This window comes from Cantharellus anzutake, assembly GCF_015039405.1.
Source record: "Cantharellus anzutake strain C23 chromosome Unknown EI90scaffold_170, whole genome shotgun sequence".
NCBI classification, from domain to species: Eukaryota; Fungi; Basidiomycota; class Agaricomycetes; order Cantharellales; family Hydnaceae; genus Cantharellus; species Cantharellus anzutake.
Genome location: NW_024067120.1, coordinates 16,893 through 88,572, shown reverse-complemented (window position 1 = coordinate 88,572; position 71,680 = coordinate 16,893). Strand labels below are relative to the sequence as shown.

General features: G+C 47.4%; 4 protein-coding genes, 2 non-coding genes and 1 pseudogene across 7 annotated transcripts; 4 read left to right on the top strand and 3 right to left on the bottom strand.

The window, feature by feature from the left end:
- The first annotated feature begins 769 nt into the window (after positions 1-769).
- Positions 770-834, top strand: EI90DRAFT_t289 (annotated as a pseudogene). Its single transcript has one exon. The product of its transcript is annotated as a tRNA-OTHER (tRNA).
- A 7,141-nt stretch (positions 835-7,975) lies between these two features.
- EI90DRAFT_t288 lies at positions 7,976-8,048 on the bottom strand. Its single transcript has one exon. It is a non-coding gene; the product is annotated as a tRNA-OTHER (tRNA).
- A 4,277-nt stretch (positions 8,049-12,325) lies between these two features.
- EI90DRAFT_3136779 (uncharacterized protein) lies at positions 12,326-13,058 on the top strand (the record flags this gene model as incomplete). Its single annotated transcript, XM_039064814.1, has 4 exons — positions 12,326-12,379; positions 12,442-12,558; positions 12,601-12,656; positions 12,716-13,058. 4 exons carry the CDS (start codon positions 12,326-12,328, stop codon positions 13,056-13,058), a joined length of 570 nt encoding a protein of 189 aa, XP_038908263.1.
- A 22,660-nt stretch (positions 13,059-35,718) lies between these two features.
- On the top strand, positions 35,719-35,796 carry EI90DRAFT_t290. The gene has a single exon. It is a non-coding gene; the product is annotated as a tRNA-Tyr (tRNA).
- Positions 35,797-43,258: 7,462 nt separating this feature from the next.
- Positions 43,259-44,138, top strand: EI90DRAFT_3022688 (uncharacterized protein; the record flags this gene model as incomplete). The annotated part of the gene is made up of 3 exons (XM_039057802.1): positions 43,259-43,390; positions 43,658-43,846; positions 43,872-44,138. 3 exons carry the CDS (start codon positions 43,259-43,261, stop codon positions 44,136-44,138), a joined length of 588 nt encoding a protein of 195 aa, XP_038908262.1.
- Positions 44,139-50,355: 6,217 nt separating this feature from the next.
- EI90DRAFT_3022687 (uncharacterized protein) lies at positions 50,356-52,096 on the bottom strand (the record flags this gene model as incomplete). Its single annotated transcript, XM_039057801.1, has 7 exons — positions 50,356-50,418; positions 50,466-50,697; positions 50,731-50,757; positions 51,050-51,455; positions 51,574-51,757; positions 51,907-51,968; positions 52,024-52,096. 7 exons carry the CDS (start codon positions 52,094-52,096, stop codon positions 50,356-50,358), a joined length of 1,047 nt encoding a protein of 348 aa, XP_038908261.1.
- Positions 52,097-55,628: 3,532 nt separating this feature from the next.
- On the bottom strand, positions 55,629-56,328 carry EI90DRAFT_3022686 (uncharacterized protein; the record flags this gene model as incomplete). Its single annotated transcript, XM_039057800.1, has 3 exons — positions 55,629-55,667; positions 55,727-56,221; positions 56,272-56,328. 3 exons carry the CDS (start codon positions 56,326-56,328, stop codon positions 55,629-55,631), a joined length of 591 nt encoding a protein of 196 aa, XP_038908260.1.
- Between the last annotated feature and the right edge of the window lie 15,352 nt (positions 56,329-71,680).

The window sequence follows — 71,680 nt, the reverse complement described above, 5'->3', positions numbered from 1 at the left end:
GGGCCTGTAGGATATCTGTCTGTCTTGGGATGGGGAACTTGTCCAGGATAGTGACCTCATTCAGCTTTTGCCAGTCCACACAGAGCCTATTCTTCCCTTTTTGGCTGATGATTATAACTGGGGCACCCCAAGGGCTCTGGGACAGCTCGATCACCCCCATCTCCAACCAGGTGTCTCACTGCTTATTGATGATCTTGTTGTGTGTAGTTGTTTCAATTTCTCCTTCATTTCTTATTCAATCTGCACTCCATTTGTATCATGTGATTGTGGAGGAGTCCTTTAACTGTTACTTCTACTTGGAATAACACTAAAGGACAACTCAGAGTGGCTAGTGCTGAGTTATAAAAGATCTCCCTCTTCAAGGGGGAAGCATGGTGTGAGGTCTCAGTGGGTAGCTCAGCACACAGAGCCGTAAGTGATACAATGGTGTGTATTTTACGGTGGTGTGTAAGCAGTTCACCAGAGGTTACCGCTTACCCACATGACTATATGTATCTTTGATTACATATGGCTTGGGGTTCGGGGCTATTGCCCTGACACATGGTATGGCAGAAGTGAGATGGGTCTCACACCTTCCTTCAATGATATGTGCACGTGGGCATCATATCATCCCAGGTTCCCAGCTGTAGTGAAGGCCTTCTTGTGCTTTCGCACCATGGCCTGAAGCTGTTCCTTCTCCTTGGGCAATAACTCTGGATTCACATCTATTTGTTGCAGTACGATAGACCTGCCTCCTATTGGTTGATGCAATCTCCTAGAGAACTGCTGTGGCCATATGGTGTAGTGGTTATCACCTCCAAATATATGTTGGATGTTCGAATCCTGGTGTGGCCACCCTTTTCAGAGTTTACAATACTATTACATCCACCAAGAACTCAGGAAGGACTTCATCCCCAGGTATTGTCTCTGCTGTCTTTGGTCCGACCAAAGCTTCATCGATTTCATGGACCTCCTGCTGCCACAGCCTGTATCAATAACCCCTTACTCTGGAATTCTCAGATCTGAGGTTCGCTTAATTGTTCAGTACAATCTAGATCAACACTGGGATTAGGCATGGATGTCATCATTGTCCTGCTCTGACCTTTGATTAGGTACAGATTCAGGTTGGTCAAGGGCAGTCTGAGGGGATAGGTGGTGTCTACAAGCATGGTTGGAGTGTCAGGGCACACCCACCTGACCCGGCTCCACCTGGCCCAACCTGACCCGGTACCCCACTGGTCCACCCTTCCTTACCTCCTCCCCCTTTCCCTTCTTTCCCCCTCATCCTTCCCTCCTCAGTTTCTCCTTATCTTACTTCTTCTTTATTCTCTCTTTATTCTACATGGACGACTTTCTCTGTATCAATGTACCATTGACCCATCTGCAGCACACCCACCATGTACCCGGCCCGGGCACCTTGGGCGACTTCCCACTGTGCCCAGCATGCATGCCTGCACCGGATGCCCTCGGGATCTCCCACAGAGATACCCGGGTGGTTACAGCTGTGTGCGAGGGTGACGTGGCACCCATCATGTGATCCAAGCCACATGTATATAAACGAACCTGAAGTGGGAACCGAAGAAGTAGCCTTCTTCTCAACTTTCCACTTCAGGTAAGTAGTACAATATCTCTCCTTTAATGATAATAACAACTTTCCACTTCAGTCTAAGTGGCCAGGGACCACTGTCCTGCATCAGGCCTGTCAGTACGCATGCCCAATCTGCTCCCTGCCAGGCTCTCAGTCCCAGACGCTACACCTGGGCCCCCTCGACCCCGGACGAGTCCCTGACATGGAGGTGGCAGACAGTCACCCTGCTTCCATCCTTTCCTCCATCCTTTGACCAGGCGTACTCCTGAATTGTGGTCAAAATTGCTGGTGACCCCCACTAGGCGGACTGTGTACAGTTCTAAGGTGACATCCTCCATAACTTTTAGTCAACCTGTGCCTGAGATGTTCACTCACTTAGGCTTTCAGGTGGATGCATGGTATGCAGCTGGAATGCGGTTTACACATCTTCGGCTATCAACAAAGGAATTGTCATCCCCTTGAGCACGTAAGCTTCCATGCCCCACAGCAGGACGTGACCTCATTGTGAAGGCAGATATAAGTCAATTGTCATGTAACCTTGGCACTTGGCCTTCCCTGTTAGCTGAACCAGATTCAGCTTCAATCCTTGCCTTATATGGGTGCCCTCCCCCTTAATATGGTCATATAAGTTGGCCAATATTAACATACAGGCTGCCCCAGAGTTGGCCAATGCCTCTATTTCTATCCCATCTATTGCATTGATATGACAATGTATTCAACAAGCATCAGATCCTAAGGATTGCTGACCTGGGGGTCGTTCAAATATCTGATGAGCTTCATATATCTTGCCCAGGATGACAGCAGCCCCAATGAGTCTCTTGTCTGGTGGGATCTCACTCCATGCACATGCTGCAGTGTAGGAAAAGGAAGAGTCTTCAGCATTATCTATGTCAGGTACATCTGACGATTCAGACTTGGACAAGGTACAGAACTCTGTGTAGGCCACTGAAAATTCTGCTTCCTGACCCTCTACTGAGGCAGTATAAGCCCATCAGTAGGTGCCTTCCAGTTTGGACAAGCTACCATTGTTATAGAAACGGATCTAGAATCTTATGGTCCGTGACTATAGGCAAGCAGACTTTGGGATTCCATCACCTTATTTCGCTGTCAAACCCCATGCCAAGCTTTCCCACTGGGTTTTGGTGCTGGCTGGGGGATTTGTTGAGTTTCAAGGGATTTCCCTTGACCATTGTAATATTTATATTAGATAGTTACGAGTCATATGACATGTAAGGCAGTTGCCAGAATTGTTTTATCATTATCGAATACATAACCCAAAAACCTTGTACCGCAATTGTAACATCCTCACCATTGTGCCACCACTGTAAACTCAACCTGTAACCTTGGAACCATGTCCACCTCCCTATTCATCCTCTCCATGACAAAACCGCAACGAGGAGGGCATTCCCACGCCCAACCTCCTGCTGCCCGCTCCCACCAGTCCACCGGGTGGTTGAGCAATCACTCCCATCCAACCAGAAGTTCCCTATCAGGAACTGTAGCCTATCCCACCTCCTTAGGAGAGGGATATGGTCCAGGCAGCTCCAGGATGCCTGGCCACGCACCCGCGGGTCCCACTTCCCACGGTCACCCACTACCGTGCACTGGTCCACCAACCCGCTTTCCCCAACAACTCCCGCTACCGGTACGCTCCCATGAGCGCCAAGTCACCGATAGCCACCATCTGGGTGACTTCCTTTGGGAGTCCCAGTATCCCTCACTACCGGCACGCTCCATTGAGTGCCAAGTCACCGTTAGCCAAACACTCCCAGCACACCCGCTACCGGCACGCTCCCAGGAGCGCCAAGTCCCCGTTAGCAGACAGCCAGGTGGCTCCCTCAAGGAGCCCTCATCATACTCGCTACCGGTACGCTCCCAGGAGCGCCAAGTTACCGTTGGCCAACCCACAAGTTGTACTTCCGTACACTCATCCTATTCCGCTCTCCCTCCGATGGCTACGCAGCCACCTCCATTAGTGAGTCGAACGGCTCAGGTTGGGTTCCCCGGAACCCATTCCTGTAACAACCATGCTCCTTACAGTCATTCCTGGTCTGATCAGCCCTTCTGGGGGGACAGTCATTGTCCCAGTGGTATGTACTTCCACAGTGTCAACAAGGCCTGGGTGGTTTCTTCCACAACTTGAAGTTGCTTGTAGGATAGGTGTAGCTCCCAGATGCAACGGCAGCGCTTCTGGTCTCAACATGACCTCCATGTTTATTCCTCTCCAAATTAATCTGGGCAACTCAGTTGGCCAAAGCATCAATACTGAACTTGTCGCTGGCTACTAACTCATCATGCTTAAGTTTGGTCAACTGTAAGAGTTCTTCAGCCATGTCAACCTGATCAATGTTGAGGTGGGCCCACCATCCTTTCGGGATGTCCTCTAAAAGTCTTTGGGCTTCACCCCTCAGGACCTCAGGACCAGGAACGTCAGTGAGTGGATACAAGATGCACAAGAGTCACAGCTTGTGCATTGCAAAGTCGTGTGGGGATTCCTTATAGTACCTTTCACCCTTACAGTACCTGCAGGCATGGAATTGGTCTCGAACTATTATAACTCAGCAGATAGCACAGTCTGAGTCGACTTTAATGTTATTACAGAAGTAAGAACAGTAAAGAGCGACTTGGAAGTCACATGACACTAAGTAGAGCATAGATTGAATAGAAAATGAAGAGAAATAACCACAACAGTTTGGACTGACACAGGGCCATGGACATCAGAGTGGACAAGTTCTAAGGGCCTACTGTGTCGATTAGAGGCAACTTGGGGAATGGGAAGTGATGTTGCTTGCCAGCCAAGCAGTGCTCACAGATATTGTTGTGGTTATTTCACTTGGTTTCCTTTCAATCTGCGCTCTATTTCACGTCACATGACTGCGGAGTCATCCTTTACTGTTACTACTAGGTGTATTAACACTAAAGTCCGACTCAGAGCGGCTATAGCTGAGCTACAATAGATATCTGGGAGAGGGGAGGAGAGAGAAGATTTTCCAATGTCCAAGTCCTTTACCAGTGAACCAGAGATGAGTTGTTTGAGTCAATTTCACCCAATATGGCAAAAGTGATGATGCCACAGTTCAGGAGATGAGGGAGTGGACCTCAATGCAGTATGAACCACAGTAGACCCATCTAACAAGGCACTATTTGTAGTAACTCAGGTGAGCAGTCCTGGGGCAGTCTGGAGTAGACTTTAGCCTAGATACAATAAGTAGAAAGGATAAAGCCGACTCCAAAGTCACATGACTATCTATAGAGTGAAGATTGAAATGAAAATAGACAAGTGTCACAATGGTGTCAAAGACTGGATTCAAGATGAATGAGAATGACTCAGTGTTTGGAGGGCTGCAGCCTCAGCGACTCAGCCATGAGCGCTGGGCCCAGTAACATGTTGGTGCCCTAATTTATGGACTGGGAGTCTTCTGGAAAGGGAGAATAACTCTAGTTGATTTTTCACTAAGGTGTCTGGTATCTAAAAGTAGCGTTGTAATGGGTCTATCTAACTACACTTGAGACAGAAGAGAGGGGGAGGGTTGGAGTGGACACATGCACAGGTTCATTAACTGGGAGTGGATTCTGCTACTCCTCACTGTCTAGCTAACTATACAGCTGGGTATCATGGAAGAGTCCGAAAATGACAAATAAGGAAAGAACAATAAGAAGAGGGAACATCAGGCTCTAGTGACTGGAAATGGAATCAGAGAAATCTGGAAAAATAAGAAATATGTGGGAGGGAACATTGGCTAAGGGTGGTAGAATTGCGGGATTTGGGTTGTTTATGGTACACCAGCAAATCCCCGTTATAGCGTATATATAGATACAATGGGAGTCTAGGTGGTGGGCCCATAAATGGCAGGGGCTGGGTGGAGCTGACCTAACATGGCCAAGGGTTAGTCAACTGAATACTACCAGCAACTTGGGTTACAGGGTTAATGTATTATAACCCAGAAGTGGAATGGAGGGTGTGGTCCAAAGGTGGACTTGCAGGGTAGGCAACTAAATGGCCCAGTGGAGGTGGGGGTGTGCTTGCAGACATCAGAGCTGTCCAGAGGCCTTCAGGGTTCCATACTTAGGGAGGCATTGTAGGCAGGATAATTGCCCATGTGCAGAACCAGCTCGGATACCTGCTTCTATGACTATAAAACCACTTTCATTCATGCAACAACACAGCACGAATTTGGTATCTAAAAATGGTGCTAATTCTTATGATTCCGATGATATCAAGAACATCCCAAACAGTGGAGAATTGACAGAGTTCTGCACTGGAGGCATGGCAGGTCAGAGTATGTGTGGGCATGGGAATCTCAAGCAGCAACCCAGAATTCCAGCCTCACTTGTTCCCACAGCGTCTAATAAATTGGTAAAAATGTTTATCGCCTGCATGAGAGTTAGCTCCAGCTTCATTTCCAATTTAAGCTCTTAATTCTGTAAATCCATTGAGATATCGCTTATTTTCATATATTTTCAATTTTACCATCATTTCAGTTATTGATCAATATTCTTTTATTGTTACTGTTACCCTTTTTTATTATTTCACCTAATAAGGTACCCAGGTGCCATATGGCACCAATATTCCTCATCTATTATTTCTAAAAATAATTATTCCTTATATCCTGTACATACCAGATTCTGGAATAGAAGTTCTCCCCTCCCCCAATTTCTGTAAGGTGCTAGGACACACTAGAGTTGGTGAGAGTGTGTGGAATTCCAACAGTAGGAATAAGGGCAATTATCTAGCTCACAACAAGTGAGTAGTGGACACTGAGCCTGGACCTTGCAGAAATCCCAGAGAACCCACTGTGGAGTTAAGGATTGAGTCAAGCAAAGTTTAGAGAGAAAGTAGAGGTTTGTCCCCCATGAGCTTGGTTGGCATAGAGAGCTGTGAGCCCTCTTTCAGTGTCAGTAATATATTGAAATGGGGGGGGCGATGACCATCAGGGGAGTCAGAGGAGATTATGGGATTTGGGGGCTCTGAGGTTGAGGACGGCAGAGCACAGGATGGCTGGAGGTGATGGAAGGTGGTGGTGGGAGATGGACATGTGTCAGGGCACACACCCTGACTAGCCTGGACCCAGACCCATGTCCAGACCCGCTACACTTCCCGCACACATTCCTGCGCCACATGCTCCGTGTGCCACATGATCTGGCCCCGGATCCTGCCTTCATGTGACTTCTGGATATTCCTGGAAGTTTTCCTGATATGCTGGCCACTGTGGGAAGATGAGAAGTTAACTTCCTTCTCATCTCCTTACCCACAGTAGTTGTGCCCTGGATAGGGCTGGTTACACCAGAGGCTGTGGACCATAGGGGAGGGTCATGGGGACCTGGGAGTCATCCCCTGACAACATGACAAAAGGGAGCAATGAATAAAGATTCAACTAGTGCCACCACTCACAGCAACATTCAAACTACCCCTTCATATGTTAAGAAGGGAATGGTGACAAAGAAACCAGTGGTGGTTTCAACAAACAAAGGTGCAACAAGCACCTCATTCATGAATGTTAACTGGAACTCCATGAGTTCTGGTAATAACTCTTCAATTTGACACCCTTCAAAAGATGTGAAGGGTAATCCTCTATGCTACAAGTGTGGCAAAGATAGGGTACTCATTTGAGTGCCCAAACCACCCAAACAGGGCCAAGGTGTTTGCCCTGGGACTAGGGGAGGAGCCCACAGAGGCAGATCCTGAATTCATCAATGCTGAAGCTGATGATGAAGCTCAGCAAGAAAACGATGACCCTCAGGTTGTCAACAAAGACAAAGCAGAGGACCACTTCATTGAAGACCCAACCTGTAGTAACTCAGGTTAGCACCCCTGGGGCAGTCTGAGATAGACTTTAGCCTCTGATACAATAAGTAGAAAGGATAAAGTCAACCTCAAAGTCACATGACTATATACAGAGTGAAGATTGAATGAGAAGAGACACCTTAAACTACAACACAACCAGCCCATGGAGCTGGAGAGAGGCCAAAGACAATGTCATCTTATTGTATCTCAGCAGATCCCTCAGTCTGAGTTGTACTTTAGTGTTATTACACAAGTAAGAACAGTAAAGAGCGACTCAGAAGTCACATGACACTAAGCAGAGTGCAGATTGAAGAAAAGAACAAGTAAAATAGTTACAACACCCCCCCTCAATCCAGCTCCTGCTTTCTGAGCCCTAATACAGAGCATTGGTATTGGTGAAGGTCTCTAGGCAGAGCCTTAGTAAAGATGTCAGCAGAATTCCCCTTGGAAGCCACCCATTTAATCTCCAACCTCCCTAAGTCAACCTGGTCTCTAATCCAATAGTATTTTGTCTCTATGTGCTTCATTCTCCCATGGTGTTCTGGGATTTTGATGACTTTGATAGATGACTGGTTGTCCATTTGGAGAGGGAAGGATGAGCCTTGTATTGTAGTCTGAAAAAGAGGCCACACCAGGATTCAAACCTAGGACCATCCAACATATATTTGGAGGTGTTAACCACTACACCATATGGCCAGTAGCCATATTGTATCTCAGCAGGACACCTCAGTCTGAGTTGACTTTAATGTTATTACACAAGTAAGAACAGTAAAGAGTGACTCTGGAGTCACATGATGCTATATGGAGCATAGATTGAATAGAAAATAAGAGAAATAACTACAACACTGTATCCCATTTTTGTGTTTTGGGTGCCAGGCCTATGTCCATGTGCAAAGGACAAAAGGAAAAGCTTCTGTCATATGCATACAATCCCGACCTCTGCTCTGGGCTCCTGGAACTCCGAAACTGACTCCAGAGCCCTACTTCCCTTCCATCACCTTCTCCTTGCCGACTCCCAAGAGGTTATCCCACCTCCGGTTCCAACACCACCTTTGGTCCGACTCTGGAACATTCCAGGTCCAACCTCAACCTCGACACCTCCCAGATGAGCACGCAACACCTATGCTCCTGACTCCGGACCTCTGCTCCCGAATCCCGTTTGCATCTCTGTTTCTGGAACCTCTGGTCTTAGCTCCGACCTCAGACTTTGGCCCCGCCTCCGCTTATACCCATTGTATTGGTTAGCTCATTCCATTTAATTATGTTTGCCAATATTCCAGAGTTTAACTTCCGAGTTCGGACTTTCCGGACTTACGTTGGACCTTGCAACTATTGCATTGCTCCATTCAATCCTGCTATTCTCCCTCATTCCTATTTGGGCTGCTGCTTCCTTTCTATTCAGTCAGTCAGCCATTCCCCACTCCCATCCTCCTTCCTTCCTCCTTGGGCCTTGGCCCTTCACTCCTCCTTTGGGAAACACCATTGAGTCAAACCCTTGACCCTCAGTGTTGTTCCTCTTTCCAGCTCCCTTTGTCTCCTTTCGGAGTACCCTTGCTCCTTTTGATTCCGGACCCCTCCTTATATACAATGTACATAGTAACTTGTAACCTCAGTCCGAAATCGACCTGAAATGCCCCCAAGAGACTTTCCCTCCGCTAGATCTGAAATTAGGGACCCCCAGGACAACCAGCAATGGCACAGCGCTCTGCCTGAGTTGCTGAGGCCGAGGTCCTTCCACGCTAAGTCTCCGATTCCACTCCAGATTTGTCCAAATCTGCCCATTCTAACAGCTTCCAATCAAACACTTGTTGTGGAATCTTTATTGGGTACCTGTCACAGCCATGATCCCAGCCCATTAGCTGCCTGTCCTGAGCCCATCTCCACTGTGCAAGCATGGGTGCAAGCCCTGACCTCATCCCTATCCTCCCTGAGGACTCCCTGCTCACCCCCCCCTGCTTGCCCCTAGGCTCCCCTACACTTGGCTGCCCCTGCAGCCACACCAACCTCCCCACCCTGAGTCTGCCTCCAGCACCATGCCCAGCATGACTCTGTGACCCTGCCTACTCCACCCACTTGGCCCTCACCAGGCCACTACCATCCCCACACCCAACTCCAGCCCAACTCCAAGTCTGGCACCGCTACCACTGCTATCATGGCCCTATGCTCCTTTGTTTATTTTGTTGTGTGTAGTTGTTTCTATTTCTCCTTCATTACTTATTCAATCTGCACTCCATTTGTATCATGTGAACTGTGGAGTCATCCATTAACTGTTACTTCTACTTGGAATAACATTAAAGGACAACTGTCATATCCATACAATCCTGACCTCCGCTCCGGGCTCCTGGAACTCCGAACTCCGACTTCCGGAGCCCTACTTCCCTTCCGTCACCTTCTCCTTGCCGACTCCCAAGAGGTTATCCCACCTCTGGCTCCAACACCACCTTCGGTCCGACTCCGGAACATTCCGGGTCCGACCCCAACCTCGACACCTTCCAGATGAGTACGCAAAACCTATGCTCCCGACTCCGGACCTCCGCTCCGGAATCCTGTTCGTGTCTCCATCTCCAGAACCTCTGGTCTTAGCTCCGACCTCAGACTTTGACCCCACCTCCGCTTATACCCATTGTATTGGTTAGCTCATTCCATTTAATTACGTTTGCCAATATTCCGGAGTTTAACCTCCGAGTTCGGACTTTCCAGACTTACTCCGGACCTTGCAACTATTGCATTGTCCATTTCAATTCCGCTATTCTCCCTCGTTCCTATTTGGGCTGCTGCTTCCTTTCTATTCAGTCAGCTAGCCATTCCCCACTCCCAACCCCCTTCCTTCCTCCTTGGGCCTTGGCCCTTCATTCCTCCTTGGGGAAACACCATTGAGTCAAACACTTGACCCTCGGTGTTGTTCCTCTTTCCATCTCCCTTTGTCTCCTTTCGTCCTACCCTTGTTCCTTTTGATTCCGGACCCCTCCTTATATACAATGTACCTAGTAACTTGTAACCTCAGTCCGAAATCGACCTGAAATGCCCCCTAGAGACTTCCTGCTCACCTACTGTGAAATTAAGGACCAAATGGACAAACAGCAATGGCACAGCGCTCCACCTGAGTCGCTGAGGCCAAGGTCCCTCCATGCTAAGTCTCTGATTCCACTCCGGAGTCGTCCGAATCCGCCCGTTCTAACAACAACTCAGAGTGGCTATTGCTGAGTTATAATAGGTTATGTGCCCTCTTCTTTAAAGAGCTTCACAAAGATGCGATTTTTTCATTTTAGAACACACACTTAAGTCCCTGTGTTCATCTCTTTGCTCTAACTGTCAGGGTTCAGCACCCTGCCTTAGGGTGCCCCGGACTCCCCACCTACTTTACCCCCTTTTATTCTTTGACTGTTGCCTTGTTGTTGCCTTTGTGTGTTGTGTACACGCGCACGCATGGGATAGCATGGGAACTTTCTGAGCGAGCAGCTCGCCCAGAATGTTCCCACGGGTCACAGCCACAGTTCTGGGCAAGCAACTCGCCCAGAATGTTCCCACGCTTACTGGGCACTGCCACCTGGATGTTCCCTCCGGGTCACACTACACAACTCTAGGAGCTGTATAGTTGTGGGCATGTGACCCATTCCTTTATATAGCAACCATGCGGGGAGATGAGACCTTTACCCTTCTTCTCATCTCATGCCCCACATAGGCAAGTGTATATATTATCTTTCCTTTTACTATACATCTCATGCCCTGCATAGTGTGAGGATGGGTTAGATGGGGGCTGAGGTCAGGGAGCCTCCGAGTCCGAGGCCGGGCCCTGACACTAACACCTCAACCATCTCTGCTTTCATCTTAAAATTCACAAACAACACACTTCACATGATGCCCTTTCAGCTGTCATGCTTTTGGATGTTTTTTCACACTCTGCAGGGCCACAAACTCGAAATCTTGGACACTTTTGATTCTTTCTGCTGTCTGGTTAACACTTAAGTGTCTGTGTCTCCAAGCTATCAGGGCACACACCCTGACTAGCCTGGACCCAGACCTGCATGTGTGCTCTGCCCTGCATGCTCCATGCACTGCATGCTCCAGGCCCGGTTCCCATTCCTCATGTGACTTCTGGGTATCCCTGGAAGTTTTTGCCATATTGGGGCCACTGTGGGAAAGTGAGAAGTTAACCTTCTTCTCACTTTCTTACCCACAGTAGGCAAGTGTACATTACTTGCCTTTATCTTATTCACTTTCTTACCCATAGTAGTGTTATGCCCTGAGATGGGCTGTGTTACAGGCTAGGCTGTGGGCCATAGAGAGGGGTCATGGGGACCCAGGGATCATCCCCTGACACAAGCTCCTCAATTATGCCTGCCATACTGTTCCAATCGCTCTGAAACATGCACACATTATCCCTCATCAACAACTCTACCACACATTAGTGCCAAGCACCTCATGACATTCTTGTTCCTGCATTCAACATCAAAGTATATGTGGCATTAAACTCACACATTTACGTCTGCTACACTGTGTCGATCCGAAATGCATACACATCATTCTTTGTCAACTACTCTACCACATGTCAGTGCCAAGTGCATTGTAATGTCGTTAACCCCACATTCTACACCATTCTTTCCACCATGCCCTCTGAAACCACCTCTGATTCAATCCCCAAGCTCAATCCTTCCAATTACCATGCCTGGTATGCTGAAATTCACACTCTCTTGCATGAAAAAGGCTACTGGGGTATCATACTGTTGTAGTTTGAGTTGTCTCTTTTGTTTCAATCTTCACTCTATAGATAGTCATGTGACTTTGGAGTTGACTTTATCCTTTCTACTTATTGTATCTAGGCTAACGTCTACTCCAGACTGCCCCAGGACTGCTCACCTGAGTTACTACACATACATGGTACTGTCACTCTCCCTGCTGAGAAATCCTATGAAATGGTCCTGGAAAAGGAGAAAGCGCTGGGTTTAATACACTGGAGTGTTGAACCAGCCTTAATGGCTGACATTCTTGATCTGGAGGATCCCCAATTGGTTCTGGAGAAGCTTATGGTGTTTCAAACACTGGGACATGGTTCAATGCACTCAAATCTTTCCTGTCTATCACCCAACAGCCAGATGAAACGATTCCTGCTGTGATTTCACGGATTAGAGATGCACAGAGGGCCTTTGTCAATGCTAGGCCAGACAAATATGAAGTCTCCACTTTTGATGCAGAACTTTTTGTTGTGGTTATTTCTCTTCATTTTCTATTCAATCTATGCTCTACTTAGTGTCATGTGACTGCCAAGTCGCTCTTTACTGTTCTTACTTCTGTAATAACATTAAAGTCAACTCAGACTGTGCTATCTGCTGAGTTATAATACTTTTCACCTCTGTCCTCATCAGTGCCACCCCTGCCTATTCCACCCTCACTGAGACCCTTCTTACCAAGCCTACCCTCACCCCTGGAGATGTTGAAGCTGCCCTGGTCACTGCTGAAGAGACTAGGGCAGAATCATTGTCAATTGCTGCTCTCAACACTTCCACCCCTCCCCATCCTGTTCCTTCTTCCAATCCCAATCCCAAATCAAATTGTGAATGCCACTTTTGTGATGCCAAGGGCCATACAACAAGGAACTGTCGGAAGATGAAACAGGCTAAGGCTCAGGCTAATCAGGCAAATGACAGGGATTCTCTGGCTGAGTTTGCAGGCAATGCAAGTGCTCTCTCCACTCCCTCCAGCTCCTGACTTTGGATTGCAGACACAGGTGCAACCTCTCACATGACTCCTCATCGTGAATGGTTTAAGGACTATACTGCTGTCAGAGTCCCTGTACATCTAGCTGATAACAATGTCATATATGCTGCCAGTTTGGGTTCAGTTGTTTTTACACCGGTAAAAAATGGGAAATGCTTGCATCAAATCCAATTCTCCAATGTGTTACATGTTCCTTTACTTGCCAACAATCTTCTATCTGTCCTCACCCTAACAAGAAAGCACAATTTTGAAGTTAACATCAGGAAGTCAACTATGAGATTTACTCTTAACTCCCAGCTGTTGTTTGAGGCTTCAATGTCTGAGGACAATAGTGCCCTATTGGATGGATCCACTGTTGTTCAAGCTGCCTTGAGGGCCACTCCCTCATCCCCTGAACTATGGCATCATCACTTCTGTCATATTGGAAGAAATCAACTTAAACAACTCATCTCTGGTTCACTGGTAAAGAACTTGGACATTGGAAAATCTTCTCTCTCCACTCCCCTCCCAGATATCTGTGAGCATTGCTTGGCTGGCAAGCAACATTGCTTCTCATTCCCCCAGAGTGCCTCAAACAGATGTAGTAGGCCTTTGGAACTTGTCCACTCTGATGTGCATGGCCCTGTGTCTGTCCAAACCCCTCAGCAACACCAGTACTGGATCACTTTCATTGATGACTTCACCCTTTGCTGAAACACAAACTGGGTTTACTTTGAAGGCACTGAGGGCAGTGAATACATAGGAAAGGATGGATCATTTTCTTAAGGAACATGGGATTGTGAGGGAGGATACCACCACTGCTACTCCACAGCAGAATGGAGTTGCAGAGAGGACAAACTGGATTCTGGATGAAGGTATCACCTCTATGCTGCATGAAGCATCTGTGCCTGGTTCCTTCTGGGGAGATGCTTTAGGTGTCTTTGTTCACACTCTAAATCACTCTCCTTCATCAGCACTTGATGGAGTCACTCCTTATGAGGCTTGGTTTAATCATAAACCTTCTGTCTCTCACTTCCGTGTTTTTGGATGTCAAGCCTACATTCATGTGCAGAAGGACAAACAGAAAAGTTTTGAGTCAAAGACTTGTCATGGAATTTTCATTGGGTACCCACCAGACTTCAAAGGTTGGAAAGTTTATGATCCATAGACTTTTATCTCAAGAGATGTGACCTTTGATGAACAATCCATGCCTGGAAACAAATCTGATTCTTCTATCGGTCCCTACATTCCTACACACCTGTTTCCAGTGCCAAAGGCAGGGGGAGACAGCAATCGCTTCACTCCTCTCCCTGACACTGATGATTCCTTTGACACTTTCTCCTCTGACACTGTCCCTCCTGCACCACCTTCTCCTGCCCCTTCCTGTTGTAACTCAGGTTATGGCACCTCTGAGGATGACTTTAGTGTTTATACAAGTAGTAGAAACAGTAAAGTCTGACTCAGTAGTCATGTGACTCATATGGAGTGAAGATTGAATAGAAAGAGAAGGAAACAAATGCATAACTTCAACACTTCCCCCTCTCCATCCCCATTTCTCCCTGCTTCTCCATTGCCCTCACCCTCTCCTGCACCACCCTCCTCTTCATCTGGCCCTTCAACTTTGCACAGAACAACTTGCTCCAATGCTGGAAAACCTCCAGGTGAGTGGTGGAAGGTAAACCCATCTCCTTCCCCACCTGTGAGCAAGTGGGAGGCTAGAGAGCCAACTCCTGGTGTCAACTCTGACTCTGAGGCTGATGCTGATGAGCCAGAAGATGACTCAGAAGATGAGCTTGCTATGGCTGCCCTTTCTGTGGTTATTTCACTTAGTTTCTCTTCAATCTGTGCTCTATTTCATGTCACATGACTGCAGAGTCATCCTTTACTGTTACTACTAGGTGTATTAACACTAAAGTCTGACTCAGGAATGTTATGGAAATGGGAAATTCCCATTTTTAGCCTCTTATGGCCTCTGTACAGTATATTATCATGTGACATGTATATATTAACAACCTAACCAACTATTATCACCCAAAACACCCGATGTCCATGTTATTGTAAACACCACTGTTACAACATCTGTTACATTAATTGTAACATCTTCTCAATGTCATGGCCCTCTCCTGCACCCGAATGCTATAGAAATGGGCCAATTAGGCCCCATTTTTATAACAAGGAAGCACCTAGTAGCTGGGTTATAATACAACTGCCTCAAATACACTGATATCATACTACACCCAACTTCCCCCGCGTGCTCTCGACTTCACACTGATTCTTTCACTTTTGGGGCCACAACTTCGAAATTTTGGGCCACAACACCAAAAAACTCTTTTTCTGCCCTCTTCTTTGTGACAATCACTGCATAACAAATACACCATGTACTTTGCTTAACAAGCTACCAAGTGCCCAAGTCTTGCACTGATTGCCCTGCTTTTAGGGCCTTAAACTCTGTTTTTTGATTTTTTTGGGGCCACAACACTAAAAGTCTTGTCTGTGCCCCCAATACTTCACAATCACTTTGAAACAAACCAACATTGGCATGACACTCTCTGTTCAGTTCTTGCATTGATTGCTTGATTCCCAGAGCTACAACTTCGAATTTGGCACCTCTGACAAAACCTTTCCCCTGCCACTTCATATAATCATTGGATTTGTCCAAAACTTTCTTAACATGCTCTGTCCCCATCTTCTGATTACCATGGTCACTTTGGCAACAATCGTTGTATTTTCTTGGCCACTCCTATGCCACTGGTGAATTGATAAAATTTGCTGGTAATGCTAGTGAAAGTGCTCTATCCACCCTACTCAGGCCCTGATTTCTGGATTGCAGACACTGGTGCAACAGCTCATATGACACCAAATCGCCACTGGTTCTCTGAGTATAAGTCTTCCAAGATCCCAGTTCATCTTGCTGACAATAATCTGGTCTATGCCATTGGTGTTGGTTCAATTGTCTTCAATCCTGTTAAAAATGGACAATCCCTGCAACCCATTGAGTTCAGCAATGTGTTGTGTTTTGTGTTGTGGGTTATTTCTTTCAATCTTTGCTTTATAGATAGCCATGTGACTACTGAGTGGTTCTTTATTGTTTCTACTATAATAAACACTAAAGACCAACTCAGGGTGTGCCACCAGCTGAGTTACAATACAATGTTCTCCATGTCCTTCTCCTTGCCAACAACCTCCTCTTTGTCCTCACACTTACTTGAAGCAAGAATTTCGAAGTTGTCATCAGGAAATCAACCATGGACTTTACTCTAAACAGTCAAGTACTGTTCCAAGCTTCAGTTTCTGATGAGAATATAACCTCACTGGATGGATCGACAGTTGTTCAAGCTGCAGCTCTCAAAATGTCCACCTCTCTGTCCCCTGAACTCTGGCATAGATGCTTTTGCCACATTGGACAGGAATGATTTAAGCAGCTGGTTTCTGGCAAATTTGTGAGGGACCTCCTAATCCATAATTCACCTTCCTCCCTGTTGTAGTTTTAGTTGTCTCTTTTCATTTCAATCTTCACTCTATAGATAGTCATGTGACTTTGGAGTCAGCTTTATCCTTTTTACTTATTGTATCTAGGCCCAAGTCTACTCCAGACTGCCCCAGGGGTGCTAACTTGAGTTACTACACATTCACCCCTGATTCCATGTCTCCTGTTTGGCTCCACACAAGCCAAATGATTCATTGTTATTCCCCAGACAGGTAGCCCAGGTCTTCTGCAACTTCAGGATCAACCCCAAAAGAGAATACCAGGTCCAGGATTTCCTGGACCATGCCTGGGACACAGGTGATAGCCTGTGGCTACATGTCAAATGGAGTCTCAGTGACCTCACTTGGGAGCCACTCTCCAATTGTGACAAATTAGCCACCCTGGATGACTACCTTATATTACAGGGAGTCAAGGAAGTAGAAGAATTGAGTAAGGGAAGTTGGTTCCTGACTCCCCCTGCCCAAGGCACAATCAAGTCACCTCATAATAAGCCCCTAAAGAGGGCTAATTGGCTGGCACTAGTAATAAGGCCCATCAAGGGCCGCCTCTGGTGCTAATTTTCCCAATATGGGAATTGCTTCAAGGATGCTTAAAATTATATTCCCACAGTCAAGTTTTTCACCCCCTCTTTCTTTGCCAACAGGGAACAATGAGTCCCTGAGACTGTATACAATGATAACTCATCGTGTTCTTACTCAATGAGGGATACAGAAGAATGTTGTGGTTATTTCACTTAGTTTCTCTTCAATCTGCACTCTATTTCATGTCACATGATGGTGGAGTTGTCCTTTACTGTTACTACTAGGTGTATTAACACTAAAATCCAACTCAGGAAGCACCTATTAGCTGGGTTATAATAGGTTATGAGCCCTCTGGCTTGAAGAACTCCAAAAACACCACTATTTTTTGATTTCTTCAATGCTCTGCAAAACTTGCTCTAAGCATTACTCCTGTGGCTTGGTTTCTTCATGCATCGCTTTGAAACTCATATACGACATCAGCTGCACTGCGCACATGCTTGTCCCTCAGTTTCATTGCGATTGCATCACTCTGTTGGCCACAGTCCCAACATTGATTATGCTGTTATTTGAACCACCCACTTTAAGTGCCAGTGGTCAAAACTTCTCTCTTAACACCCTCTGATTTGAGACTTGTACACCACATACTATGCTTGATGCACTATCATTGTCACCCTTAGATGCTGGTCACTTCGCTTATCCCACCCCACATCACATCCTGCTTTCCATGTCATCTGAAACCACCTCAGACTCCATTGTTAAGCTCAATCCTGCAAATTTTCATGCCTGGTACACTGAAATTGCTGATTTGTTGTGCAAAAAAAGCTACTGGGGCATTATCAATGGCACAGTCACACTGCCAGCTTAAAAAGCCCATGAAGCTGCTCTTGCCAAAGAGAAGGCACTTGGTCTGATCAGGAGAAGTGTGGAATTTGCTCTAAAACCTGTCATTGCTGGGCTGGATGACCCCAAAGATGTTTTGGAAAAGTTGAAGTCCACTTATGGTGTCTCAAATGCTTGAATGCACTTCAATGTGCTTGAATTGTTTCTATCGCTCACCCAACAGCCTGATGTGCTGTAGTTATTTCTCTTCATTTTCTATTCAATCTGTGGTCCATATAGTGTCATGTGACTGCCAAGTTGCTCTTTACTGTTCTTACTATTGTAATAACACTAAAGTGCAACTCAGACTAAGGTGTCCTGCTGAGATACAATACCAAGTTCTTCCAGTAAGTGAGGGTCATCCATGTTCCATCTGAGGCTCCTGTCATATCCATCCACAGCCATCACCTTCCACCACCTCCGGTCCCTCCAGATTGCCTCCGCTCCTTCATCACTAACCTTGGAGCCTCCAGTTTCCACAATCCCCTCCAACTCCCCCGATGGTCACCACCCCCTCATTTCAATATATTGCCTACACCTCCCTAAGTACAGAACCCTGAAGGCCTCTGGACAGCTCCAACGTTGTTGTGGGGCCAAGTCTGTGCACTGCAAAAAGTCAGATTCTGCAGAATTTGCCCACCAACACACACCACATACCTGTTGACACTTCCAATGCTCATTCTCTCACTATCTAACACACCATACACCCATTCCTTATTTTTCCATATTTTCCCCATCATTCCTGACAGCCCAAGTCAATTTCCCATGACACTGCCAATTTCACCCCCTCCCCAGACCTCCATAACCACACATTAAACCCAGCTGGTTTTCTACCCATTGGTGATGCTCTACCTTCCCCCTTCACCCATGGAGCATTTCCCAGAGTGGAAATCCCATACTTGGATGGTTCAGCACAGTGTAGAGCCTCATGTGGTCTTGACAGCACCTGTCAATGGCCATATCTCAGGAACTACTGCACCAATTGGGACAAACAAGGGTTCATTGGAAAGCTGGAGATGAGGAGGTTGCTGATGGGAGGATAGGTGGGTGCTGTGGCAAAGTGTTGTGGAGTTAACTTTTATAATTTCCATTTCGGACCCATTGTCACAATTTCCCTATTCATTCATATTTCTTTTATTGTTTCTGTCAAAAACCCGAGTCAGGAGAGGGGTAAATGCATGAGTCCGAATGCAGGCGGGGCTCAACTAGAGGGGGGTCCGAGGGCTCCGGTAGTGAACCGAAGCTTCTCAGGGAGCCCGGTTCTGCTGGATGGTACAAGAGGCTCTAAGAAGGACACGGCCTCAGCGACTCGGAGGGAGCGCTGTGCCTCCGTTACGTCTCAGTTAGTCCTTGTATTTCTTATGTCTGAGGTGTCTTGTAGAACAGGGACAGGATTCACTCAGAGGGACTTTGGGTGGCATTTTAGTCGAGATTAGAACTGAGGAACTACAGGTTCTAATCTACAGGTATTTATAAAGGAGAATGGGGAGGACTTAGTCAAAGTCCGAAATGACCAATGGGACAACACCGAAAGGTACCGAATGATACCGAGAGGTACCGAAAGGTCCCAAACGATATCTAAAACGGGGAACCGAGGTGTCGGGCCAAGGAGGGCAGAGTTGGAGGCTGGAAAATGAATGGGGAAGACAAATGGGTAAAGGGGGTTAGCCGACTGAATGGTAGTAAAAAAGGTAGTCATGCTAAGAATGGAAGGTGACTAATAAGTGATAACGTGAGGGAGATCACTGAAGGATGCGGGTAGCTCCGAAAGTGGAGTTGCGTATCCGAGGGATGTTAGGTGACTCAAATAAATGAAATGGGTGGAGGAAGGGTTTAAGGGCATGTCACGGGATATCGGAGATCCGTTGGGGTATCGGAGCAAATCTGGGGTCTCCGAATGTTCCGACTCAGGACCGAGCTTCCGGGATGGGAGTGGCCTAGGTTCGGTGTGTCGCAACCAGACCGGAGCTGAGACAGTCAGGAGGGAAGGTGACTTGGGGAGTAGGAAGGCATGGTGTAGGAGATGGTGAAGTTGTTAGGAAGGTGTGGTGTGGTGGGAGTGCGCGGGGTCGGGATTCCGGGATATGACAGTTTCTCTGTTCCTAATTGGACATTCCTTATTTACATCAGCCTGTTTGCATTTCCCCATTCCATTCATTTCATTTCCAGTTCATATAAAATAGAAAAATACCTTGTACATAACAAGTGAGTACTGAATAGACCTGTGCAGAAGTTACATCCAAGTGGCAAAGATGCCATCCATGACCCCAATGCCCCCCCTGAGCTTGTTGCTAATGTCTAAGACCCCTCCACTCATAACCCTCAGCCTTGATGTCCAAGAGAGGTGTAGGTGAGTGTTTAGTTGAGGTTCTAGCAGACCTGGTAGTGCTGTAAGCATGCTAGGGATGTAACCCAGCAGCAAACAAGAAAAGAAAAAGGGGGGGCAAAGAAAATCTTTCTACCGGTAAGGCTGCACATGGTCCCGGTGCAAGTGCATGATACTAATAAATTCTCTTAAACTCAGAACTCACCCTGGTCCTTCTTGGACAGTTGTCAGGGAGTCAAACTAAGCTCTTTAAACGTGTGGAAGGGTTTCTCAACACCACAGTCTTTGTAGCACAGAAGAGGGGTCCAACAACTGTAAGTACAACACAAACTGGGTGTATATATAGAAAAAAAGGGGAAATCAGAACAAAAACCAAGGAAAATAGCCGATGGATGGTGGCAATGGAAACAGGAAGAATGTTGAGAACTAGAAACAATAAGGCAAAAAAAAGTGTCCACATGGTAACAATAAAATCAATAATTGAGGCCCATAAGGTCAATATCAACCATTAATCTCGCTTCTCCACCGCGTATCTGTCTCCCTACCTCCCGTCCCGTCATTCCATCCTCTTCTCCTGATCCGTCGCTGTCCTTCAAGCTCAAAATCGTGTGAATTGGTGGAAAATTGGTGGAGATATGGGGGAAGATAACCATGAATTTTGGGGAAGTGGCAATATGAGTCTTGAGAAAAAAGCATGGAAAAAATTGGAAAAAATGTGGAAATGTGCCATGGGCATTGTGAATGTGTCGGAGGCTTGAGGGTGCTCATTGGAGCCTCGAAAAAACGTGTTTCTTGCCTTGTTTGTGTGGTACTTGCTGTGCCCTCTGTGAGGTCTCAGTGGGTAGCTCAGCACACAGAGCTGTAAGTGATACAATGGTGTGTAAGCAGTTAACCGGAGGTTGCTGCTTACCCACATGACTATATGTATCTTTAATTACATATGGCTCGGGGTTCAGGGCTATTGCCCTGACACCCTCCTACAGCGCCCCAGGACCAAAAACCTGGACCTCCCACCACATACACAATCACTACCACCCTCCCCCTTTCTCTGTCTCAAGTCTAGGTGATAGACCTGTTACAACGTCCACAAGCACACCCCTGCCTCTACTGGGCAATTTAGTTGCCTGCCCTGCAAGTCTACCTTTGGGCTGATCACTCCTTTCCGCTTCTGGGTCATAACCTGCTAATCCATTAAACCCCATAACCCAAGTCATTGGTAATACTCAGTCAGCTAACCCGTAACTCAGTTAGGTCCACTCCACCCAGCCCCTGCCATTTACAGGCCTGCTGTCTAGACTCCCTCTGTAACTATATATATACCTAACCTGTAGATATGTTACACCTCAGTGATAAAATCAACTAGAGTTTTCCCCCTCTTTGAGAGTTCCCTCCAGTCCATAAATTAGGGCACAGATGTGTTACTAGGCACAGCGCTCCTGGCATAAGTTGCTGAGGCTGAAGCCCTCTGTTCACAGGGATGTTGTCGTTTGTCCCGAACCTGGTCTCTGACAGCTCCAGCATTTGCAGCATAGAGTTTAGCCTCAGTGGTGGACTTGGCAACAACATCTTGACATCTACTGGACCAACTGACACATGAGGCACCAACAAATGAGGCATACCCTGAAGTTGAGAGTGCCTTTGCAGTGTCCCCAGCATAGTCATGTTGTAGTTTCTTATTCCTTTGTCTTTTTCCTTTCAATCTGTGTTCTATAAGCATCACATGACACCAGAGTTGTCCTTTACTGTTTCTACTATCTGTATAAACACTAAAGTCCAACTCAGGGTGTGCCACCAGCTGAGTTACAATAAGTCAGAGTCAGAGAACACAGAGAGAGTGACTGTCAGAGACCAGATTCGAGACGAGGGAATGTCTCCATAATGGAGGGCTTCAGCCTCAGCGACTTCTGCCAAGAGCGCTGTGCCTAGTGACACATCCGTGCCCTAACTTACTGACTGGCAATTAGAACCTAGGGGGGGTAACTCTAGTTGATTTTACTACTGGGGTGTAACCTATGTACAAGTGGGATATATATATGGTTACAGCGGGGACGGGTCCGCAATTGGTGGAGCCGAACGGAGCGGAGCTAACAGGGTTTAAGCATTAGCCGACTGAATATTACCGACGAGTCGGTTCGTGGGGTTAGCGGAAAGGCAGGTGTTAACCCAGAAATGGAAAGGAGGGATAGGCCCGAAGGTGGGCTCTGCAGGGCAGGCGAGTGTATTGCCCAGCGGAGGCGGGGGTGCGCTAGCGGACGTCGGAGCTGTCCGGAAGTCCTCGGGGCTCCGTACTTAGGGAGGCGTAGGTAATAAATTGGAATGAGGGGGTGGTGACCATCGAGGGGTACCGAGAGGATTGCGGAATACGGGGGCTCCGAGGTTAGTGAGGGAGGAACGGAGTTGGACCGGAGGGATCGGAGGAACCGGAAGTCGATGGCCGGGGATGGATATGACAGTATCCCCTTCTTAGGCCTGAACCCTTGAAGGCCCAGAATTAGTAAGACGAGGGGGGCTGCACTTACAGGAAGAAAAGCAAATGAGGAAATAAAAATGAAAACGGAAGTGAGGAGCGGAGGGGAAAGGAGAAATGGGAGAGGAGTCGGGGTTCCTAAGGAGCTTCGGGTCCAGGCTTCGCTGGATACCGAGAGTGGAACGCTTCGACGAGGTCAGAGGCGTGATCGAGTTCACCAGCAAGGAGCCATTGTGTCTCCTCGTCGGTCCCTTCATAGCCTAGCCACTTGACCAAGTAGAGCAACTTGTTGCATCTACGTCGGTCGATCTTGGAGTCGAGTATCTCCTCGATCTCGAACTCCATCTCGCCTTCAATTTCTACAGGAGGCGGAGGTGGCTGGTGGCGGTTCGGAATGGTGTTCGGGATGGATGGTTCAATCTGCGAGACATGGAATACCAGGTGAATGGCTCGCATGTTTTCCGGCAGGCGGAGAGTGAGGGAGTGGGTTCCAACGCGGGCGATGATCTCGAATGGGCCGAGGTTTTTCTCGGAGAGCTTTTTGGAAGGTCGAGTGGAACAGAAGTACTTGGCCTTCACATAGACCGAGGTTCCTACTTCGAAAGCTGGGGCAGGGCTCCGACGAGAGTCTGCCAGGCCCTGATAACGGATCTGAGCGAGATGCATTTCCTCACGAAGGAAGTGGTGGAGGGAGTCGAGATCGACGGAGTACTCTTGGGCGCGTACTGATGTCAGGTCTCGCTCCGGGTGAACAGTGATGTTCAGATGGTAGCCTTTGTTGGCGAAGAACGGGGAGACGCCCGTGGTGGCATTCGGAGCGTTGTTGTATGCGAACTCTGCGAGAGGCAGGAGTTCGGACCAATTGTCCTGCTGGTAGTTACTGTAAATGCGCAGGTACTGCTCGAGCGTCTGGTTCATCCGTTCGGTCTGACTGTCTCCTTCCAGGTGATAACCGGAGGTGAAGTGGAGGCGGATGTCGAGGGCCTTACCAAGTGAACGGAAGAAATGAGAGACAAACTCCGGACCCCTGTCGGAGGTGACGTGGGATGGAACTCCGTGCTTGGAGAACACATGGAGGAGGAAAAGCTTGGCCAGTTCCGGAGAGGTGATGGTATCGTGGGTAGGGATAAAAATGCACTGTTTGGACAGGCGGTCCACGACGACCAAGATGGAAGTGAATCCGGAAGAGGAGGGTAGCTGTTCGATAAAATCCATGGAGATGGAGTTCCAAGGACGTTCGGGGATGGGGAGTTGTTTGAGTAAGCCATAAGGCTTATGACGGGGGACCTTGGCGCGGGCACAAGAAGTGCAGGAGGATATGTAACTCTTGATGAAGTTACGGATGCCCGGCCAGGTATACTCACGACGCACTAGATCCAGAGTCCGGTTTTGCCCGAAGTGTCCGGAAAGTTGGTGGTCATGTTTGTCTCACAAAATGCGAAGATGGAGATCGTTAGAATCCGGCATGTAAATGCGATTGTCCAGCCTTAAGAGGCCTTCGGCATCAACGGACCAGTGGGAGTTGGGGAGGTTGGGGGAAGCGAGATGAGAAGAGATTGAGGTGTCGGAGGAGAGGGAGGTTAGGATGTCTCGATGAAGAGCCTCTGTGTCGACGAGTATGGCTGCTCGGATTACTGTGGCAGCTAGGAACGTAGCTCGTAAGGACGCAGTGAGCTGCTCCAAAGTGAAGACCGGTCGGAAGTTCTGCGGATTGACGCGAGCGTAGTCCATATCCCCTTCTTTGGGATAGACGTCCCAGCGTCTTGTCAACGCATCTGGTTTAACTCCGAGTCTTCCAGGACGGAATCGGACTGTCAAGTGGAATTGGGAGAGGAACTCTGACCAGCGGGCTTGCCACCAGGTCAAGAGTTTGGTGGTGGAGAAATACTCGAGGTTCTTGTGGTCGGTGACGACGTTGATTGGGGTTCCTGAACCTTCGAGGTAATGACGCCATGATCGGAACGCATCATGAATGGCGAGCAGTTCCTTGTCATGGGTGTCGTAATTGAGCTCCGGTGCCGAGAGTGTTCTTGAGCAGAAAGCGACGGGGCAAATTTCTCCATCATCACAGCGAATGGAAAGGATTCTGGAGATCGCGTAATCGGAGGCGTCGGTTTCTACAATGAGGGGGGCGTCGGGTAGCCAATGTGTGAGGATAGGAGCGGAAGTGAAGGCCTCTTTCAAGGTGTTGAAAGCAGCGCGACAATCGTCGGAGAATAGCCAGGGGGCTCCTTTACGCGTGAGGCGTGTCAAGGAGACCACAATGTCGGAGTATTGGTGAATGAAACGCCGATAGAAGTTAGCGAAGCCAAGGAAGGATTGGACATCCTTGACTTTACGGGGCTCAGGCCAATCTTGGACGGCTTTGACTTTCTCGATGGACATGGTGAGTCCGGAAGGAGAGAGGCAGTAACCGAGATATTCCGTAGTGTCCGTATGGAACTCGCATTTCTTCGGATTGGTGTATAGGCCGTGTTTGCGGAGTCTCTTAAGAACTTCTCGGACATGCTCCTGATGTGAAGCCATGTCTTTCGAGTAGGTAAGGATGTCGTCTAGGTAGACTACCACAGAAACGTCCAAGAGGTCGGCAAAGATCGTGTTGACGAATCGCTGGAAAGCCGCAGGTGCATTCGTGAGACCGAATGGCATGACAAGCCACTCATAGGAACCATAGCGCGTGCGGAAGGAAGTCTTCCATTCGTCACCTGCTGCAATGCGAACCAGGTGGTAAGCATGCCGGAGGTTGAGTCTGGTATAGACTGTGGCACAGCTAGGTGCGTCAAGGAGGTCGGAGATGCGGGGAAGTGGGTAGCGATCCTTTTTGGTGATCTTGTTCAGCCCTTGGAAGTCGACGCAAAGACGGAGGGATCCGTCCTTCTTGCGGACGAAGAGGACCGGTGCCGTGTGAGCGGAAGTAGCGGGACGAATGAAACCGGAGGCCAGGTGTTCGTCTAAGAACGCCCGGAGGGCCTCGAGTTCCAAAGGAGAGAGAGAGTACATGGTACCCAAGGGTGGGGAGGTGCCTTCCTCAAGGTCGATCTTTAGGTCGTGCTCACGGTGCAGTGCCAGCGTCGAGGCTTTGCTCTTACTGAACACATCCGCGAACTCGTGATACTCCTTCGGAACGGCCAAGAGGTCGACGGAATCGGTGTGGGATGAGGCAGCCCTCAAGCGGCTTTCCTCGGAAGGGATGGTTAGGCTGAAGGATACCAATCCTTCAAGTCAGCAAGCCTTTGCGAATGCGGAACGGCTGACGAACTCGATAGATGGTAATGGAGGAGTAACAGCCTGTGACTGAAGTGCTGGCAAAACATCAGATGGTTGGATGTCGGACGATGGCAGTGTTGCCAGAGACGACGGGGGAGAGCTCGGAGTGACTGTCTTGGTAGGTTCGGAAGTTCGGAACGTGATACTGCTTGAGACCCAGTCAATCAACGGATTGTAGCTGTTACGGGGATGGGGGAAATTCCCCATTCCTCGATCCGTTCTTATAGTGGGATGACGAGGGTCATGTATAGTTTGTACCATAACTGGAAGTGTAATCGATGAGTCTTGCCCGGGAGTGGACGATCGAATTCCCATCGATCGTGATGGGTGATGTAGTGAGCTATTAAGGGGTTGATGATATGTAGTCGGAGATACCAGGACAGATGGGCCAGCCACGGGTACTTGGCGCTCCTCAATGGAGCGTACCGTGTGCGAGGTTACGACTTGCGGGATGGACGAGAACCTCGTGTAGTTGCCATCGGGTACTTGGCGTTCGCAGTGCGAACGTACCGGTGGCGGGTTGATATCATAGGCGTGCAATGAGGACTGACTATTAGGGCCTTCGGTGACTTGGCGTTCCCAAAGGGAACGTACCGTTGGCGGGGACACATGTTGACTGGCAAAGGAAGTAACAGACGGCGGATGGGCGGCTACTTGGCGTTCGCGTAGCGAACGTGCCGGCATCGCGGGTGAGGGGGCCTCATAGAGTTCGCGATCACTATGATCGTGATGGGATGTCGTATGTTGAGTACTGGAGGGAGAGCGTAGTGATGAAGAACCATAGGGTACAGATTCAATAGGACGATACACATGTCGAGAGTCTTCGACTCTCGACCTCGAGTTCTCGCGGCGAGGGCCGTTAGAGGACTCGATATACCCAGACTTATAAGACATATTGAGAGTTGTACAGTCACACGAGTTCAGTTGAGTCACAGGGAGGGTTGTTACAGAAGACGGTACACGAAGCAGTTGTAGTGCAGTTGTTTAGTTAGCGGGAACCACCTTCGGCGGTTTCCGTACATGACGCGTGACTATCTACAAATGGTAAGGTCGCGGGAAATCCCGCGAAACACAAACAACCTCGGCCAGCACCAAAACCCCAATGGGGAAAGCTTTGCACGAGGGGGGGGAAAGGGGTAGAACGGGTAAGGAGGATAGGGTAGCGGGATAGAGGACGGAAAGGAGAAAGAGGGGAGGAGCGATAGAGAGGGGAAGTCTTTGACCATGCAACGGATATGGTCGTTGGAGACTCCGTATCCGTAACAGTAGCGGGTAAGCCAGTTGTGTCCTAGGACTAGGGAACATGATCCATCCAGTGATGTGACAAAAAAGGTCATGGGGGTGATGTTTCCGGAAGCGAAGCGGAGGGGAATATCAACGGCACGGGTTATGATCGAATTTGTGCTACCGTCGAATAGGCGTAGTTGTAGGGGTTTGATCTGGTATGTCTTCAAGGCCAGCTTTTTTACGAAGGTGTCGTCGATGAAGCAGTCCGAAGACCCAGAATCTACGAGTGCGGGTACGTTCTCATAGGAGCAGAAAAGTTTATTTTGTGTCCTACTATTGGACGGAGGAGCAACAGGAGGAGAAGAAGAAGAGAAGCGGAGAGAGGTGGATCGATCTATGGAAGTAGTCGGAGGGGGCGGAGGAGAGAGTGGTACATCAGCAACACTATCTACAATGGGTAGAACATTGCCCGAAGGGTCAACATTGAAAGGAGAAAATAGACCATTTGAAAGAGAAAAGGAAACAGGAATGTGGAGGGAGGATAAGTTGGAAATGGAAGACGTGTTTAAACGCACTTCTTTGAGCGCACGGAAGGAAGGATCGCAACCCCCGGTCCGTGCGGAGTCCACGGGGGTGCAGACTAATTTTTTGCTTCTGCAGAAGCGGATCCTTGCTCCTCGGTCTGGGCTGAACAGGCCTTAGAGGCGCGAGAAGAAGACTTGGGACAATCCTTGATCATATGGCCAGACTGACCGCAGAACATACAAAGTTTCTTGTCGAGACGACGCTTATGCTCTTGTGGCGTGAGCTTGCCGTTGTCTCCGAGTTTAGAAGAGAGGTCCGGTTTAACGGAGCTGGCCTCGGACTTCTTATTGTCCTTCGGAGGCCTACTACCGGAAGCGGAGTTGAAAGAGGAGGAGGAAGGGACGGGGTCGGAACGAGAAGCGGCGGTGGACTTGTCGAAAACGTTAGAGGAAGAAGGTTTCGCGTGACGTGTAACTTCCGATTTACGCTCCCAATAGCGCACGTCGAGAGTTTGGGAAAGGGTGCGAAGCTCAGAGAGAGTAGAGGGTTTACCTACTCTGGCAATATCATCCTTGATACGTTCCGGCAATCCGTTGTAGAAGAAACGACGAAGCGCGGCTTCTCCGTAACCGTGAAGTTGAGAGGCATGTCAATTGAACTCGACGACGTATTTATTGATGTGGTGCCCATCCTTCATGTCCAGTGTCATCAGTTGAACCTCGGCGTCGCCCACAGGATCGTGAGGGCCGAAGTTAGTTTGAAGTTCATTAATGAACTCTTGATAGTCATTCATCCATCACGGACGAAGCGTGGAATTTTGGTCGAATAACAGGTCCAGCTCGAACCAATCGAGGGCCATTCCCTTGAGGTAGGACTGCGCAAATATGACTTTAGCGCGGTCACTAGCGAAAGCGAGGGGACGGTCCTGGAAATTGAGCTCGCATTGGACCAAGAATACTCGGAGTTCTCGGGGATCCTTTCCGTTGAACTGTTCGGGTTCGCGGACCTTGGTCCGGAGAGCAGAAGATGGTCGTCGTCGTCGTCGTCCGGTGTGACGAGCCAGACTGGCAATGGCTTGGGCCAATTGTGTAATGGCCACGTTGGAGGTGGGTTCGGCATCGTCAGTGGTTGGGACAGTGGGGATGGGAGGATCAGCAGGAGGAGGGTCGACGAAGTCGGGGACCTTGGAACCGAGTCCAAAGAAGTGGACGGGATCTATGGGTTGTTCCGTGGTGTCTCCGAAGTCGGAGTCTGCAACTGGTGATCGATTCCTAACGGGGCGCATGATCGGAGTCGATGGGAGAGGGGTTTCAAGGTTAGAAAAGCTTCGAAACTCAACTGGGTTTCTCGCCAATCGACTAGGACCAGGCTGAGAGGGTTCTGGGGAAGGCAAAGTGGAGTTGGGGACTAATGTGCGTAGTTGCGAACGAGTGCGAAGGACTTTTGGTGCCATACAAGACGTGTACTAGTCAGGGAGTAGTAAAATACTGTCAGAGACCAGATTCGAGACGAGGGAATGTCTCCATAATGGAGGGCTTCGGCCTCAGCAACTTCTGCCAAGAGCGCTGTGCCTAGTGACACGTCTGTGCCCTAACTTACTGACTGGCAATTAGAACCTAGGGGGGGTAACTCTAGTTGATTTTACTACTGGGGTGTAACCTATGTACAAGTGGGATATATATATGGTTACAGCGGGGATGGGTCCGCAATTGGCGGAGCCGAACGGAGTGGAGCTAACAGGGTTTAAGCATTAGCCGACTGAATATTACCGACGAGTCGGTTCGCGGGGTTAGCGGAAAGGCAGGCGTTAACCCAGAAACGGAAAGGAGGGATAGGCCCGAAGGTGGGCTCTGCAGGGCAGGCGAGTGTATTGCCCAGCGGAGGCGGGGGTGCGCTAGCGGACGTCGGAGCTGTCCGGAAGTCCTCGGGGCTCTGTACTTAGGGAGGCGTAGGTAATAAATTGGAATGAGGGGGTGGTGACCATCGAGGGGTACCGAGAGGATTGCGGAATACAGGGGCTCCGAGGTTAGTGAGGGAGGAATGGAGTTGGACCGGAGGGATTGGAGGAACCGGAAGTCGATGGCCGGGGATGGATATGACAGTGACTCTCCCTGGAGATGATGGCCCAAACTCGAGACAGAAGTCAGAAGTCTGTTGTAACTCAGGTTATGGCACCTCTGAGGAAGACTTTAGTGTTTATACAAGTAGTAGAAACAGTAAAGTCTGACTCAGTAGTCATGTGACTCATATAGAGCAAAGATTGAAAGGAAATAAATGCACAACTTCAACAAAGTTGCCTTAAGGTATCTAAACACCCATTGAACTGCATTCCAATGTACCTTCCCTGGGCTCTTAGGAGTTGAAGCGACTCAGGAGACCAACAGCATAGACAATGTCAGGTCTGGTTCCAATGGCCAGGTACATGAGGCTGCCAATTGCACTCATGGGAGCATACTGGTAGTGGGGAAAATGGGTTGGTTGACCAGTGCACAGTAATGGGTGACCATGGGAAGTTGGACCCACAGGTGCATGGCCAGGCATCCTGGAGCTGCCTGGACCATATCCCTCTCCTAAGGAGGTGGGATAGGCCATAGCTCCTGATAGGGAGCTACTGGATGGATGGGAGTGACCACTCAACCACCCAGTGGGCTGGTGGGAACAGGTAGTGAGAGGTTGGGAATGGGAATGGCCTCCTTGCTGCGGTTTTGTCATGGAGAGTAGGAATGAGGATGTGGACATGACTCCAGGGTTACAGATATGGTCACAGGTGATGACACAGTTGAGTGGCAGGTACAATCAGGATACAAGGGTTTGTAGGCTATGTATTCAATAAGGAAAAAATCTTTCAGCAGTTGCCTTACATGTCATATGACTTGCAACTATCTAATATAAATGGTTAAGGGAAATCCCTTGAAACTCAACAAATCCCCCAGCCAGCACCAAAACCCACTGGGAAAGCTTGGCATGGGGTTTGACAGAGAAGTATGGTGGTGAATTCATTGTCTATAGTCATGAACCATAAGATTCTAGGTCCATTCTATAACACTTGGTATGTCATGAATATTCCACAAGGGTTGAAATTGGCCAAGACAGTCAACCACAGTCTACAGACAACATGCTAGTTGGTCTCAAGGTGAAACAACAGTCATGTTGGCAGTTGACTTAAGTGAGCACTCAGGTAGCACAGCATGCATAACTAGTAGGGGTGTGCCCTGGTTCTATGATGATATTGCAAACTGGTTCTAAAACCAAACTGCAACTGCAACTGCAAAGAATTTGACCCTATGGAAATGTAATGTTGTGGATGCATTCATATAATAATGATACACTCCCAAGCATTTGTAAATTGATTACAACAGCTAGTAATACAAACTTGTTTGAACTGTTCCAGAACCAAACTGTGGTTCAGTTTGGTTCAGATTTACTTATTATAACCCAGCTAATAGGCACTTCCTGAGTTGCACTTTAGTGTTAATACACCTAGTAGTAACACTAAAGGACAACTCCACAGTCATGTGGTGTGAAATAGAGCACAGATTGAAGAGAAACTAAGTGAAATAACCACAACATTATTATTGTGGTTCTCAACCAAACTGAACCATGACACCCCTAAGTTATTATTATCAGCTTTGGGTATGACTGCAGGTAGCACAGTGGATACAAGGGGGGGGGGGGTGATTGTGGTGCATGAATGCAACTGACCAGTGAGGCTCAAACAATGACAGATTTTCATTGGGATAAGATTGTACTGAAGAATTACTGGTTGGTAGCATTGATTGACATGCACATTATGTAATGAGGGTGCTGGCTTTGACTGAATGCCTGTCTGGAATATCTAATAGTATACCACATTTACATAAATGGGTGCTCACAGGGGAGTGGTCAACCAGATCAATTCATAGGCAGTTTTATTTGCATCTGACTGTTTTATCCACTTCTGTGTTGTGGTAGTGTTGTGTTTTTACCAACCCTACAGCACCAGGCTCCCTTCACTTCATTCACTTGAGTTGACATCTCATTGTGCTTTGCACCAATGCTACATTGCCTTGTATTGCTGGTTGTAAGGCCTGGATAGGCTGTGCATGCTTTTCCCTTTTTTGTTCATTAAAGTAATCTTGTATATACATGTAATTTGACTAAGTTATTGTAATAGCATGCACATGTATATGCCAACTTTGGTGTACATTCATACATGTAAATAAAGTGGTGCAGGGTGTAGAAAGGCTCTTAAGCCTAACTACTCCCCTGTTGAAATTACAGCTTATTACAGCATATATTCTTGACAGACTGGGAACCAGGAAACCCACATGAGTGAGCTACATGCTTTGGGTAGATACTACCCATCATTACCAACCTTACAGTTTTTTTATGCTTGGTGAGTTCTTTTCAACTTTGCTGCTTCTTGATTGAGGTCGATATGTGCCAATCTCAAACCTGCCAGACCTTTGAATGAGACCTAGAAGGGTAGCTGGGACACCCCTGACACTATTACCCTGACTTGGCAATCCTAGCCTCTCATGCAGTGAGGGGTGAAGTGTGCAATGGGGCTTGTTTTGGCCTGCACAGACTTGTCTCCACTACATTGATGACAGACATTGGGCCCATTCTGATGGTCCCAACCTTAATTCCTTCACCCTCAGAGTTGCAACTTTGAAGCTCAATGCTTTGGAGTCACCAGAGTTGTCCTCTGACTCATCCTCTGGTGTATGGGTGACTTCCATGGCAACCATGTGCATCAAACTTCAAACTGATTTTTTCAAAATTGGATTGTGGTCAGTGTTAAAAAAGATGTTGATTCCAACATCATAAAGTATTTTGGGATTTATTCAGAAATAACAAAGAATATTAGGATTCTGAAACCAGGGAGCTACAAAACTACACTAGTTGTACAGCTTCCTGGTGCCACATTAGCCTCTAAAGTGTTGTGGCAGGAATTTGCATCCAGATAGTACCAAGATATGAAAGTTGTCTATCTTTGTTACAGAGTTGGGTTTTGGAAGGCCCACTCTGACCTGTTCTTATAGACAGGAGCTTGCCTCATGGGAACAGGGTGGTTTGATCTCTGAGACTGCAATTGATTCACCTGAGTAATCATCAATATATGTATGATGTACATGTTGATCCATGTTGTGAGGTTTGATTTGCCAAATAGCATGTTTTGTCTAAGAAACTTGAAGACCATAAATGATGGGGACAGGTGTCAATAGGTCATAAGGGCTGTGGACTAGATGGAGAATATATGCTCATGGGTACTTGGCACTTGAGTGAGCATACCAGATTTAGGCCAAGGACATCATTATCAGGTACTTTGGTGCCCATGGGGGCATGCATACTGGTAACACAGTTGTTGATGTCTCCCAAAGCGAGTCATCCTGTAGTGGGTTGATGGGTACTTGGCACCCACAAGGGCATACCAGTGACATGAGTGGTGACAACTCCTTGAGGGAGTCATCCAGGGGTAGTGTTATGGGGATGGGGGGGAATCCCCATTCCTCGATCCATTCTTATAGCGGGATGACGAACGTCATATCTAGTCTGTACCATAATGGGATATGTAATCGATGAGTGATCCCAGTCTTGCATGGGAGTGGACGATCGAATTCCCATCGATCGTGATTGGTGATGTAGTGAGCTATTAAGGAATTGATGGTAGGTAGTCAGAGACATCAGGACAGATGGGTCAGCCACGGGTACTTGGCGCTCCTCAATGGAGTGTACCGTGTGCGAGGTCGTGACTCGTGAGGTGGGTGAGAACTTTGTATAACTGCCATCGGGTACTTGGCATTCGCAGTGCAAACGTACCGGTAGCGGGTTGATATCATGAGCATGCAATGAGGATTGACTAACGGGGCCTTCGGTGACTTGGCGTTCCCAAAGGGAATGTACCGTTGGCGGGGGAATATGATGACTGATGAAGGAGGGAACAGATGGTGGATGGGTGGCTACTTGGCGTTCGCATAGTGAACATGCCAGCATCATGGGAAAGTGGACCTCAGAGTATTCACGATCTCCAAGATTGTGATGTGACCTTTTCTGTCGAGCGCTGGGGGGAGAGCAGAGTGATGAAGTCCCGTAGGGTACAGATTCCATAGGATGATACACATGTCGCGAGTCTTCGACTCGTGACCTCGAGTTCTCACGGCGAGGACCGTTAGAGGACTCAACATAACCAGACTTATAAGACATGTTGTGAGTTGTACAGTCACACAGGTTCAGTTGAGTCACAGACGACACACAAGACAGTTGTAGAGAGTAGTTGTTAGTTAGCGGGAACCGCCTTCAGCGGTTTCTGTACAAGACGCGTGACTATCTACAAATGGTAAGGTCACGGGAAATCCCGCGAAACACAAGTAACCTTGGCCAGCACCAAAACCCCAATGGGGAAAGCTTTGCATGAGGGGGGGGGAAAAGGGTAGAATGAGTGAGGAGGTAGGGTATTGGGATAGAGGATGAAAGGGAGAAAGAGGGAGAGCAGTAGAGAGGAGAAGTCTTTGACTATGCGACAGATATGGTCATTGGAGACTCTGTATCCATAACAGGTAGGGTGACAGGTGGATGTCCTTCTGGAAGCCAGTCACCCATTCCCCAACCTGTCCTCAATCCCCTTCTTACCTAAGCATGAAACAATGTTAGTCAGCTACTCACATATGGTTGCAACACTGTGATGTGCAAAGTGAAAAAATTTGATGAGAATAACCTGTAAAGAAATCTCCAGTTATACTGTTGCAAAGGCACACAGAGTGCACTAAGTACCACAAACACAGTCCTCAGGCAGGCTTGAGGGCCTGGGATTGCTAGGTGGGGAAGAGCAGGCCCTCTCCCCCCAACCTCCAATCCTTCCTGCACTGGTGAGGAAAAAAAATCAATGTTGCACAGCCTACATCATTTATGTACATACCTGGCTCTATCTGGTACAATTGCTGACCATACTCAGTATGCACATGCAACTGTGAATGTTACAGGAATGGGTTCCGGGGAACCCAACCTGAGCCGTTCGGCTCACTAATGGAGGTGGCTGCGTAGCCATCGGAGGGAGAGTGGAGTAGGATGAGTGTACAGAAGTACAACCTGTGTGTCGGCCAACAGTAACTTGGCGCTCCTGGGAGCGTACCGGTAGCGAGTATGGTGTGGGCTCCTTGAGGGAGCCACCTGGCTGTCTGCTAACGGGGACTTGGCGCTCCTGGGAGCGTGCCGGTAATGGGTGTGCTGGGAGTGTTTGGCTAGTGGTGACTTGGCGCTCAATGGAGCGTACCAGTAGTGAGGGGTACTGGGACTCCCAAAGGGAGTCACCCAGATGGTGGCTATCAGTGACTTGGCGCTCATGGGAGCGTACCGGTAGCAGGAGTTGTTGGGGAAAGCAGGCTGGTGGACCAGTGTACGGTAGTGGGTGACCGTGGGAAGTGGGACCCGTGGGTGCGTGGCCAGGCATCCTGGAGCTGCCTGGACCGTATCCTTCTCCTGAGGAGGTGGGACAGGCTACAGTTCCTGATAGGGAACTTCTGGTTGGATGGGAGTGGGCAGCAGGAGGTTGGGCGTGGGAATGCCCTCCTCGCTGCGGTTTTGTCATGGAGAGGAGGAATAGGGAGGTGGACATGGTTCCAGGGTTACAGGTTGAGTTTACAGTGGTGACACAATGGTGAGGATGTTACAATTTGCGGTACAAGGTTTGTGGGTTATGTATTCGATAATGAGAACAGTTCCGGCATCTGCCTTATACATCATATGACTTCTAACTATCTAATATAAAAATCATAATGGTCAAAGGAAGTCCCTTGAAACTCAACAAATCCCCCAGCCAGCACCAAAACCCAGTGGGAAAGCTTGGCATGGGGTTTGACAAAGAAATAAAGTTGAAGGGGCTAAGGTTTGATTGTCTATAGTCATGGACCATAAGATTCTAGGTCCATTCCCATAACAGTGAATCTGTTGACAAGCCTCCTATTGCCTGATGCAACCTCCTAGAGAACTGCTGTGGCCATATGGTGGAGTGATTATCAGCTCCAAATATAAATATATGTTGATGGTCCCAGGTCCAAATCCTGGTGTGGCCACCCATAATTGGAGGACCACTGGTTGAATGGGAGGAGTGTGCACCATAGTGTGCCCACATTCCACTCCCATAGCTAACCCACATGTCCCATTACTACTTTGCTTGCATTGTCATAGAACTTTGCATAAGTCTGGGAAAGACCATCCCTCCAGGAAAAAGAAATGGAAAAATTCATTCTGCTGCTAAATGGATCCATTGGGAGCCCCAGTCCTCCCTGTCACTATATTGATGGTGGGTTGGTTGTTTTTTATTGTGTAAGTCACCAGCATAGATGTGAAGGCAATAGGCACTAGGGAGCAGAGGGATGAAAGGAATGATCTGACCTAGTTGCAAGCTGCACAAAGGGGCAAGCCCCAATTTGCAGTGGTGAGCACCTGCAGAATCACATTAGCACTCAAGTTTTTGCAGTCACTTTGATGGAGTCAGTCAGCATCTGGGATGACAGCTGGGTCCCCTCTCAGGTCATGTAATACCTTTGAAACTACTCCAGCATTGCAATCCCTCTCCTCTCTGGACTCCCCTCCCAAATCATTGAGCGTCAAAAAGGGATCTTGGAATGGAAGGCATATTGTGATGGTCTGACTGAAGATAGGGTGAAGGGCCATGCTGAAATGTCAGACAAGTGTTGCTTAGCCCTGGAGTCACCTCAGAGGTTTCAGCAACCTCCTGCTCAGCAGATGTTCCAGGCAGCCTTCCTTGGGCTTCTTCAGACAAGGCTAGACTGATGTGGACACAGTACTTGACTGAAAACCTGGCCACCTGAACCTGATACTGATGCCTGATCATCTTCAAATCCCAAACAGGACATCAACCACTCTGATACAGCAGACCCATCCATGGGACAGTGATGGCAGCAGTGCATGCCTGATCTCTTGACATCTTCCAGTTTGGGCCAATGTCAATGTCCTTGAGGTCTGGGATATGAAACTTGGCAATAAACTTGCCCTTTGTGGGCCCTCCACCATCTTCTGTCTCATTGCCCTCCATGGCAGCCTTCTTCTGTGTGCTTTTCTTCCCTTTCTTCTTCCCCTTCTTCTGACAATGTGCCTGTGTATGTCAGGCCCTTGTCCAGGAGAAGCCATCTCCTGCCACCACCTTCCATCACCTCCAGCCATCCTGGATTGCCTCCACTCCACCATCCCCAACCTTGGAGTCCCCAAATCCCATAATCTCCTCCAACTCCTCCGATGGTCACCACCCCCCCATTTCAAAGACTCCCCAGTCTGTAAATTAGGGCACCAACGTGTTACTGGGCACATCGCTCCTGGCTGAGTCACTGAGGCCATAGCCCTCCGAACACTGAGTTGTTCTCATTCATTTGGAATCTGGTCTTTGACACCAGCAGGGAGATGCAGACCATGAGAGCCAACACCATGAAGGGACCTTGTCTGACATTGCCCTTGTGTGAGTGAGAACTGTCATATATGTACATACCCAACCCTGATTTGACTCCCAGACCCTTTCCACCACCTCTGGAGTCTTACCCCTATTCCTGTCCATTCCAATCCCCACCTTTGGACCTGACCTCACTTCCCATTCCTCACCTTCCATTCCTCCAACTCTCCCCCACCTAATCTCTGCCAAGGTATGACCCTTGTTCTGAATTGTACCTTCACTCCAAGATCCTGTCTTGGTCCCTGACCTTGGACTTTGACACCACCCTGGCTTAAGTCCATTGCATTGGTGACCTCATTTCATGTAAACACCATTGCCAATATTAAATCCCACCTCCATAAGCTCCATTACCTTCAAGCTTCATGGACCTACCTCAGCCCCTTTGCCATTCTAATGTATACTTTGTGTTTCTCCCTCACCCTTATTTGGACTACTGCTTCCTTCTATTCAGCCAGTTAGTCATCCACCCCACTTCCTCTTGCCCTCCTGCCCCTCTGAGTCTTCACCCTCCTTACCTTCTTTCAGATGCACCATAGAGTCTAACCCTTGACCCTCAGTGTAGTTCCCAATCTGCAATTCCCTTTGTCTCCATTCAGACACCTTTGTTCCATTTTGGACCCCCTTTGTTCTTTGTGCTCCCATCTCTCCTTTATATATAGACTATGTACATACTCGTTTGTACCTCAGTCAGTAATCAACTTGATTTCCCCCTAGAGACTTTACCCTTGCCATGTCTAAAATTAAGGACCAACAGGACAACCAGCAATGGCACAGCACTCCACTTGAGTCGCTGAGGCCAAGGTCCCTCCTTGCTAAGTCTCTGTTTCCATTCCAGAACCATCTGAGACTGTCTGTTTCTAACATGAACAAGGGGTGTATGATGTACTACTTACCTCATTTCTTTGGCCCATTTAATATTTTAACCCAAGTATACCAGTTGTGTTGAGTGTTAGAGACTGGATGCAAGATGAAGGAGATGTCTCCATGGCAGAGGGCTTTGGCCTCAGCAACTCAGACCAGGAGCGCTGTGCCTAGTTACACATCTGTGCCCTAATTTACTTACTGGCAGCGAGAACTAAAGGGGGATTAACTCTAGTCGATTTTATCACTAGGGTGTAACCTATCTACAAGTTATGTATATATAGTTACAGCGAGGGTGGGCCCATGAATGGTGGGACTGAGCGGAGCGGAGCTAATGGGGTTAAACGTTAGCCAACTGAATATTACTGACGAGTCAGGTTACTGTCAGGGGACGACTCCTGGGTCCCCATGACCCTCCCCTATGGTCCACAGCCTCTGGTCTGGCCAGCCCTATCCAGGGCACAATCTACTGTGGGTAAGGAGATGAGAAGGAAGCTAACTTCTCATCTTCCCACAGTGGCCACAATATCAGCAAAACTTCCGGGGATACCCGGAAGTCACATGAAGGGGTAGGAACTGGGCTCGGAGCATGTGGCGTGCGGAGCGTGCGCGCATGTGGGAAGCATGGCAGGTGGAAGCGGGTCCGGACGTGGGTCCGGGTCCAGGCTAGTCAGGGTGTGTGCCCTGACAGTTACAGGGTTAGCGGAGTGACAGGCTATAACCCAGAAATGGAAAGGAGGGATAGGCCCAAAGGTAGACTTGCAGGGCAAGCAAGTGAATTGCCCAGCAGGGGTGGGAGTGCACTAGTGGACGTCGGAGCTGTCTGGAGGCCTTCGGAATTCTGTACTTAGGGAGGTGTAGGTAATATATTGAATTGAGGGGGTGGTGACCATCAAGGGAGTCGGAGGTGGTTGTGGAATACAGGGGGCTCCAAGGTTAGTGACAAAGGAGCGGAGGTAGTCTGGAAGGATCGGAGGTAGTGGAGGACGATGGCCATAGATGGATATGACATTGAGCACAAGTGATGCAGTGCCTCCCAGAACTTACCAGACATTTCAAGGCAGCATGTGACTCCATAATCCAATGGAGCCCCCATGCAGCATAGAGAATGTTGGCTCCCAAGTGGAACTTGCTAGAGAGCCTTTCTGTCATATCCATACATACCCAATCCTGATCCAACTCCTGGACCCCCATCTTCATCACCTCCAGAGTCCTACCCTACTTCCATCTGCTCTGATACTCACCTTTGGACTGAACATCACTCCTCTCGCCACCCTCCTCCTATTACTCCTCCTCACTCCTCATGTCACCTCCACCCTTCCATCCCTCTCCTACCCTACTTCTGTCTGCTCCAATACTCACCTTCGGACCTGACACCATTCCTCCTCCACTCCTCTCATCACTCTCCTCCCTCCAACCCTCTTCTGCCAAACCTCTGCCAAGTTACAACCTTCCACCGCATTCCCATACCCTGTACTCAGACACTGCTCATACCTTCACTCTGAGATCCTGTCTTAGTCCCAACCTCAGACTTTGACTCCACCTTGGCTTAAGTCCATTGCATTGGTGACCTCATACTACGTAAACACCATTGCCAACATTCCTTGGACTTTCAACCCCACCTCTGTAACTCTGTAAGCTCTGCAACCTCCAAGCTCCATGGACCATACTCGGCACTTTCACTGCTTGTAATGTATCTTTCGTGTTTCCCCCTCATCCTTATTTGGACTGCTGCTTCTCTCCATTCTAGCCAGTTAGTCATCATCCCCACTTCACCTCGTCCTCCTGCCCCTCTGGGCTTCACCCTCCCTATCTCCTTTCAGATGCACCACAGGTTCTAACCTATGACCTTCAGTGCCAATCTGCTTCCGTCATCCCTTTGTCCCTGTTCGGACACCTTTGTTCTGATTTGGACCCCCTTTGATTTCCTTGTGCTTTCGTCTCCCTATTATATACAGGCGCTTGTACATACTCATTTTGGACCTTCAGTCTAAAATCGACCTGAAATGCCCCCTAGAGACTTCCTGCTCACTGCCTCTGAAATTAAGGACCAAATGGACAAACAGCAATGGCACAGCACTCTGCATGAGTCGCTGAGGCCAAGGTCCCTCCTTGCTACATCAGCAAAAGTCCGTTATGCTCCGGAGCATCAGGAGTGGCTGGAGCATGTGGGAGACAAAACAGCAGATTGGGCACTCCTGGAGCCAATAGTGTTCTCCTGGGAGGGGGTCCAGGAGCGGCTGGGAGTGGTGAGGAGTATGCAATGTGCCAGGAGCAGTGGGAGGAAAATTTTGGTCTCTAAAAAGTTGAAAAAAAAAATTTAGGGAAAAAAATCAAAAAAATTCAGGAACTATAGTGCCTTTAAAGTGCTTTCAGGACATATGTTTATTTGCGAAATTGAGGAAGAAATGATGAAGAAAAATGGAAAATACTTTCGGAGACCCGAGAAGTAATGAGAACTGAATTGATGGGAAAGTCTGAAAATTGAATAGGAAAGTGAGGGGAAGCCTTGTAGCATTGTTATTTTCTGCTGTTGTGATTTTTCCTGATTGTTCTTGGTCTCACTCCCAGCTGCTCCTGGACCCTCCCAGGAGCTTTCAGGAGCTTCCAGGAGTATTGAGGAGCAGCTGGGAATGAGACCAAGAAGAATTGGGAAAAATCACAACAGCAGAAAATAACAATGCTACAAGGCTTCCCCTCACTTTCCTATTCAATTTTCAGACTTTCCCATCAATTCAGTTCTCATTATTTCTTGGGTCCCTGAAAGTATTTTCCATTAGCTGCTCCTGGACCCTCCCAGGAGCTTCCAGGAGTATCCAGGAGTATCCAGGAGCAGCTGGGAGTGAGACCAAGAAGAATCAGGAAAAATTAGAACAGCAGAAAATAACAATGCTACAAGGCTTCCCCTCACTTTCCTATTCAATTTTCAGACTTTCCCATCAATTCAGTTCTCATTATTTCTCGGGTCTCCGAAAGTATTTTCCATTTTTCTCCATCATTTCTTCCTCAATTTCACAAATAATTATATATCCTGAAAGCACTTCAAAGGCACTACAGTTCCTGAATTTTTTTTGATTTTTTCCCTAATTATTTTTTCAACTTTTTAGAAGTCCCTATTTTTCAAATTTTCCTCATTTCCCTCTATATTCCCCCCTCATTCTCCCCCTCATTCTCCCCCTCATTTCCCCCCTCATTCTCCCCCATTTCCCCTTCCTCCATATTCTGCAAGTCCGAAAGTGATTAAGTTGCCAGATTAATCATATATCAGGCCATAAATTTTGACTGTGTATTGGTGAGTCTCAGTGTCCTTGCTGTATAGTATAGTGTTTGATCTAAATGTTAAGTAGTGTCTTGTTGTGTTAGTCTTGTGGTAGGAGGTATTCATGGGGAGTCTTCCCTCTTTTTTTTCCTTTTCATTTTCAAATGCTCCAGGAGCTCCCAGAAGCTTCTCACCCCTATACATTTTGAAGCATTAAATTGTATTTACTGGATATGTTTGTGCACAAAGCAATGCTCCATGCCCTCCTGGGAGTGCCCTGGAGTACCTGACCAACTCCGGAGGAAATGAGCTGTTCCTGGACCGGCCAATCTCCTCCTGATTCTCCCAGTGCTCCCCATACTCCGGAGCACTCAGGAGCATAACAATTTTTTGCTGATGTAAGTCTCCAGTTCCCCTCCAGAATTGTCCACCCTTGCCCAGTTCTAACACTTTCATACAATTTTGCAGCCCTCAAAAGCTGCAGAGCATTACCATTGGAGCTGATGATGCCAAACACTGGTGCTTCCACCTCTCCTCCCAATCCCACCACAAACAACAGAAGGTGCATCCCTGTATGTTTGGAGATATATCATAGGTAATGTTTGAGTTAGACCTTGCACAATCTTGACCTTCCATGCATCTCTGTGGTTGATCACTCATTGTACTTGTGGATGATTGAGGGGTTCCAATTTCCCCACCACAATGGATACTAAGTAGTGATACTCAGCAGGGCACTGTTTGAAATAACTCTCATACCACCTACATTCTGGTTGTTCCCATTAGCTCTGTTAAATCTTATGTGTACTACTTGGCTGTGTTCATCTGGGAACTCTGTGTGCCACATGCTCATGTAGAGCCCACACTCAGCCTTGAAGCAATCTAGGTCATTTTGGGAACTGGAGAATGGGGTGGGGGTGGCCACTTTAGGTGGTTTCAGGGTTGGGGCTGGGGGTTGCCCTTGGGAAGTCAGCTGGGCCTGGAGGTCCTGGAGCTGGCATGGAAGCTCTGTGATCTGTTCCCTCTAGTGACATCAGGGTGGGGGGTGCAACTGGGTTTAACCCTTCTTCTGCTCTCAGGGCCTGGCCCTCATTCTGGGATGGCCCTAGGGGAATCCTTCTGGTTGCTGGGGTGTCCAGTCCCAGTCCAAGGTCCTCAAACTCACTGAGGGGGCTAGCCCCAACCTTCACAGGGAATGTGTCAGGGCATGGGAAAACGTTACTGTGACTCGCCGTCGGCGACCATTAAGGTCCACTACTTCGGCGTAACAGCCCATCAAGGGCGGGGATGACAATTGTGGCGGAACGGGGTTTCGGCTTCAATGACTCGTTTGTGAGTGTTGTGCCTTGTACTTGACGTGGCCCCAATATTTCAGGAGACAGGAGGTGTGACTGGGTCAGATAGAGGGTGCAGGGGGTAACCCTAGTTGATTTTCGAACTAAAGTACGAGGTAGTGTACAACCGGTATTTAAGTATAACGGAATGAATGGAATTAAGTCCCCAGATCTCACGGAGATTGTGGGTGGGGTTAAGAAGAAACGAAAACAAACAAGGAGTGTGGGAGAAGGATGGCCGTGTATGGCTGTCAAGGAAACAAGCATGATAAAGAAAGACTCGTAGGCCCGTGATGGGCCATGGAAACAGGTAGTGGTGACGGGGAAGGGTGACAGGCTTGTTCAGGTGGCGTCGGGTGGGCAGCAGGGTTGACGGGGTCGAAGCGGGGGAGGGAGAAGGTGTGGGGAGTGATCACCTGACCGTGGGAATTGCCGGGTCGTGACAGAATGAGTTGAGAAGAAGGGTAATCTTCTCAACCCCCTGTGAGGCTGCTACAAAAGGAACCTGAGAACTATACAGTTTTTGGCTCTTTGCCAACTTTCCATAACTGGTATCCCCCTGTGGGAAGATTCTGGGTGAGCTGCTTGCCCAGAAAGTTCCCACAGTTGTGGCTGTGATGGTTTCTGGGCAAGTGATTTACCCAGAACTTTCCTACAGGTCTGCATGTGTGCACCATTGTGAAACAGTGAAGGGGAAAATGAGGGAAAATGGGGGAAGGGTGACTAGAAGGGGGGTGGGGTACCTGAGGGTGCGTGGGGTTGAGGGCTGTGCCCTGACAGTACTGTACTGAATGGGCCTTGTTGTCCCTGGTATGAAATCCCTGCAGAGGGTCTGAAAAGCCTGTCTATTTGATGCAGTAGCTTAATCTGAACAGCATCTGTACTAGTTACTGAGTGGGGGAATGTTCAGAGCATCAGGAGTCTTTGCTCCCTGTTGGAAATGAGCATCAGGCCCTTGAGATTAGGCATAAACAAACTATGAGAAGCTCCCATTTTTCTATACTCCTGAAATGTAGGCACTTACTGGTATGGAACAGGCTGTAGGTGTAGCAGCCATTGGGAATGGGTCTCCAGATTTTGAACTAAAGCCTCATCCTCCTTTAACTTCTTTTGCCTGGGCCCTGAGATACTGCCAGCTGCTGTTTCATGGCTTGAAAATGGAGTATGGGCTAGGAAGCTCATTGCTTGTCTCCATCAGAGCCAAGGTGTCATTCTTATGATGATGAAGAGGAAGAGGAAGAGAATGAGCAGAAGAAGGATGACAAGGCCAATGAAGACTTGTCTGAAAAGGATGCCACAGAAAGCAGCAGCATCAGCAGCATTGATTCTGACAATGACAATTCTGCCCCTCCTGCTTCTCCCACTCAGCCTTCCACTCCTCCCATGCAGAGGCAAACAAGGACCATGATGAGGTTGAAAGAGATTGGTGGTGCCAAGGCAAAGCCATCAAAAACCAATATGGCTACAAAGGTATTTGATCCTGCATCTGCAATGTAAAGGACTAGAGACCTTGATTTTCTATGAATTGTTATTCCTTTGTAAGTTCATAAAACAGATTCCCCATGTTGCCATAAATTTTTTGGATTTTATTTCATATAGATTACCTTGCTTTTATTTTTCTATGTTGTCCCACATTGCCACAATTTGATTTTGTATAGAACACCTTTGTCATATCTGTTTGATCCCAATTTGACTCCCAGACCCTTTCCACCACCTCTGGGGTCTTACCCTATCCCCATCCATTCTGATCCCCACCTTTGGACCTGACCTGACCTTCCGTTCCCCCTGACTCTTCCCTGCCAAATCTCCACTAAGGTACAACCCCCTGCTCCATCCCATACCCTGACCTTGGACACCAATCGTACCTCCACTCCAAGATCCCATCTTAGTCCCAGCCCTCAGACTTTGACACCATCCCAGCTTAAGTCCATTGCATTGGTGACATCATTTCACATAAATGCCATTGCCAATATTCCTCAGACTTTCAACCCTGCCTCTGTAAGCTCCACTACCTCCAAGCTTCACAGACCTACCTAGGCCTCCTTGCTATTTTTACTGTATACTTCACCCTTCTCCCTCACCCTTATTTGGACTACTGCTTCTTTCCATTTAGCCAGTTACATAGCCATCCACCCCATTTCCTCACCTCCTCCTGCCCCTCTGGGCCCTCACCCCCCTACCTCCTTCCAGACACACCATAGAGTCTAACCCTTGACCCTCAGTGCAGTTCCTGTTCCAAACTCCCTTTGTCTCTGTTTGGACACCTTTGTTCCATTTTGGACCCCCTTTGTTCTTTGTATTCCTGTCTCCCTTTATATATAGAGTATGTACATACTCATTGTACCTCAGTCTAAAATCAACTTGATACTCCCCCTTGAGACTTCACTCTAACTATGTCTGAAATTAAGGACCAACAGGACAAATAGCAATGGCACAGCACTCCACCTGAGTCACTGAGGCCAAGGTCCCTCCTTGATAAGTCTCCAATTCCATTCCAGAATCATCCAAACCCACACCATTCTAACACTGGCAATCAGACTGCCCCATGCCCTCAACTAAGTCCATGTCAGTTGATTACCATCATTTTCTTATGATTTTATTATGACCTTGATACAGAATGCCACTGTCAAGGCTAGCAAGAAGTTTAATAAGGAGTTTAAATTCAACAAGTCTGATTTCAGGCCCCACTTCAAGAACAAGTCACTTTTTAAAAGCAGTCAGGCCCACTTTGCATATTGGCAAGGTGTTGGTGGCTATGTGAGTCTGAATATCTGACATTCTGCTTGTTACCCCACGGGACCCCAGCACAATTTCCCTACTGTTAGTCATGATGCCCAGGTTTGCAAGAAGATGGACAGGGAATTCCATCAGGAATGTGAACCTGTTTACCACACCATCAATATTTACATGGAATGCCTTGCTCCTGAGCTAGCAAAGAGTGGGCAGGAAGTGTGGAACTATGTGAGGCAGTTTTGTGACAAAGAGGAGCACCTGTAGGTGGTCAAGTCACACTTTGTCAGTCATGCAGTAATTTTCAACTTGGATGAGGATTACCACAAGGACACCAATTCATGCTGGTCTGGCTTTGACACTGTGGCCATTTTGGGAGAATATGAGGGGGGTCTTGTCACAGCCCCACAAAAGTGCCTGTCTGCTACCACTCTTCCACCATCCCCTTCCCCACCACCTATCTAGCCCCTGTCAGTCTTCTCCATAATTTGTCACTCAGTGGTGCTGATAGTTGACCCCATTTGCAGTCCTGCATCAGTGCCTTATGGATGACACAATGATATATATATATCCTGAAGGATTGATCTCAAGTCTCAAGGGGAATCTCAAGTCGATTACTGACTGAGGTTACAAGTTACTAAGTACATTGCATATATAGGAGGGGTCTGGAGTCTGTCATATCCATCCCTGGCCATCGACTCCCGGGTTCTCCGACCCCTCCGTCCTCACTCCGCTCCCCCCTCACCAACCTCGGAGCCCCCGTATTCCGCAAACCTCCCGGTGCCCCTCGATGACCACCACCCCCTCATTTCAATTTATTACCTACGCCTCCCTAAGTACGGAGCCCCGAAGACTTCCGGACAGCTCCGATGTCCGCTAGCGCACTCCCGCCTCCGCTGGGCAATACACTCGCCTGCCCTGCAGAGTCCACCTTCGGGCTTATCCCTCCTTTCCGTTTCTGGGTTAACGCCTGCCTTTCCGCTAACCCCGCGACCCGACTCGTCGGTAATATTCAGTCGGCTAATGTCTTAACCCCGTTAGCTCCGCTCCGTCCGGCTCCGCCAATTGCGGAACCGCCTCCGCTGTAACCATATATATACACTACTTGTACATAGGTTACGCCCCAGCAAATAAATCAACTAGAGTTACCCCCACTAGGTTCTAAGTGCCAGTCAGTAAGTTAGGGCACGGACGTGTCACTAGGCACAGCGCTCCTGGCAGAAGTCGCTGAGGCCAAAGCCCTCCGTTACGGAGACATTCCTTCGTCTTAAAATCTGGTCTCTGACAGAGTCAAAAGGAGCAAGGGTAAGCTGAAAGGAGACAGGGTGTGTGGGGTTGATCCCTCATGACCACATCAGACTGCTCACCCTCTCCCAACCCACCCTTCTTCATGATGGCATAAACATCACAGGGATATTGCCCACCTTCCTCAAATGCATCCTGACAAGTCTTCCATCAGACATAGACATCTGGAGCCACAATGGTCCTGCTCAACTAAGCAGTGAGGCTGTCACTTCATTCACATCAGAACATGAAGTAAGTGTCATTGCATCCATCAGTGTAGCATCAAACTAAATGCAGGTCAGGCCATTGTCAGAGACCAGGTTGAGATGAAGGAAAGTCTCCGTGGTGGAGGGCTTCAGCCTCAGCGACTTATGCCAAGAGCGCTGTGCCAAGTAACATGTCCGTGCCCTAACTTACTAACTGGCAACCAGAACTGAAAGGGGGTAAACTCTAGTTGATTTTATTACTGAAGTGTAACCTATGTACAAGTTGGATATATATATGGTTACAGCGAAGACGGGTCCACAAATGGCAGAGTTGAACAGAGCGGAGCTAATGGGGTTAAACATTAGCTGACTGAATATTACCGACGAGTCAGGTTGTGGGGTTAACGGAAAGGAGGGATAGGCCCAAAGGTGGGCTCTGCAGGGCAGGTGAGTGTATTGCCCAACGGAGGTGGGAGTGCGCTAGCGGATGTCGGAGCTGTCTGGAAGTCTTTGGGGCTCCGTACTTAGGGAGGCATAGGTAATAAATTGAAAGGAGGGGGTGGTGACCATCGAGGGGTACTGGGGGGATTGCAGAATACGGAAGCTCTGAGGTTAGTGGAGAAGGAGCGGAGGTAGACCGGAGGGATCGGAGGTACCGGAAGTTGTTGGCCAGGGATGGATATGACAGCCATAGTGGAAGGGGATGCTGCACTTGACCAATTTTACCATACCTACCCCTCTGATGATTCTAGTGATGTGATGGTTGTATCCAGAGGGGGGGGGAATGAAGGGGAAATGAGGGGAAAATGAAGGGGAACTAGGGGGTTTCTAAAAATTTGAAAAAAAGGTCAGGGAAAATTAAGGAAAATTCAGAAAATGGGGGACTTTCTAAAGGAGAATGTTCAAAAAATTGGAAAATTTGGGATAAGTTAGGGAGAGATATTTCAGGAAATTAGGAATAATTGGAAAAATTAAAATTAAAATCACTTTTTTTGATAATTCAATGTGCATTGGAAAGTGCCAAAGTGGGGCAATGTAAGCAATGTATGTTTCAGTGTTAAAAAAGTCTCCCACCATGCTTGGTGAGCCAAATAACCATGGCTTTTTGACCATTGGAAATTTGGTGTCAAAGGCTTGGTATGGATGTATGGATGATATCTGAAGGATACACATCAGCTTTTTGTTTGCTTTATTGGGCTGTATTTTTAATTCACTTCATTTGGAACACAAACTGATTTATACCCTACATAACATGCATGGTTACATTACCACACTTCAGTGCTTTCCAATTCACATAGAATCATCAAAATTGGTTGAATTTTGAGCAAGAAATGAGATGAAAGATAAAGTGAAAATTTTTGAATTTTTGTCATATCTGTACAATCCCAACCTCTGCTCAGGGCTCCTGGAATTCTGAAACCAACTCCAGAGCCCCACTTCCCTTTCATCACCCTCTCCCTTGCCAACTCCCAAGTGGCTATCTCACCTCCAGCTCCAACACCACCTTCAGTCCAACTCCAGACCATTCCATGTCCAACCCCAACCTCAACACCTTCCAGACAAGTATGTGACATCTATGCTCCTGACTCTGGACCTCTGCTCCAGAATCCCATTCACATCTCCATCTGTGGGATTTCCCATGACCATTTTACTTTGTAGGTAGTCATGCATCATGTGCAGAAACCACCAGAGGTGGTTCCCACTAACTACTACAAACTACTACAAACCTCCTTGTGTGCTGTCCTTGTAACAACCTCCCTTCTGTGTGTACAAATCTCAACATGTCCAATATGTCTGACTATGCCAAGTCTTCTGGTAGCTCTTGCCAGGAGAACTCAAGGTTGCAAGTCGAAGCCTCACAACCTGTGTATCATTCACTGGAACCTGCACCCTACAGGATGCCACCACCTAGTTCTCCCTCTAATGGATGTCGTTGTAAGGGGGCAAGGGATCTACCACCCTAACGAGAAAGAGAGGGGGCCACAGAGTTGGGAATGCTCAGGGGAGGTTCAGGTGATGATGAGGGGGGAGGAGAAATGGTCTGGGTGCGATGTGATAAAAATGATAAACTCGTAAATCTCACTGATAATCAAACTAAAGGGAACTCTGTCCCTGCACTATATCTTGAGCCTCTTTGGCTTCGTATTCACTGCTCTGGGCACCGGTAATGTCTGCTAAAACTTCATGTTCTTGTTGGGGAGCACCTCTCTCTGTTGGGGGAGTCCTCTTTGTAAATACAGGAAAGAGGGTAACTATAAATATGAAAGAAATACGTGGAAATCCAAATAATCCAACGGGTTTAGGATGGCAACAGATCCACAAGGAACAAGTAAGAAAAAAGTAATATCAAAGAAATATTAACATTGTTAAGGAAATACAGAAACATGGCGATCGCCCCAACCGCTGAACCAAATTCGTCACTCGTAACATCGTTTGACTCGTGTTAACAAGGGCTTTCCAACGGTACCAAATTCGTCCAGATCAGTGGAGAATTGATGGAGATATGGAGGAAGTGATGGAATATGCAGGTGACAGTTACCCAATTTGGAAACTGAAGGTTGTCCATGGTCAGGAATGGCTTGAAAAAATCGGAAAAAATATGGGAAACATGGAAGGGGCATCTGGAACAGTGGTAGATGTGTTTCAGAAGTGGGGTGCTTGATGTGGGTGGTAGAATCACGATAATCGGCTTGTTTGCATGGTACTGGCTGTGCCTGCCTACATCGTCATAGTTACTCAGGTCCATAACGACCATGAAGACTCCATTCCCATGATGCCAGCACACTCATTGCACAAGTGCCGAGTAGCTGCCCATCAACCATCTAGTCTCTCCCATGTTAGTCATCACACCCCTCTGCAATCGGTACATTCCCTTTGAGAATTCCAAGTCACCAAAAGCCCTGTTCGACATTCCTTCCCTGATATGCATAACAAAGACCTGCTACCAGTACATTCATACTATGAATCCCAAGTAACCATTAGCAATGATATGGAAACCCCTCATGTTGCATCTGTGCACATGGTATGCTCCACTAAGGAGTGCCAAGTACCTGTGGCTAACCTATTAACCCTGCTATCTCTGACCACAAGTCATCGAACCCTTAATAGCTCACTCAATCATGGACCATGATCAATGAGGGTTCAATCATCCATTCTCATACCCAACTGGGACCACCCATTGATTACACATTCCATTAATGTACAAACAAGATCTTATGACAATCTGTTGGCTATAAGAATGGGTCGAGAGGGGATAATTTCTCCCCATCCTTGTAATATTGAGTCTCCTTTTCCACATCCAGACATGCATCTAACACTTCTTCCCCAAAGTGATGGTGGGAGGGGCTTGCTATGAAATGTATTCAAGTTAAAAACAAATTAATTAATTAATTAATTAATTAAAAAACACTGACTACATGACCAGTGCAATGCTAGTACCCATAATAAACTTGGCTGCTCTTGAAGAGACCTGAGGTTGGATCATTGAAACCCTTTCATGAGGTCTTGCTGAATTTGTAATTGTGGCTAAGTTCATGACCAGCATCCACAATGTCATCCTTTATCAAAAGAATTAGATGAGTAGTGTGGCTTAGTGAGAATGTACATGAATGGTTTCAAAAACATTGGAGAGATGTATGGCCAATAGCCTCCCATGATGATCCTCAATAGCTGCACCCTGCTCATTTTGCAACAGGAGCTTCCTACTGTCCCTATCAGAGTCCTGATGAGGGTCCAGAAGAACAAGTTCCTTCAGGTGTGTTTGGCTTTTAGCAGGTCCCATAGCCTTGTTGTTGTGTTGTGGCACCTCCCTATAGTCCATATCAAGTTGTACTTTGCTAGGATGAGCAGTCAATCATTGCATCACACACTTCATCAAATCACATCCCAATGCGGAACTGAAAAAAATGGTAAGCACATGAACATGGGTAGTGATTAGTCCTTTCAACCTGAAGCTTTGCAACACTGCTGAAGGAATAGAATACCTTCATGTGCAAGGTATAACACATGGTGATATAAAACCTGTATGTCTCTATGCTCCTAGTCTTTGGACAATAATGCCATAAACCAGACAAATATTCTTCTTGATCCAGACCTGAGAGCAATGCTTTGTGATTTTGGACTGGCAAGAAAAATCAGCAACCCCCAAACAAATCACAGGACAGCAGCATTAATACAATGCATGAATACTCTGCACTCAAATTGCTGTTGGGAATGTCCATTGAGCCTCCAGCATCCAGGAGCACAAGTGGGTTCACATCATAATCAGCAGGATTGAGATTGTGTGACTTCCAGGCAAAGTCATCCCAAGTGGGGGGAAAACTCAAGGTAGAGTGTTGGACATGAGCTGCCCTGTAGCCTGCAAATAGAAATGCAGTGGTAGGGTTGGGATAGTGAACAGAAAGAGTGTGGAGAGATGGGATTAACCCCTGGTGAGTGGTTAGGTTGTCATTCCCAAAGATGGTCACCCTATCCAGGGTCAATTTTACAGACATCCAGCAATCTAGTAAACTCTTGTCTTCCAACAAAGAGATTGACAAGAGCCAGGGTAGAGAGGTTTGCTGATTGAGTGGTTGAAAGTGGAATGAAACCACCACTGATAGTGAAGTGATGGAGTGATGGAAGATGGGACAGAACTTCCTGATAAGCATAGTCATGCTCAGCAGAGAAAGGCACCCAGAGAGTCAATCATTCAATGGACCCATGTAACACACCCTTATCTTCCCAGAAATCACCTACCACCCCATGAAGCCTCTCCAGGACTAATGACAGAGCTGTTATCCTGCTCTGGACATCAGGGCTCTCAAGCCCAACTATCCCTCTGTGCATGGGATGGTGTGTTCCCTCATGGACTTCTAAAGGAAGGCCCTTGGAATAATGGATGTGTGGTGCATAGGACTAATGGCCATCCAGTTCATATTTGAGGACATGATTGAGCTGCATGCCTCCAAGTGGAGCTGACTTGACTGAGGGCAATTGGAGAAGAAAATGCAGGCTATTCTCTTGAATGGCATATTAGCAGAGAGGGGTGATAGGAGATTACATACCATCAGAGTCCTTTTTATGGCATATAGAAATATTCTTTGTAGAACCTCCATGGGGATTGCAGCTACAGGTTGAAGGAAGTTACCAAGAGTGGCATGTTGATATGACAGACACATTACCCCACTTCTGTAGCATGTTCAATGGTAATGAGTTTCTGAAAAATCCAGACATGCTCTCACACTCTGCACCCATGTGTTCCAGATAATCCTTGAGTGCACTTTGAGATAAATTATGGGCAGTGGGATTGTAGGTGCAACAGAGTGGTTGAGCAGCACTGCATTTATGGCCAAGAATGTATTGCTCCAATACATGTACATCAGCAATATCTGATGAAGTAGAGTAGCAAACATCTAGTAGTAGGTGGTGTTGGCTTCAGACTGAGACAGGGGAGGAGTTATTTGGGATTTTCAGGGTCCCACCTGTATCCTAGTAGGTGCCTGAGGGAATGTTCAACACTCACAGACTCCCAGACTATGTCAGTATTAGGCATTAAGCTGGATTCTGTTATAACTTACCTATGTGGGCTTTAAGTTGAGAAGAGGTAACCTTCTCTATTCCCTGCACAGCCACTATAAGAGTAGTTGCTTTTGAATTGATTTCTCAGCAATGCCCAGGAATTGGGTATATCTACCTGCCCTATAAAAGACCCAGGCTATAGGCTATTTCCACTAACTGCACCCTCTTAAATTTTCAACTTAGATGAGGATTACTACAAAGATGCCAATTCTTGCTGGTCTAGGTTCAATGCTGTAGCAGTTATGGGGGGATATGAAGAGGGGCTGCTGATCTTGGATGCTTGTTCCCCTCTTGCCTTGGGAACCTCTTCTTCATCAGGGGTACAGCCTTCACTCACTCAGCCAGGGGTTGGAAGCAATGGAAGATTGGATATGATGTTCTTTTCTGACAGGAGGGTATGCACTCAGGACCATCAATCAAGGCCATGTGATCTGTCCAGGCTTTATGGAGGCTGTTGGCCTCCCTCAAGCAAACCCAATATGTAGCCCATTAAATTTCTATAAAGGGAAATTTCTATAAATGGTAATTTCCCTGTATAGAAATTTCCCTTTATAGAAATTACCATGTATGGTAATTTCCCTGTTTTATGGTACCTTTTGGAAATGGAAATTTCTTTTACAACTTCTCAGTGTCCAAATTTTAATATTCATCAGCATTGTGAAATAAATCCCAAAATACTTTATAGTGCTGGAATCAGCATTTCTTTCAATTCCTAACCAGAATACTGCAAAAAAAACCAGTTTCAAGTTTTTGCCAGCACAGACAGCATGAAACTGAATTATGGGGATTGCCAAGCCCATAAAGGAAACTATACCTTCGGTCCCAGGCCTTCTGGCCATGGACATAAGTGGTGTTAACAATGGAGCCACTTGGAAATAGAGTCAGAGATAAAACAAAATTCTTTGATTCACTCCCAGAAGGCCCAGTACATTTCTTTCAGCCAAAGGACATGTATAAGTAACAACCTAATCCATGCCATCCATAGAGAATTTTCCATCAATCCAGCCTTTGTTGTAGTGACCTTAGAAATATTTGCCACTTGTGACCCTGCACTGCCACACCCAGATAATTCCGGATAGTACCCAGGTTTGAATGTCATCTATCTTAAGATAGACGACGTTGATAAGTCGTCACTATGATGGCAATTGCCGGATGTGGCAGTACAGGTCACGAGCGGCCAATGTTTCTAGGCCCAGAAATTCATGTGTATAATTGAAGTTATTGTATTGTCTGATTGTCTTATATATACTATTTATATATTCTTTTCAATATTTCTAGCTGCAAATTCCCGAATAACCTCCTGCACTGCCTCAGGTGGGAGTCCGCGATGCCCTTTGTATTTTTTGACTGCCCATTGGGCCTCACACCCATTCAGGCCATAGCAATAGCTCTCCATGTACCGTAATGAACGATTTGCAAACCTGTGGATTTGTGTTATCATAAATATTTGGGATTTAATTGAAGAAGGAATCCTTACTTTCGCATTGAAGTTATCGTCACAGATTCCAATGCTTTCTGCAGATTAATTTCCACATCTTCAACCTTCGATGATGGTGGAGATTCACGATAGGTCCTCTTTGAATAGCCCCATACTTGTTCAATAAAGTTCAGTTCGCAGTGGAATTTTGGGAGGAATAGAATGCCAAACCCAGCAGCTTCACAGTGTGTCTGAAGCAGGGATTTGACATTCATGAAGTCGTTAGAGTGGAAAAGGATATTGCGGCAGCAGCATTGTGCTGCTGTACCACGACATTTGAACTTGTCACACTGAGCACGAAGCCCAGCAACCTCATAGCCCCGCTCTTCTAAGATCTTTGCCATCCCTTTGAAATATCCAGGATATTTGGGGTGATCATCAGGGTAATAAATATGTTGAATTTGACCATTCCAAGTTGTGTCTGCCATGTGTTTAATCGTGGTTTGAGGTTTCCCATTGGGCCTGTATATGATTGCGCCACTTGAATTGCGTGCATTCACGGTTATTCCCCATTCCTTGGGACCCTTTGGCATTTTGAGTGCTGACAAAGCATCATCAGCACGTTTGGAATGTGTGCGTGCATTGTCAAAGACCAAGACATGATTGTCATGGGGATAATGCTCCTTCAAGATCTCCATTGCTGTTGTCACCTGTTTGATCACATCATCGTTCGTGAAATATCCATCCCGGTTACTGCCTGGCCTGAGTGTGACCCGAGCTGTCCAATCACCACCTTTCAGCCACCCATAATCAGCTGAGACGAAATCAGCCACCATAACAGAAGCACCTTCACCCTTAGCATAGGGTTTTGCTGTTTTGGAGTTATGAACCCAACGGACCTTCCGACGATCATGAGCGTAGAAGATGGATTCATCATGAAACCAGACAACAGTGCGTGGACCCTCAGTTGAATCAATCACCTCTTCCCCCTTTTCATCCCATTTCCTCATTGTCATCCCATATTCAGCCATTGCAGGAAGAAACACATGCTGCCGATATCGGATGACATCTTCTCGCTCATGACCATCTGAATATTGTCCCTTCTTTTCCCTCTGCCAGTGGTACCCCATCACTTTTAACCATCGTTGTGCTGTTCGGACAGATATTGGTTTCTTTCGGCTCAAGCGCTCACACATCTCTGGAGTATTTAGAAATTGAACAATGTCCAATGCCGAGATGTATGGACCAAGGCTACGGAGGTGAGCCTCGATTTCGTGCCTAAGATCCTCATCCGTCACAAGTATTGATTCCTTCCATTTTCCATAGGGGTTCATTGGAATGTCGTCGGAATCAACCATGAAAGCGCGACACCACTCACGCAACCTTTTTGCATATGAGGGCCCACGGTCCCAAGAGGTTGCCACAAACTCTGAAGCACAAATCCAGCCTATGTCCAGCACCAAACCTGCATGGTCAGAACTATACACTCGCAGCAATTGGAGCATTTGTTCAAGTCTCATGCGTGTTAAGTCATCAAAATTTGATTTTTTATGACCAGGGCCATTCCGGCGGGGTCGAACAATTTCACTGAGCCTTTCAGCAGATTCTTTTGCAGCCTCTCTGGATGGAGCGGCAACGAATGAGTGGGAGTGATACTGAGTTGGCAAAGGATCTTTGGGGTAAGTCTCTGATGTGATGGGGATGGGTGTTTCGGATGGGTTGATGGGAGTGTCTGGATAGGGAGTACTGGTGCGCGTTGATTCTGAGGCATCATCTGTTCCAGGATTGATGTTATCTGGAGTTGGGTGATTGGAACCATTGAGATCTTGGCTAGTTATTTCACGCATACTCAGCAGAGAGTCATCAGAGTCGGCATCCGAGTCGCTGACAACAATCGGGTCTGGGGTACTGGAGTTGGATTTGTGGGGAGGGCGAAAGAAATCATGTATGGTGCGTTTTTTTTGGTCAGCTTTGGTTTTCTTAGCCATCTCTTGCACTTTCTGCATAACAATGCGTTGTTTGGCAGCATGACGGCGTCGGGTCCGCTCTGAAGGAGTCCCGTTGATTGTTGTTCCGGCATACTGAACCTTATTCCCCACAATCACACCCCGCTCATGTATTAGATGGGATAGGACCTTTTGAGCCTGACACATGCGCTCAAACAGCGGGATTTTTGATAGCCGTTCAGAGGTGTTGTCGGAGTTTTCATCCAAATCATCGGCATCAAACTCGCTCTGATCACTGTCACTTTCCAGCTCAATGTCGAAATCACAAACATCGGAGTCACTGCAACCCAAGGTGTTGTTTTCGGTGGGAATGGACAAGTGTATCACAGCAGGAGTGCATCGATGCGCGGGTTCAGGTGCATTACTGGCCAGTTTTCTCTGAAAAAAAAATCAGAAATAATGGATTTTTTGACTAGATAGCACATCACCTTCTTGGAGTACTCTCCAAGGTTATTTGCGCGACGGCGCTTTCTCTGTACCGGCATGAACACGATGTATGGAGGGAAAAGGGAATGAACAAAGTGGTTTCCTTTTTTGGATTCGGCAGTTTCCTCAATTTAATTATACTCAGCCCATTGCGGCCAACCTGAAGTCCGTTCATTTTTTTTAATTGCAGAATTCACATCGGGGTGGAAAGATATTCTTGATTCTGATGCTCAGAAGTATTTTGCTCCTCATTTGACAATAACAATAAATATTTAAATTTGCACACCGAGAAGTCATAAAGTGGTATCATTTCTACAATTTCTCAGTTCTACATTTGCCTCAAAAGTGCAGTATCAGGGATGAGGTGGGGTGCGAGTTGTGCCATGATTTGCTTCCGGATAGTGACGACTTATGAACGTCGTCTATCTTACCTTAGCAGAGATTTGGTGGGGTAGAGTTGGGAGGAATGGAAGGTGAGGTCAGATCCAAAGGTGGGGATCGGAGTGGACAGGGATAGGGGTAAGACTCCAGAGGTGGTGGAGAAGGTTCCAGGAGTCAAATTGGGACTGGGTATTTGTGGATATGACAGCTGGGCACTATGCCATCACCTCCACCCCTTCTGAGCCATCTCTGACAGTGAAGTGGGACTCTGGAGTTAGTGGAGTTCTGGGAGTCAGGTCAGGATCTGGTATGTATGGATATGACACTATTCTTCTTCATGGAAAGTCATTGTTAGAACAGGCAGTCTTGGACAGTTCCGGAATGGGATTGGAGACTTAGCAAGGAGGGACCTTGGCCTCAGTGACTCAAGCAGAGCGCTGTGCTGTCAAGGGTTAAGTCTCTAGGGAGCAATCAAGTTGATTACTGACTGAGGTACAAATGAGTATGTACATCATCTATATATAAAGGAGAGATGGGAGCACAAAGAACAAAGGGGGTCCAAAATGGAACAAAGGTGTCTGAATGGAGACAAAGGGAAGTTCGGGTTGGGAACTACACCAAGGGTCAAGGATTAGACTCTATGGTGCATCTGAAAGGAGGTAGGGAGGGGCAGGAGGACGAGAGGAAGTAGGGTGGATGACTAACTGGCTAAAGAGAAGGAAGCAGTAGTCCAAATATGGGTGAGGGAGTAATGTGAAGTATACATTAAAGCAGCAAAGGGGCCAAGGTAGATCCATGAAGCTTGGAGGCAATGGAGCTTATGGAGGCAGGATTGACAGTCCAAGGAATATTGTTAGAGACTGGATGTGGGACGAGGGAGATGTCCCCATGGTGGAGGGCTTCAGCCTCAGCGACTTAGACCCCTAGTTACACGTCCGTGCCCTAATTTACTAACTGGCAGTGAGAACTAAAAGGGGGATAACTCTAGTCAATTTTATCACTAGGGTGTAACCTATCTACAAGTTATGTATATATAGTTACATAGAGGGTGGGCCTGTGAATGGTGGGGTTGAGTGGAGTGGAGCTAATGGAGTTACATGTTAGCCGACTGAATATTACTGATGAGTCAGGTTATGGGGTTAGCGGAATGGCGGGCTATAACCCAGAAATGGAAAGGAGGGATAGGCCTGAAGGTAGGCTTGCAGGGCAAGCAAGTAAATTGCCCAGCGGGGGCAGGAGTGTGCTAGCAGACATCAGAGCTGTCTGGAGGCCTTTGGGAATCTGTACTTAGGGAGGCATAGGTAATATATTGGATTGAGGGGGTGGTGACCATTGAGGGAGTTGGAGGTGATTGTGGAATACAGAGGCTCCAAGGTTAGTGATGAAGGAGCAGAGGTAATCTGGAAGGATCAGAGTTAGTGGAGGATGATGGCCATAGATGGATATGACAAATATTGGCAATGGTGTTTACATGAAATGAGGTCACCAATGCAATGGCCTCAAGCCAGGGTGATGTCAAAGTCCAAGGTCAGGACCAAGATGGGATCTCAGAGCAGTGGCACAGGGAGTGGTAGTTACAGTCACAGAGTATGGGTTTCTGTTGTCTATTCAATGGTAAGGACCTGTTTTGGCATTTGCCTTTACAGGTCATATGACTAGTTTCTATCTAATATAAAAGTTACAATGGTCAAGGGAAGTCCCTTGAAATTCAACAATTCCCCCAGCCAGCACCAAAACCCAGTGGGGAAGCTTGGCATGGGGTTTGGGTAGAGAAATAAAGGAAAACAATAAGGAGGCATACCTGGTTCCACCTGCTTGCAACCATGGACCATAAGATTCTCGTCCATTCCTATAACAAGACTGGTATGGGGGGAGGAGTGTCTGAGGAGGCAGAGGTGCAAGAGGAGCAAGAGAGGAGGAGAGGGGAGGAAGCTGATGTTGAGTTTGAGTGTTTGAGGTTTGTGTTGTTTTGCTGTAAGTGCCACTCTGTAAATAAGGGATCTCCCCCAGATGTCAAGCTCAGGGGACATGCTCCCCTTGAGTCACTGAGGCCACAATCCCACCCTGCTAACCCTGAACAGCACTTCCAGATGCGCTGCATATTTCCACCTGCACATCTGCATGCATGCTCCAACAGACCTCTGCCAGTACCTCCAATCCCTGACTCTGACAGTAAATCCTGCCCAACTCTGACATTGATCTCCTTCATGCACCATAGGTTTCTGTCAGACTACTGCCATTTCCTGCTATTTCTTTTATTCATGTGTGGTCACCATATGTTAATGAGAACATTCATCAAGGCCTCTGTGTCAGAGACCAGGTTTGGGACAAACAATGATGTCCCTGTGAATGGAGGGCTTTGGCCTCAGTGACTTATGCCAGGAGCACTGTGCCTAGTAACGTGTTGGTGCCCTAATTTATGGACTGAGAGGGAACTCTAGAAGAGGGGGAAAACTCTAGTTGATTTTATCACTAAGGTGTAACGTATCTACAGGTTAGGTATATATAGTTACAGAGGGAGTCTAGAAGGCAGGCCCATAAATGGCAGGGGCTGGGTGGAGTGAAGCTAATGGAGTTACAGGTTAGCCAACTGAGTATTACCAATGACTCAGGTTATGGGGTTTAACAGATTGGTGGGTTATAACCCAGAAGCAGAATGGAGTGATTGGCCCAAAGGTAGACTTGCAGGGCAGGCAACTAAATTGCCCAGCGAGGTGGGGGTGTGCTTGCAGACGTTAGAGCTGTCTGGAGGCCTTCAGGGTTCCATACTTAGGGATGTGTAGGTAATATATTGAAATGAGGGGGTGGTGACCATTGGGGGAGTTGGAGGGGATTGCAGAAACTGGAGGCTCTGAGGTTAGTGACGAAGGAGTGGAGGTGGTGGAAGGTGATGGCTGTGGATGGATATGACACTCTGCCACACTAAATGCAACAAAGAAATACTGCAACATGAAATACAAAATGGAGATAGGAATAAAACAGTTCTATCTAGAACTGTCCAAAGCAGCATCCCAGATGGTGACACTGCTGTACCAGGCATCATTCATTGCCAAGTTTCTAAACAACATTCCCCTTGAATGGAAGAGGGAAATGATTGCTCATGACAGGACCAGAGTGGACTTCTCCTCAAATGAGGAGATGATAAGAGCAATATCTCATGTAGATGAGATAATCGACAGGCTTCAGCATATAAATCAGGTACTACACCCAAACAACCACCACCATGACCACAAGCCATAGTAGAACCTGTCAGGGACGGTACAGGAGAGGTGGGGGTAGCGGCCTGGGTGGCAGTGGAGTGATGGGAATGTATGGCGAACTCGGGCTCATGTCCCTGTCTGGCTTCTTAGGCTGAAGCAGTAATGATTGTTATTAGGATGAAAGGCTAAACTAAACTAAACTGAGCTAGAGTAAGGTACTTGCCTGAAGCAGTAATGAGAAGAAGGCTACTTCTTCGGTTCTGCTTTGGCTCAGTTTATATACAGGCAGGAGTGGGTCACATGGGGGGTGGCATGTCAGCCCAGGTGGAGCCGGGCTATTGTGGATGGCTCTGTGGGCGATCCCGAGTGTCAGAGGGGAGAAGTACAAATGAGGATGCACGGTGTATCCAGTGGTGCAGTACCCACATGGAGTACTCGGCATCAGATGCGTCTGTGCTACATGGGTAAGAGGAGAGGTCGTCCATATAAAGAAAGAAAGGAAGAAAGAAAGGGAAAGAGGAGCAATGGGAGGGTGCAGTGTGGAGCGGAGCGGTGTGCCTTGACATCACCCCCTCTTTGAGCCGCTTTGCCTTGAAGTGGCTAGGGGGTTTTCTCACTCTCTGCCCAGGGTGTCTGGGTGTGCTCTGTGGAACTCCTCGATCCTGTCACGCACATTGGCCAGGTTGTTGCGAGGGAGCCACTCATTTTCAGAGTTTGGCCAGCCTGTGAACTTCACCAGATACCAGAGCTTCCTGCAGTGCCAGTGGGAGTTGAGGGCCTTCTGGACTTCGTATTCTTCTCCTCCGTCTACGATGGCGGGGCCTGGGCAGGGGTTGGTGGGTTGTTCGGCGATCCCATCTGGGTGGTAGGGCCAGATGTTCATTACCGATACCACTGGGTGGACTCCCCTTTGTCGCGCTGTGAGCTGGAGTTTGATGGTGGTGGGGGATATGACCTTGAGGATTTTGAAGGGGCCGGTCCATTTGTGGTCTAGCTTCTTGGTAGGGCAGTCCATGGTGTGGTTTTGGGTGCTGAGCCAGACTTGATCGCCTTCTTTGTACTCGGGCACTACTTCTCGGTTTCGGTCATAGTAGCAGGCCATCTCTTCTGCTGCGTGCTCTAGTGCTGCCTTCGCCTCTTCCTGCATTTTCATCAGTCTCGAGGTGAACATGTCTGTGGCTTCGACTTCTGATGCACAAGGGGGTTCCATCCCCATCCTGGGGTGTTGGCTGGTGTCAAGCTTGAAGGGGGTGCGGCGGGTCAAGGCATGGATGCAGTTATTATGGGAGAACTCTGCTAGCGGGAGCCAGTCCACCCAGTCATCCTGGCAGTGGTTAACAAACACTCAGAGGTAGGCTTCTATCTCCTGGTTTACCTGCTCCATCCGTCCATCCGTCTGCAGGTGGTAAGGTGCCGAAGGGGTCAGCTTGACCACTAGTAGGGCCGCTAGCTCTTTGGAGAACTGAGAGACAAAGGCACTCCCTCTGTCACTGAGAATCTCCTCAGGGAGCCTGTGATGCTTCCAGACGTGTTCGAGGAAGAGTCGGGCAATTCCAGCCAAGTCTACTGCCGTGACTGTAGGGATTGTGTGGATGTGCTTAGAGAGGTGGTCCACCACCACTAGGATGGCATTGTAGCCCTTTGACTCGGGGAGTTCTCCGATCATATCCACAGAGATTACCTACCAGTGGTGGGTGGGGATCTTGTTTGGCATGAGCTTCCCCACCTTCTGCGAGGGGAATGACTTGACTCGATTGCAGGCATCGCACCCCGTCATGTAACAGCCTACATACTCCGCCATCTGGGGCCACCAGTAGTCACGGGAGATGAGCTCCAGGGTTTTCCATTGCCCTGGGTGTCCCATCGCCCACGCATCGTGGTGTAGCCACACCAGGTTGTGGTGGAGTTGCGGGTCCTTCAGGACATATACCTTTCCCTGGTAGAGGACCAACTCTCCATCTCTGCTCCATTCATCTGTCCTGAGGGTTCCATCTCCCAGCTCCTTCAGTGCTTTCACTACCTTCTCATCATGGTCTTTTGCCATGCGTATTCTTTCCAGGATGGCTGCCTCTTCTCCCTCCACTGTGACGGCCTCAGTTGCATGGGCTTCAAACCATTCTGGCTGTAGGAGGGTCAGGCTGTCGTTGTCATCCCTTCCCTTCAGGTGGTCGGTGTTGCAAGCAGGCTAGAGATCTAACCCCCTAAATGCGAGCAAATTCGTGGGGAGGGAGTCTGGGATATCCTGAGCTCATCCTAGGTTTGGTCCGGGTGCTAACAAAACAAAAACAATCACAAAACTCGCTAAGAATTACATACCCCTGGTCCATCTTGGACAATCGTCAGGGACTTCCTTATAATACTCAAAGAGTCAAGCTTAGAATTTCTCTCTTTTCCTTGGATCTCTCAGCGCTACAGTCTCTTGTAGTCAAAAAGGGAGGTCGCTTTTCCATTCCTACATGTACAAGCTTTTAAACACATGGAACAGCAATAATGTGGAAAAACAAATGAAAGGAAAAATATAAAATGAAGAATTGTTGTTACGGACACCATGTGGACCGTTAAGTATGGCCGATAAGTCCAATGGCCGATGTGGAAGTTCAATAAAAAGAAACAGGAGTGATAAGCAGGCCATATCCGCTAATAATTGCCATTCTCCACCAATTTCCACCATCACACTACACTCATCCATCTCTTCCTACCCATAGCATCCTTTCCCAACCTCTCCATTCAATTCCCCGGGTTCGTAGCTTTCTCCCGATACTAAATTTGTCCCAAATGGTTGAGATTTGACCGAGTGGTGGGCATGAGAATCGTAAAATTGGCCCATGCACAGGGTTAGACGTCCCGAAAAGTGTTTGCGAGAGTCCCCATGTCAATTGGATCTTCATATGCATCCTTTGTGATTTTTCTGAGTTTTTATGAGCACTCCAGAGTGCATTTTGGTTGTTTGTTTGCTTCAGTATGGCTTGTGATTTCCATATTGGGCTGAAAACCAGTTTCACAATCTCCCAAAGTACAGATCTTGGCTCTGCCGCACAAGACTTTCGACACCGCCACCCTCATGTGCCTTTCGACATCATGCGGAACCTCATGGTAAGATGAGAAATCATCACCACCATTGTTCCACAATGGCTGGGTCAATCTGGACGAAATTCGGGGAATCCATAGTTATGATTTTTCTCTATTTTCTGCGCCCTTGATCGTCTTCTGGCGGCCAGTAGCACCAAGCATAGTTTTTGGGCTGAACCAATTCAGTACCAGCACGTTATGCACAATTGTACCCCATAATAAATGAAATAAAATGTTCTTATGCACCATTGGCATTGGTAGGTGATCATCACATATGGGGAATCCTTAAGGAACGTAAAACCGCAAAAATACTGGCGGTGTAGGGTATAGTAGGTTATCCTGCCTACAACGTCTCTGGAAATGTTTCCAGAATTTCATAAGGCCCTATATACAGGGGCTTTAGTTTGCCTTCCCTCCCTTTGGGTAGGTTCAGCTTATCCGTGGATAAGTATGCAAGCTCGCCTTTTTTCAAAGGTGGGTCCGGGCATCTTTTCTTATTCACCTGGATTGTTTGAGCAGCGCAAATGTGTATTATCATGTCATGTGCTGCCATAAGGTTTTCCTTCACCTTTTGGGTGAAGTCGTTTACTCCCAGGTAGTCCAAGGGTGGTGCTGTTAGGCACATCAGCATGTGGCCATAGATTAATTTGAATGGGGCAAATCCTGTCGATGTGTTCAAGCTCGCATTGATTGCGAATTCTGCCATCGACAGCTTCGCTGCCCAGTCGCATTGATCTGGTCTGACCATCACGTGTAGTATCTGTACTACTTTTTGTATCATTCTTTCCGCTTGGCCGTCACCTTGTGGGTGGAATGCAGTTGTGAATTTCAACTGCACACCGAGTATTCGGTGTAGTTCACACCAAAATTTTGACATGAATTTCGAGTCTCGATCTGATATGATCGAAGACTGTGAAGTCTTACAACTTCGCAAAGGAATACGAACACTAGTTCTAATGTGTTCATTGTTGTTTTTATTGGAATTAGGTGGACATTGGATGTCAACCTGCAGATGATTACCCAGAGGTAATCATATCCCAAGCTTGTTGGGAATGGACCTGTGAAGTCCATGGCTATTGACGACCACAGTGTTTCCAGGGTCGGGAGTGGGTGAAGCAGTCCGGGATTTTTCCTGGTGCTTTTCTTTGTTGTTTGACAAGTTCCACAAGACCTGCAGAACTTGTGGGTGTCCTTCCTCATCGACTTCCACCAGAAGTATCGATGGAGGGTTTCCACTGTTTTCTTGGATCCTAAGTGTCCAAGTGTTTCATGGATGTTTTCGAGGATTATTCCTCAAATGGACTCACTTTCGTAGTTCCCTTTCAGGACTACTATTTGGGTCATTCCTCCTTCTCCAAGTTGGGTTATCAGTCTGTCTTTTATGGAGAAGTTTTTGAAATTCCTGTCAGGGATCGCTCGTCAGTCCGAGTCGAATATCGCCCGAAAACCTAGTCGTAGACAAAGCTGAGGTTCCAACCCTCAGTGGCACATAGAGCTATATACACGAGTGACATCAATCAATCGGAAGAGATAGGATCAAGGGAACTAAACAATGATCCGATAGAAAACGAAGTGAATAGAGATGAAGGAACACTCGGATCAGGGGGCAGAGTCGGATCAGGAGAAGGTGAGGGTTTACAATATATGAGGGCCAATGCGGCTACATGTGGTGATATAGTCTTACGCGATATTGATAGGGTAACAGAGAACCGCTTACGCTATGTCCCCTGACAATTCCCCAGGTTCTCTAGGATTCCCTGGTGGATCTGGCTTTGTGAGTATCCAGATTTTATTGCCTCAATGAGGTCTTTTCCTTTGAATTGTTTTCGAAGGTTCTCTTCTGGAATTATGATTTCTTCCAGGTTTTGGGCACTCCCCCCTAGAGCTTCCTCTAGGGTATTTCTCTTGCTGCAAGTCTCTTTTTCTCTGAGTTTTTACTCAGGGTACTGCTTAGCAGCAGTTCTTCATATTCCTCAATTCTGTCAGGGATAATGTCTTCTGCATTTTCATCCAGATGGATATCCACCAACACGTAGTCATCAAAATGCAGATCCTTGTCCGTTGATGAGTCATAGTACCGTGAAAGTGTATCTGCCACTTTGTTCTTGTGGCCTTCCACATATTTTATTTTGCAATTAAAGCTTGCAAAGAAGGCTTGCCATCTCAGGTGTCTACCTGAGTTGTGGTTTTTTGCTTTGAAATATTCCAAAGCTTTGTGGTCCATGATTACTGTGAATTCATGGCCTCCCATGAGATCGTCTTGCCATCTCATGAGTGCCTCGAGGACACCCAGTGCCTCGAGCTTGTAGGCGAAGTACCTACATTGTGTGTTGGTGAACTTTTTGGACATGAATGCAGCCAGGCAGCAAGTCTGCCACTTTTTGCCTTGTCCAATTAGTGCGCCCATGCCTGCTGGGCATGTGTCTGTTATGACCCAGATGTGGAGTTTGCTCCTCTCTTCTTCTGAGAGGTTTTCCGGTGGATTCCACTGGATGGGCTTCAGGATCAGAGCCCTGCATGCGAGACGTTTGATCTCGTCAAAACATTTCTGGTGGAGTGGTGTCCACCTGAATGTCTGCTTGTTTGAGCAGATTGTTTGCAGTGGCCCTGTGTAGCCACTGACGTTCAGCATGAATATCGATAGGTATTCTACCATTCCCAGGAATCTTAGGACTCCTGTGTGGTCTACTGGCTCTCGCCAGTTGTGGATTTTTTCCATTTTATCCGCTTGAGCATGGATGCCTTGTTCATCCACATGGCTTCCTAGAACATCTAGGATTGGAGCAAATGGCTGGAATTTTTTCCGGCTTATGTAGAACTTCGCCCCCTTGAGGCGAGTGAACAACCACAATAATGCTTTATTGTGATTCTCCACTGAGGTTGTGCTGGTGAATATATCGTCGAACCAGATGTGTAGGCGTCTGCCTACTTCTCCTCGTAGTTCCCAGGTCAATGCATGCTGGAAAGTACAGGGAGCGTTGCAGTCTCCTTGCTGCATCATGTTTGAGTTGTACATCCTGTGGGGTGTAGAGAATGTCGTCCTATGGACGTCATCTGGATCCATGCATATTTGTTCATACATGTCCGACATATCAATCTTAGATCAGTATGTTGCTCTGGCGACTGATTCTTGGATCAGTCACATGTCTGGCATTGGTGTGATGTTGAGGATCGTGTTTGAGTTACGATTCCTCATGTCTATTACTGTGCGCAAAGATCCATCTGCTTTGCAGATACACAGTAGCAGGCATGCTTGCTCGCTGTTTGCAGGATACCACCATCCTGCTTTTACATAGCGATCTATTTTGGCCGCTAGTGCTTCCTGCAGTGCTGCAGGACATCTCAGGGTGTTTTCCCGAAATTTCTTGTTCGGATCCTTTAATGGGATTCAATGGTTCACCTCCCTCAAGGGAGGCATTTCTAATGGCGCTGGTGCCATTACAGTTTCAAATTTCTCTCTCCACCACTCCCTGAGTATTTCGAACTCAGGGTTGTTCATGGAGAGACCTTCCAGATGTGGTATGTCTGGCAGTTCTACTCCTTCCGGACTAGGATTGGGCCAACCTTCCGGGTACTTTCTTTTGATTACCCTGAGGTGTGTTTTAATCCTGCCTCCCTGTCAGGGGGGCTTCTTTTTTGGTTGTTCTCGAGCTCTTGCTCGAGTTTTCCATCGATGTGATCTCGTCACATGGTCTTCACTGACTCCAAGGGTATCTATGTTGCCCTTGTTCACCATTCTCACTTTGTGGGACCGGAAGTCTAAACTTACCTGGTTTTTGTTTAACCGGGGGGTGCCAAATATGGTGTCGTATCTATCGATGTTAATCACATCGAAGTAGTGTTTTTCTACATGGCCATTGATCTCAACGTCCACATTTGTTCCAAACAGGATCTGTGATCTTGTTCCTTTCATCCCCATTTGAAGGATGACTGGGTTCTCCAATTGGAGAATTGGGATATGGACCGTGCAGACAAAGTCCAGCGATATAGTGTCCGTTTCGGCTCCACTGTCAAATAGCGCGTAGGCTTTTAGGCCTGCTATTTTTATATGGGCTGTCAGCATTCTCTTTGTTGAGAGCAGTCTGTTTGTGGGGTATTTTCCCATGTCTTTTGAGATGTGGAATTTTGCATCAAACAAGGGGGTCTGGGTTTTGATGGACTTTTGGTCCTTCTTCCCTTTCTCCTTGTTTTCCTTGGGTACTTTGGTGTATTTCCCCAAGGCGTCTTTTCTTGGTGCTTCCACCAATGCTTTGGCGACTTTCTCGTCTGCCATGTTTTCTAACTGGTGCACTATGGCCAGTTTGATTTTATAATTTATGTCATCGTGATCAACGACTGACATTGGGCCCATCCTTATGGTCCCAACGTTGACATCCTCACCCTCTGAGTTGGGTGAGTATTGAGGTCCTTCGTATGGGTCCTCTACTTCGAAGCTTGATGCTCCGGAGTTACCAGAGTTGTTCTCTGGTTTTTCGTCTGATGAGTCTTCCAACTCTTCTTCTGATGCGTTCACGATCTCCATGGCAGCTATGTGCCTTGGTTTCTCATCGCTCATTGCATTATGTTTTGGGCAATCTTTCATTTGCCCTATTTTGCCACATTTGCCACAAATTGGAACTGACTTTTGGTCAGTTTTCCTCGAGTTTTTCGAGGATGTATCCTCTTTCCATCTGGATTTCGGCTCTTCAGCCTTCTTTCCTGATGGGAGAGCTCTACTGCAGCTCGTGGTTGCCATGGTGGTTGTTCAGGTATAATATCCTGATTTGTAAGCTGAAGACATCTTCAGCCCATCAATTATCTCGTCTACACGAGATATTGCTTTCAACATCTCCTCATTTGAGGAGAAGTCTGCTCTGATTCTGTCATGAGCGATCATTTCCCTCTTCCATTCGAGGGGAATGTAGTTTAGGAACCTGGCGTTGAAGGATGCCTGGTCTGGCGGTGTCACCATCTGGGACGCTGCTTTAGACAGTTCTAAGTAGAACTGTTTTAGGCCTTTTTCCACTTCATATTTAATGTTGTGGTACTTCTTTGTCGCATTCAATGCGGCAGAGGCTTTAATGAATGTTCTCATCAATATGTTGAGAACTTTGAGGAACATACCCCATCTCCTCTGAGGAGAGTTTCGTCTCAGAGTCTTATTCCGAGGTTGAACGCGGGTCCCCCTAATCTGCGAATCAAGCAGTCCAGATGGACTTCATTGAATTGGGGACCTTTGCATCCTCACGAGGCAAGGAATCCCAGTAGTTCTGTGAACCACTGCCAGAACGATTCCATGTTGTTCTCCCCTGACCATTTCTTGTCAGGAAAAGCCAGCCCATTTTTTAGAGCTTCAGGCTTCACTCCCTCTGGGTAGGGAGTGAGTATTCTCACTTCAGCCATTCTTATGGCCTTTTCGTACCATTTCTCCAGGTACTCCTCTTGCTCCCCTGCCTTTGTGGGGTCGCTGTCCAATGGAGATCTCTCCTTTGGGGGGGTTTTCGCTGGGGGGAATCTTCCTCGCAGCGTTTCTTTGGTTTCAGGCAAATTTGCCTGAAGTTGTATTTGGATTCTCTCATTGTTTTGAGAGCGTGTGGTTGTGTTACCTTTCTGTTCAAGAGGTTTGTCAAAGGTGGATCTTTGGCCGAACCTTTGGTACATGCCGATTCTCCTCCTAATTTCTGAATGGTGCCTTCTTTTGGCATTGTCTTCTCCTATCCTTGGGAGAAGGATCTCCTTAGCATCTCTGTCAAGTCGCTGATGATACTCCAGTGTGCTTTCACTGGTGGTTCTTTTTGTGAATTTTTCATGAGTTCTGGTTTTGTCCTGGCCTGTGGCCCAGGGGTATTTTCTTGTTTCCTCACTATTTTGTGAGAAGTTTATCTCCTTCAGCAAGTCCATCTGCTCGCTGATTTTTTCAGTCAACGCATCGATTGCGTTGGCCATTCTTTCTAGAGTTATCTCTAGATGAGCCATGCTATTGTGGTTCATTTCCTTGATCTTTTTTTGGATTGATTTTATTGCATTTATTATGCGCGATTCCTGGTTTTCCAGGAGGAAGTTTGGTTGGGCAAGCAGTGACTCTCCCCAGTTGACATTGCCACTTCTGGGGGTTCCAGAAGGGGTTCTTGGAGTGAAAACTCCATGCTCGCTCTGTTTAGGTGAGGCCATTGTGGAGTGTGCTTCCCTTTCATAGAGGGGTCTGTTCACTGGTTTTTCCTTACTTTTCTGTAAGGCTTCCTCAGCGAACTCCCTCATTTCAGTTCGCCTCCTCTTCATTATCTCGGAGACCTCCTCTGAGGTTGGTGACCTTGCCTTGTCTGGCATGGCGTGGGGTAGTGTAAACAGTGGAAGTTCTTTTGGAGCTTCTGTGCTCTGGGAGATCCTGCTCTCAGGGCATTTTTTCGTGCCTTCTTGGGCTTCCAGCCTGAGAAGAAGTTGGTCTTCATTTTCCGTCCTCCATTTGGACGGGACCTGGAACAAGTCCAGTAGTTTTTCCGATAGCTGACGCGGAGGCTCTTCCCTTTGTTTCCCTTTGTCTGCCTTTGGGGCTTGACTTGGGGACATGGGGGAGGGCTCCAGGGGATAGTGGGGCCCTGGAGTTTCCTGCAACTCTATCCAATCAGCTTTTTGGGCTGATCATTCGGCGCTTACGTGTTTATTGCACAAGTTGATCACCTCCTGAGGAGGTGAGGGATCTTCCCCAGCTTGGGTTAGATCAGTATGTCGTGGAGTTCTAGGGGTATTGGGCCCCGCACTTACTCCACGTAAGTTTCTAAAACCTTCAGGGGCCAGCCCTGAGGTGGTTGCTGTTTTTGGATCGTGTTGATCCTCGTCATCGTCTGACAACAGCTGTTGATTTGAATCTCCCATGATGGGAGATTGCGGTTTCTTGATGAACCGCTCATTTCTTTTTATCATCGCTGCAGACATGACCTTGCCCTTGTGGGCATGTTTAGGTGCCATTGGCACTACCAAGTCAAGATGTTAAGATTGTTACGTTTTTTGGTGGGTTGTGTTGTAAAACACACCTCATACACTTAAAAAAGTGTGAGGTCTCAGTGGGTAGCTCAGCACACAGAGCCATAAGTGATACAATGGTGTGTATTTTATGGTGGTGTGTAAGCAGTTAACTGGAGGTTGCCACTTACCCACATGACTATATGTATCTTTAATTACATATGGCTCGGGGTTTGGGGCTATTGCCCTGACAATCTTGGACAATCGTCAGGGATTCCTTATAATACTCAAGGAGTTAAGCTTGGGGTTTCTTTTCTACTTGGATCTCTCAGCGCTACAGTCTCTTTTGTAGTCAAAAGGGTGGTTGTCTTTCCATTCCTACATGTACAGGGCTTTTAAACACATGGAACAGCAATAATAAATGAAAGGAAAATATAAAACAAAAGATTGTTGTTACAGTCACCATGTGGACAGTTATGTACAGCTGATAAGTCCAATGGCCGATGTGGAAGTTCAATAAAAGAAAACAGGAGTGATAAGCAGACCATATCCACTAATAATTGCTGTCCTCCACCAATTTCCATCTTCACACCACACTCATCCATCTCCTCCTACCCATAGAATCCCTTCCCAACCTCTCCATTCGATTCCCCGGGTTTGTAGCTTTCTCCCAATACCAAATTTGTCCCAAATGGTTGAGATTTGACTGAGTGGTGGGCATGAGAATCATGAAATTGGCCTGTGTGCAGGGTTAGACATCCTGGAAAGTGTCCACAAGAGTCCCCATGTCAATTGAATCTTCATATGCATCCTTTGTGATTTTTCTGAGCACTCCAGAGTGCATTTTGGTTGTTTGTTTACTTCGGTACAGCTTGTGATTTCCATTTTGGGCCAAAAACCAGTTTTGCAATCTCCCAAAGTACGGATCTTGGCTCTGCCACACAGGACTTTTGGCACCACCACCCTCACATGTCTTTCAACATTGTGCGGTGTAGGAGAAATAATATTCAAAGAATAAAACAATGATGTATCAGAATAGTCAACAATCACCTGACAAGTTCAAATGTTTAACCCATCTCATGGTCTTTATGAGACTGGATGCACATTAGAAGCTCATTGTAATTATCCACACCCATGTAGCATGAGATTTAAGCTACTACAAGCATGCCTAGAACCTGGCATAGGTGTAGGAAAATATAATATTCAAAGAATATATCCCTACAACAAGACAATAGCACATAGATGGCAGAATAAGAAGAAACATTGGGAAAGAAATGTAAATATCTCGGGAACCAGAGAACTTCTGACTGTAGTCTTTTTACCATCTAAAAGGACTGTTTCTTAACTTTATCCACGGTTTTTTCTCATTCTAAAAGCTTCAAAACTGATGGAGATATTGCTCAAACAGCGAAACACCTTATAATTCATATATATTTATTTGCTAATTCTTACAAAAGGTAATGTGACCCAAGGGAAATATATTGGTACCCAGAAGTCTGGCGGACCAAATACCATATGGCAGAGTATCCCCTGGCGTGGATGGACACTTTTTGATCACATCAGAAGAGGAGAAAATGCTAAAAACCGGATCTTGTATATTTTCCTATGATTCATCAAAACCTTTTGAGTTTAAGCTCAAATAAATCGGAACAAAGGAATGATTGATGATCTGGATCTCAGATCATAAGCATAAAGTGATTCAGAAGTCCACGGATCTTTTAATTAATTGGGAAGGCTCTAGAACATTGGTAATGATGTGGCTTCACAAAAAGGGGTGAATTAGAGAATAGTCTAGAAAGTTCCTTTATAGCCAAGTCATTTC